Consider the following 71,933-nt stretch of genomic DNA (forward strand, 5'->3'; position numbering starts at 1 on the left):
CCCCGCATCCTTAACCCACTCCTCCGAGGTGTGGATGTAGCTTGTCAGACATTTTCTAAATGTATCTTTTTATAATGTACTTAAAAAAAAAAACAACAGAAATGAGCCCACACTCTACATCCTGTTTTGTAGCTTGGTTTTCTCCACAATAGATGGCCTTTTGGAAGTCCGGGCACTGAGTGTACCCCATTCTGTTTGGGCTGCTGAGTCCTCTCTGTGTAAGATTTGTTCTTATGGGACATCTTTAGTAGAAAAAATAGACTTCAATTCCACCAATTTAATTTGCATTGGGATTCTTGGAAAAAGGACTGTTTTTATCCTTTGTAAAGTACTGGCCTGTGGCCAGATGCCAAGTGCCTCTCACTTAGGGAAACTCCAAACCCCCTTAAGGAATTAGGAGGTCCCAGGCGGAACTGGGCAAGAGCTAGCCCCAGAGAGTAGGAGCAGGGGGTTTGTTGCTAGTTCAGATTCTTGCAGGAGATCCCAAGAGCCCCAACAAAACATGGTTAAACACATTTTGCATTTCCTCCAGGGCTTTGGTCACTGACATTGAGAAATATAATGGCAAGTTGATTTTTATTAAGATAAAAAAACCAACTGTAGCATTCACTCAGAAGGGTCTAGTGAGGATGCTTCTTTGGTGATATGGAAAACACACAATGCACGCCACTTACAGAGCCCTCTATAAAAACATTTGCCGCAGCAATATTAATATTTTAAAAACTGGTAAGAATTTGAATGTCCATTGGCAAGGGAGTGAATAAATAAATTGAGGTACATTCATAGAATAGAGTACTTGATATAATGAAAACAAGTGGTTGGGTCTTAAAGTTGAGTGAAAGAGCATGTAGCAGATGGTATATATGGTGTAAGAACACTTAAAAACATGCAAAATGTTATAGATGCATGTAATTTGTGGTAAAAAAATGTAAAAACACAAGAAAAATGGTACAGATGACCTTGTCGAGATAGGGAGAAAGCTTACCAGCTGCCAGTATTGATGACTTCATCCACAACTGTGATGTTAATTTCTTTTTTTCTTCTTTTTTTGAAATTTTCGAAGAGTCTCTTGAAGTCTTTCCTTTACCCACCCCACTTTTTGGGGCCCAGTTTTATGCATATATAACTGAAAAATATTGTATATATTTATGATGTACAATGTGATTTTTTTTTTTTTTGGCGGTATTGAGGATTGAAGCCAGGGCCTCACGCATGCTTAGGCAAGTGCGCTATCACTGAGATACATCCCCAGCCCTTTTAATTTTATTTTTGAGACCAGGTCTTGCTAAGTTGCCCAGGCTGGTCTCAAACTTGAAATCCTCCTGCCTCAGCCTCCTGAGTAGCTGGGATTGAAAGTATGCACACTGTGCCCATCTACAAGGTGATTTTTGATATACATATATGTTGTGAAATGATTGTCACAAGATAATATATTTGTGACATCATACAGTTATCCTTTGTGTGTGGTGAGAATATTTAAGATCTATTTTCTTAGCAATTTTCAAGCATACAATTCATTAATTTTACTATTATTGTTATTATTAGTTGTAGTAGTAATAGTAGTACCAGGGATTAAACTCAGAGGAAATTAATCATTGAGCAACAATCCCAATTTTTTTTTTTTTTATTTTGAGACAGGGTCTCACTAAGTTGCTTAGGGCCTCTCTAAATTGCTGAGACTGGCCTTGAACTTGAGATCCTCCTGCCTCAGCCTCCTGAGTTACTGGGATTACAGGCGTGCACTGTGCCTGGCCACAATATATTAACTATATCCACCATGTTAGTACAGTTAATCTCTAGAATTTATTCATCCTGCCTAACTGGAGCTTTGTACCCTTGGAGTGTCTATTCCCTCGCCCCTGTCCCTGACATCCACCATACTATCCTTTGCTTCTTTGAGGTTGATTTTTTTTTTTTAAGATTCTACATATGAGATCATGCTGTCTCTATTCTGTGCCTGACTTATTTCACTTTAGCTTAGTGTCCTACAGATTCATCTGTGTTATTGCAAATGACAGGATTTTCTTCTATTTAAAGACTGAATAATATCCTGTTGTGGATAAATACCATGGTTTCCTTATTAATTCATGTGTTAATGAACATTGATGTTGATTCCTTATCTTGGCCTTGTGAATATTCCTTCTCTTAGCTATTGGGAACGCAGATATTGCTTTGATATGCTGATTTCACTTTTTAGCTGAATATCCAGAAAATGGCGTTGCTGGATCCCATCCTGTTGCTGGAACGTGGTTTCAGTTTTTTGAGGAAGCTCCATATTGTTTTCCATAATGGTTCTACTAGCTTAATTTCCCAACAACAGTGGACAGTGTTCCTTTTCACCACATCTTTGCCGTGTGTACCTTTTATCATTTTTGATAACAGCCATTCTAACAAGGGGGAGTGATACCTCATTGTTTTCATTTGCATTTCCCAGATGATTAGTGATGTGCAACATTTTCCACATACTTTTTCTGTCCATTTTGTATGTCATCTTTGGGAAATGCTTATTCAGGTCCTTCATCCATTTTTTAAAAAATCAGATTATGCTGGGTGCTGTGGCGCATGACTGTAATCCCAGCAGATCGGGAGGCTGAGACAGGAGGATTGCGAATTCAAAGTCAACCTCAGAAACAGTGAGGTGCTAAGCAACTCAGTGAGACCCTGTCTCTAAATAATACACAAAATAGGGCTGGGGATGTGGCTCAGTGGTCAAGTGCCCCTGAGTTCAATCCCTGCTACCCTAATAACAACAACAACAACAACAACAACAACAATCATCCAGATACTTGTCTTTCAGCTATTGATTTGTAGTTTGGATATTAACCCCTTATCAGATGTATAGCTTCCAAATATTTTATTCCCTTTCCATAGATCATCTCTTCACTCTTAGTTATTTCTTCTGCTGTGCAGAAGCTTTGTTAGTTTGATGTAAGATCCCACTTATCTATTTTTGCTTTTGTTGCTTTGGGGTCATGTCCAAAAAAAAAAAAAAAATCATTGTCCAGGCTGATGTCAAGAAGCAGCTTTTTCTCGGCTTTTGCCTAGTAGTTTTCCAGCTTCAGAGTGTGTGTTCACATCTTTGATTCATTTTGAGTTGGATTTGGTACACCGTGTGAGACAGGGGTCCAAGTTCACGCTTGGGCTTGTGGGTGGTGTTCCGTTTTCCCAGCACCCCTTCCTGAAGAGCTGCTCCTCTCCCCATTGTGTGCTCTCCGTGCTTTGTCAAATTTTAGTTGACTTCCTTGCTAGTTATTAAAGCAAAGGTGGCTTGGAGAAAACTGGAATAAAAGTAAGTGCTGTCCCGAAGGGATATTCTTTAAGGGATTGGAACTGAGTGATGAAAAATTCATCAGCTTCTAGCAGAAGCAGAAACAGAGATACACAAATGGAGGGCAAGCCAACTGAGGCTATAGGGAGGCCATTGAACTATTATGACTACGACAATCGGGTCATTTGGGGACAAAAGCTGTTTGCTAAATTCGACTTTTGACATTAGAAGTGGAGAAAAGTACAAAAACAAAATAGCATGAAATTAGGGTTTTCTAGAATTAGACTTAATTCGGGGTAAAGCCCTGTGTGAATCTGGTAGAATGTGCAATGAGTGCCTTCTAGAAGCCTTTTGGAAATAGGAACTTCATAAACTGCTCTGACTTAGAGAAAGAATAAAAGTGAACTTAGTACAAACTCAGGGCAAAAAGATCAGAGAGGATGATGACCTCCAGCTGATGGAGTGGGGAGAAAGTTTCATGCAGAATGTGGCATTGGACGTGAACTCGAAGGTTGAGTGAATTTGGTCCATAGAGGTTGCAAGGAAACAGCTTGAAGGAAGCTTTCCTATCTGGAAATGGTAAAATGTGGGCCAACGAGGACAGCAGCATAGTTAAGAGAAAAGGCTCTTCCCTGGGTTTGTTAGGTAGGTGTCAGCCATGAACATGTAGGTGGGGGAAGAACAAGGAAAGGTGGAAATTGGTAGCGAAGACATCAGACATATACATCAAAGAGGGTCCTTAGGTCACAGGACTGGGAGTCACAGGGAACTTATCAAAAGAAACATCTGGAACAGGTATGTCAAAAAGCTCCCAGCCTTAGTTAATTATAACCCCTTAAGGGAACTACTGTTTCAAGTTCATGTCATGCCCCATCCCTGTGGCCAGGTCATCAGGACCCACCCTTTGTGACCAGTCATCGGGATCCTCACAAAGAAAATCTGCTGAAGGCTATAGAAAGAGAAACCACCCATTTAAAGGGGGGAAATAAAACTAAGAACAAAGGAATCCCAAGCCCTTAAAGACCCCGGACTCTAAAATCGATTCCACTCTCTCCCCTCCAGAGGCAGTTATACTGTATGGTATCCTCATTTCTCACTTGTCTACTATCCCCCTGTCTATACTGTGTGACGTGATTGAAGTTCTTCTTGGGGGACCCCAAGAATGGATGGCTGTGGACCCCCACTGCTGCTTGAACTCCATGGGCGGGTCTCCTTTGCTACAGGTTCAGGTCGCAAAACAGAGATGTACAGAGGGTCTTTTAAAGAAATGGGGGTGGGTAGCTGAGATTTTTGCCAACACTGACCATAAGATTCCAACTTAATCCTAGTGTGAAGCACTTAAAAATACAGTGTTGCTGGGTTCATACCTGAAATAATTGAAACAAGAAATTTAGATAGATATTTGTATATCAATGTTCATAGCAGCATTGTCACAGGAGAGTGGGGACTGAAGCTCCAAACCTCAGTTCTGGTCTCCCCACCAAAGAAAATTTAAATTCAGACACAAAAAGTCAAATGAGAGAACTTGAGTATGAGTGAAAGTAAGGCTCAACCAAAAGAACAACCAGAGAGGGGGAGAGAAAGAGAGAGAGAGAGAGAGAGAGAGAGAGAGAGAGAGAGAGAGAGAGAAATCAACAATGGGTACAATGTTGCTTTTAGATTTATTGTTGATTTTTGCCAGGAGAATTGGGTTCTATCTCCTGCCGTCTTTATCAATCAGATGTTTATCTCCTCCCTCACATCCGGTGGGGGAGTTTTTGACCCTAGTTGGTCTTCTTCAGACCTTCATCACCATGACAGGTGATGGCCATCCTATTCAGAGAGGATTCATCTACGAGCCAATCCTATGTTAATGTGGGCACTGGGGTCCGTGGCTGGACAGCACTTCCCTTAGTGTGCCTGCACTACTGAAGAAACTTCTCTTCTGAAATACAATGAGAAACCTATAACCATAAATCCCAGCTTTACAATGACCTCAGTAGACCCTGCCAGGAGTTAGCCCCATGGATCTTTCTTTCTTGACCTATTTCTTAATTAACTCCCTTTGTTTCTCCCTGTTTATTCTTGGGGTCGGTACACCTTTTGTTATTCTTTGGGTTACTTCATTGTTCATTAAAGGCAATTTCAAAGAAACCCCATGATCTTGCTTTTATTGGTTCCCATTTCCCTGTTCATTACTAATTGCTACCTAATGAGATTACTTGCAGTAGTCAAAAGGCAGAAATGGCCCAAATGTACATCCATGAATGAATGTAGACAACACGATAGGTATTTGTATAAAATGTTTATTATGTACGGTTTTACAAAGGAATGAAATTCCAATGCAGACTACAAGGTGGATGGATATTGAAGACAATATGCTAAATGAAATAAGTCAGACACCAAAGGACAAATATTATAAGAGTCTACTTATATAAGGTAGTGAGAGTAGTCAGATTCCTAGGAACAGAAAATAAGGTGGGGGTTACCAGGGGCTGGCAGAGGGGAGAGTGGGGTGCTGTTGTTTACTAGGGAATGCGTTCCACTTACCAGCTTAGTAGGTCCCTTGGAGAGAAGAGCCCCTATCTGGATATAGGGGCTACATCAGAGGGGGAACAGATGGACCTCATTCATGAAGAATTGTGGCTGGTGGTTTTGACCTGTCTGGTGTTTCCTTGGAGGAACAGCTTAAAGGGCTTACCTTTATCAGAACCCTTGCAGCTCTGGGCAGCTCTCCAGTTACATGCTGATCTGTTTGCTGCAGCTACCCGAGGCCGTGGATAATAGTTGAGAGGAAAAAATGGGGCACAATTTTGGAAGAAAAACCTGGGGAATTAAATTTTTAGGGAATAAGAGCTTTGAAAAGCTCTGACACTTTCCCAGGAATCTAGAACAGAGAATCAACAAAGAGTAGAAAGTATAAAAAGAAATCAAAGAGAAATTCTGAAAAGCACCATAACTGAAACAAAAATTCAATAGAGGATTTCAGTAATGGATTTGAATAGGCAGAAAAAGAAATCAGCAAATTGAAAGCATGGTCCATATCAAGATTATTAAAAAACAACAAAGATAAATGATCAGAGCCCAAGAGACTTATGGGACACCATTAAGCATATCACATATGTACAATGAGAGAAAAGGAGAAAGAGAGGGAGGGGTGGGAATATTTTTTGGTAATGGTTGAAAAATCCCCCAATATGATGAAAACCAATTATCCACAATCCAAGAAGCACAACAAACTCCAAGTAGGATTAAACACAAAAAACATCGTTACTCATGGTAACCCAAAAGCAGAAACCCCCCAAATGTCCATGAAACTGATGAATGAATAAACAAAAACGTGACATTCCCATACAGTGTAGTATTACTCAGCCATATCATGGTGGGAAGCATTGATACATGCTATCACATGGATGAACGTTGAAACCATCATGCTAAATAAATCAAAGGAGCTAAACATCAAAGACCATATAGCATAGGATTCAGTTTAGATGAGTGTCCCTAATAGGGGAATTCACTGAGGCGCCAAGTAGATGAGTGATTATGAGGGCTGGAGAGGAGGAGGAATGGCGGGGAACGGCTTACGGGGCACAGGGATTCTGTTTGAGATGAGGCAAGTGTTCTGGGAGTAGATAGTGCTGATGATTGCACAACACGGGACACCCTAAAGACCACAGAAATGCATGTATACTTTAAAATGGTTTTGGAATTGGTACTTAGGTGTTAATGGGAATTTTAGCTCAAAAAAAAAAAACAAAAAACTGGGTGTGGTGGTGCATGCCTGTAATCCCAGTGGCTCTGGAGGCTGAGGCAGGAGGATTTCGAGTTTAAAGTCAGCCTCAGCAATGGTGAGGCACTAAGCAACTCAGTAAGACCCTGTCTCTAAATAAAATACAAAATTGGGCTGGGGATGTGGCTCAGTGGTTGAGTGCCCCTGAGTTCAATCCCTGGTACCGCACCCCACCCCCCAAAAAACTGATTTATAAGATAATAATGTGAAATAAAAATAAATTGCATATGAAAAATTAACAGCAAAATATGTATTGTCTGCTCTGCTGCTATGATTTTTTTGGGAGATGACTTCTCATCCCACGTCGCCACAGTCAGCAGCTGTGACCTCACTTGCCAGTCACAGGGTATCCATTTCCCAATCTCTATAGGTTTCTAAGGTTTCAATAAAATAAATGGGATCAATGGGAACGCCATCGTGTGGCCAGGTCAAGAACCTGGTCCTTACATGGACTCCATCATCCCTGGGGAATGCTTTCCTCCCCACTCATCTCCATAATGTCTTAAACCAGGAGTTGGCAAATCCAACCAGAGGGACAAACCCAGCTGCTGCCTGTTCTTGCAAGGTCCAGTAGGGTTGGTTTTCACCGAGCAGATGGGAGGAAAGGGTGGGTGGGGGTCACCCAGCATTGCTTCTATGGCCTGGTGGTCCCTGACCCTCACCCAGCAGGCACCCTCCCGGGGTCCTCATGCCTTCCGCAGCATCTTATTCTTCCCCCTGAGGCTCCTGTCCCCGGGAAGCTGCATGATTGGTTGGTTCTTCTTCTCCCCCAAGGTGAGGCTGCCTTGAGGGCTCGGACTGTCACCCAGCTGAGATATGATCTCCTAAAAAGAATTTCATTTTTCTCAGTAGACCTGTATTAACAACAACAAAATCCTACTTGATGATCATTTTTCAATCAAAATTTTTGGAAATTTGTTTTTTTTTCTTTTGTATATAAATACCTACATAATATCTTCAGTTTTGCTTCTAGGGCCCTGTAAAGCCTAAAATATTTTCTACCTGGTTGCTATGGTTTGAATATGGATAGTGTCCTCCAAGGGTCTGTGTGCTATAAAGGCTCAGTCCCCAGGGTGGCGCTCTTGGAAGGTGTAGTGAACCTTTAAGAAGTGGGACCTAGTGGGAGAACCTTAGGTCATTGGGACATGCCCTTGAAAACAGATTATAGAACCCCAGTCTCTTGGCCCTCTCTTATTTCTGGCAAGAGATGTGAGCACTCATTCCTACATGTGCTCTGCCAAACCCATGGGACCACCTGATCTTGGACTTGAATTTCCAGAACCATAAGCCGAATAAACCATTTTTCTTTGTAAGTTGATTGCCTCATGTATTTTACTATAGTTACATGAAGCTGACTAAGACACTGGCTCTTAACAGAAAAGGTTTTCTGAGTCTTGAGTTATTTCCTACCCTCTTTCCATCTTCCCTCGTTTCTACCTTTCCCCTCTGCCTTTTGTTTCTTCTGTTTCCTGAGTGTTATGGTTTAGATATGGTGTCTCTCAAAAGCTCACGTGTCAGACAATGCAAGAAAGTTTGGAGGAGAAATGATTGTGTTACCTTAACCTAATCAGAAAAAAATCAATCCCTGATGGGATTAACTGAGTGGTTAACTGGAGGCAGGTGAGCTGTGGCTGGAGGAAGTGGTTCACTGGGGGCATGTCTTTGGGGTATATATTTGTATTTGGAGAGTGGAGTCTCTCTCTGCTTCCTGATGATTATGTGAGCTGCTTCCCTCTGCCACACTCCTCCACCATGATGCTCTGCCTCACCTTGAGCCCTGAGGCATGGAACAGTTGTCTATGGATTGAGACCTCTGAAACTGTGAGCCCTCAAATAAACGTTTCCTCCTCTACAGTTTTTCTGGTCAGATTTTTTAGTCATAGCAGTGGACAGCTGACTAAAACACTGGGTTTCCTTCTCTTCCTTGCCACATTTCATTCCCCAGAAGCCTGACTGGGAAACTTACTCCAAGGCCAATGGCTACAGATGAAATATGTTGAAAGCCCTACATGGTGCTTCCTCATTTAACTGGAGGCTTTGACCTCTTAACTGCAATCCATCCTCATTTCTGCACCAGGTTGTCCAGAGTGATGGGGAATCTGTCTTCCTGAGGTCCACAATCTCAGCGGAGAACTCAGACACATGAGATGGGTCATATTCCTCCCCTCTTACATTCAACTCTTGAACCGACTCTACCTTAAAATCAAATTCTGGATTGCTTTGTTTTCTCTGCTACTATGCATTTGTCAGACTGTGTTGAGTTCACCTAATAAAATATGTGCATATTGTCTCAGAAAACAAAACAAAATCCCCTTTACTAAAAACTTCAATCTACTGGATAGTAAATATAAGATAACAAAGGACCCTTTTGTCTGAGTATTTATTTGTTAGGCTACTTTTATTAAGCCATAAATCATAACCGTAAGTTTTCCTTTTTTTTCCAGTAATTTTAAATGTTTAGCTTAGAAATTAATATTTGATTTAGGCGATTGGCATGAGATAACCTTGTTTTAAAGGATGGGGGGTGCTGAATAAATATGTCTTTTCTGCCGCAGTCTGGCTGGGCACAAATCAGGAGCCACTCAAGCAGGAACAAACTTTATTTCCGAACTCCCCCGAACGCCACCCACCCGGCCCTTCCAGGGACACCACACCAACCGGAACTCCCTCCACCGGAACTTCACCAACCAACTCGAACTCCCCAGGAATCCTCGAGAGAACTCGAAGCGAGGTGGACAGCAGGGGTCTATATACAATTGAATACACAGCCTGTTTCAATCCAGCATCATCCAGTCACAGCAATTATAGACAGCTTAACTTAATTATCATCATCTTAATGGCTCTCCTCGCAACCATTACTTCTGGCAAAATGCCAGGGGCCATTCTGACTCAGCTGTGGCTCTCAGCACTTTTCTCTGGAGGGGAAAGTGAGTCTATTGATTTTATTCTTGTGGCCCAGAGACGACAAATACAGTTTTCCTTATGAAACAACTTTGACTGATTGGTAATGACGGCTTGTTCTGAGGATTCCAAGGAGGGAGGAGTTCAGGCTCAGAGGGGAAGGATGCGGGTTTAGTAGGATGTGATGTCAGCTCAGGGCATGACGTTGGGGAGCTGCAGTGTGGGTACCAAGTATCTGCAATCCTGGTCAATCACTTTATTTCCTTTTTATCAAATGTCACCAAGAGTGAAGAGAGATACCAGACAGTCATTCAATGTTTCCCAAAGACCTCACTCTTTGAGACTGGAAATAGATCTCTTTACTTCAGACACAGTCCCAGAGAGGAATCAATGAACTGAGCTCCCTCAAAAGTATTTTGAGGATGGGGCTGTGTAGAGCACTTGCCTAGCATGTGTGAGGCACCAGGTTCGATTCTCAGCACCACATATAAACAAATAAATGAGTAAAGGTCCATCAATAACTAATAAAAATTTTTTAAAAAAGTTTTTTGGGCTTTTTTTTTAAACAACTCTTTGTTTTTGATAAAAGCTTATGTTTTTATAAGTAAATCCCAAAGTGCCATTCATAACTTAGTGGAAATTGCTCCCAACATTGAAAGTATAATAATTTTATTTCTAAAGTGATAAAATCAGGTAGCATACTATAATTTGAGTTTTCTTTGTGCCGTTTATGAAATAACTGGCAAGTGAAAACATACCTTAGCTCCACTAATTGCCCTTAGTTGGAAAAGGCGTCTTCAAGAGCTGAATGCTTCAAGTTCTATAGATGACATCAGGGATATTTTGATCAATAAAGAACAAGTGGCTTTTAGGGGCTTGGATTAGGGGGTGGAAATCTTTAAGAGGAATCTTTGAAATAGTTTTTAACTTCAGCTAGGGAAAAATGCTTTTAAAAAATTTGTGGTTGTAGATGGATGAAATGACTTTATTTTATTTATTTTTATGTAGTGCTAAGGATTGAACCCATAGCCTCACACATGACAGGCAAGCTCTCTGCCACTGAGTTATAGCCCCAGCCCCCCCCAATGTTTTTCCCCTAATTTAAAAATGTAAATTTTAGCCAAAAAGCTTATCTTTATTTCTGGACTATTTCAGACAGGGCCTTGCTAGGTTGCTTAGGGCCTCGCTAAATTGCCGAGGCTGTCTTTGAACTTGCGAATCCTCCTGCCTCAGCCTCCCAAATTGCTGGGATTATAGGCGTGCACCACTGCACCAGGCTAATTTTAATTTTTCATTCTACCTCTAGCAAGTCAGGGTCAATAATTCATCCAATTTTTCTCTAGCAACATGTCATTAGTGTTCATTTTGTAAATGTAGAATCCGACATATTCGGTCTTGCCCCACCCGTTTTAGGTGCTTGTATATTTATATCACCATCATAGCAGGTATCTGGATATTCATAGTACTATTGCTTATTGAATCAATACCCTATTAGTGGACATTTGGGTTGTTTCCAATTTTTTCCTATAAAACTACAGGTAATGTTGTGATCATGTGACTAGTTGTTCTAGAGGTGCCTCTGTCACTTTGAAACACTTGTGAGTGTGTATCTGACCTCTTCCTGTGGGTGTGGGGAACAGGCAGTGACCCAAGGTCTGGTCTAACTTAGGGACTTGGGAGTTAGTGAGGCTGGCCTACATCCTTCTTATATCAACCTGGATTAAATAAACATTTGTGTAGGACTGTTTATGCTAGGGAATTTATTTTATTTTTTTACTAAAATAACGTAATTTTGTTTAAACTAAATAATGAGCATTTTTACATATTTGGCTGAGTGAAAAAAAAAAAAAACAACTGTGGGGCCACCCTTGCTGGGAAGGAGGAGGGATATGACTGGGGAGTTCAAATGGACTCCATGGTGATGCTCCAGTCTAGTTTATATGCTGGGTTGTGGTTACCAGGAATGCTGTTTTTGTGTGTTTATGTTGTGAATTAGCCTGTCCTCCACTGCTATAGCAAAATACCTGAGGCTGGGTAACTTACAAAAAGGTTTATTTGGCTCACAGTTTTGGAGGCTGAAAGTCCAAACATCATGGCACGGGCTCGGGTGAGGGGGCCCCTGCCAGGTTGCATCACATCATGGTGCGTGGCATCATGAGAGGAGCACGTGCGAGAGGGAGAGGTCACATGGTGAAACAAGAAGCCAGAACAACTCGCTCATTTACAACAACTGCTCTCTCAGGAATTAACTGGGGTCCCATAAGAACAATGTTAATCCTTTCTGAGAGACAGCACCCCCAAAGACCTAATAATCTTTCATTAAGCTCCACCCTCCCAACGTCACCACCAAATACGTAACCCCTTGGGGGACACACTCAGACCATATCCCAACCACAGCATGTTGTTACTATATACACTTAAGTGTCTCCTTCTATGCATTGGACATAGTTCATAATGTATTTTTAATAAGAGAAAAAAATTCTTGGGATGTCAACCAAGATGAAACTCAAGTTCACTCTATGGGACCCTGTTTTCCAGTGATTGCTGCTGTTCTTATTGTTGATGATATCTTATTGGCACTAGTCATTTATCAGACATGGAATAAAATAAGAGATATAGAAGATATTGTGAGCACAAGACTGGTGGATCAGTCAGGTTATCTTTTTCTTCTTTATTTGCCTTTTTCTTTTTTTTTTTTTTTTGCACTGAGAATTTAAACTCAGGGTACTTTTCCACTGAGGTACCTTATTTTTTTATTATTATTATTTTTTATTTTGAGACAAGGCCTCATTAAGTTGCTTAGGGTCTCATTAAATTGCTGAGACTGGCCTTGAACTTGCAATCCTCCTGCCTCAGCCTCCTGAATTGCTGGGATTACAGGCATGCGCCACTGTACCCAGTGTCAGTCAGGTTTTCTTTGGTTGATAACAAAGGAAACTTCCTCCGACTGCTATGCAGAAGTGTGCTGGTGAGATTTCACAGGAGAAACATCTTGTGGAGGGTGGGATGGGGACGTGCCCTTGAGGTGGCAGCAGAACCAGAACCTTCTGTTGGCCTGAATGAGTGGCTCCATCCGCTTCAATCTCTCTAACCCTTGGCTCAAGACTCAAGTTCAGGGATGAAGGGATCTGACAGATCTGGCTCTGGCTGAAAGTTCACCCTGGGGCTCATGGGCATGTCAATCCTGTGTGTCATTATAGCCTCTATTCACAAAGAGAGAGAGAAAGAGGGGGCGGGGGAGAAAGGAAGGCTAAAGAGTTCAGCAAAGTGTACAGTGATGAGAAATGGAAACAAATACTGTAACTCAGAAATAAGAGTGGCTCGAACTCAAGTGTGATTCATTTGTACTGGAATAAGTGAATCCAAGGGTATGATGACTTCGAGTCAGAAAGAGAAAAAAAAAGCAGCCAGAAGCCAGGATGCATAAAACCAAACAATAGCAACACCAAACCCAGGGGTGCAAACAGGAAGTATGAGACCACCTGAAGTTACATTTCACTCCACAGGGAAGCCATTAGTCCATCTTCCAGCACATGGTGGGTTGCAAAGCTCAGCCCCTTTTAACTTGGAGCATCACTGCAGACCAGGTGGCCTGAGAAGGCCTCTCATGCAACACAGCACAGGGGACACCCCTTTGAGTTATCTTTAATCTCACAATCCCCAGGAGAAGATTCCAAGAAAAGTGAGCTGAGGTCAGAGCAGCACCAGCTGGGAGAGGAAGGGTCGCCTTAGGGCAGGTGTTCTCAGCAGCCCAGCTGTGAAAACAAACCAGTGGAGAGAGCAGGAAGCCAAGCCACAGGCCTGGTTAGTGGTGCCCTCTGGGGCCAATTCTCTCTGGGAGAAAGTGCGTTCAATTTAGACCCTTAGGGCACCCATATAGAGCAAGAGGAAAAAAGTAGCAAGTATTTTGAAGGTACAAGGAGCCACTTGTGTGTGCCAGGTAGGAGACAAAACAAAAAAAACTATTTTAGAATCCCTCCACCTCTCAGAGAGCTGACCTTGGAACTGTCAGAATCCAAATATAGAACAGATATATGTATATATGAAGTGTTTGATGAAGGATGTAATAACGAACATAAGACCCCAGGAAATATATTCAGAAATAAACAGAGACCTTAAAAATGGATCTTCTAGAAATAACAAAAAGAAAAAAAAAGTTTCTTTGTTGAATTAAAACAAAACAATTGCACCAAACAAATAAACAAAAAAAAAAAAACACCTCCAGAAGGTGGTTGGACAGAAAATTAAAGATGGATGAAAAAGAGAATTAATACACTGGAAAGTACATCACAAGAATCACCCAGAACACAACACAGAGTGATAAAAAGATAAAAATATGAAAAGACAAGAGATGTGAAGAATAAAATGAGAAAGTCTATCATATACCTATTTGGAACCCCAGAAATAAAGAATAGAGAACCTAAAGAAGAGGCATTATTTGAAAAGATAACAACCAGAACCTATAAAAAAATATAAACACACAAATCTAGGAAACATGTGTATCCTGAACAGAACAAATGAAAAGGGATTCATGCTTCAACTTATAGTGAAGTCATAGTATACCAAAAGTTCTTAAAAGGAGCCAGAGATAAAGAACAAATAAAGATAAATAGTCATTGTAGTCCGGGAGGAATTTAAAAAATGAGTCATAGTTAGAAATCTTCACACAAAGCAAATACCAGACCTAGAGAGTTTTCAAATTAATTCTGCAAAATTTCAGTGACCATGTCATTTCTATCTCCCTAGCTAATTCCATGAAGCCAGTTTAACTAAGAAGAAGAGTACATGAAGAATACATGAAAGGAAAATTCGCTGCCAGTATAACTCATAAAGATGCTCACCAAAAATCCTATTTGAAACATTGATGAGTAATAGTGTTTCAAAAGAGAAAATATTAATCTCTGAAACTCAAGAGTGGTTTGAGAATGTCCATAAACTTCATTAATCACATTAGCAAATTAAAGAAGAAAAAGCATATCCTTATCTCAATAAATGCCAAAAGTCATGAAAAAATTCAGCCTCAGATTTTTATTAAAACAAAGTCAAACTTAGAAATAAAAGGGTTATTCCTTAGCCTAATTAAGTAAATCTACTTAACAACTTCTATCATATGTTATTTTAAATGGGAAGAGTTAGATGCCTTTCCTTTGACCATGAGTTTGGTAAGGATGCCCTCTATTGCCAATTCTATTCAGCTTTGTACTAAAGGTCTTAGCCAAAGCAATAAGACAAGAAATGAAAGGCGTAACAATTGAAAGGGAAGAAACAAAATTTTCATTATTTGCAAGTAATATGATTATTTATGTGGAAAACACAAAATAATCTAAATGAGATCTTTTATGATAAATTTACTATAGATTAGTACAAATTCAAATAGTAAGAAATGGTTTTAAAGCATAATAGTAAGAGAAGACATCATTTAATTGAAACCAAAAAGTATAAGATATCTAGGCATCAATTCTATCAAAAGATGTACAAGGTCTATGTGGAAAAATCATAAAATTTTATTGAAAAATCTTAAAGGAGACCTAGTTAAATGATAGATATTTTGTATTTATGGATAAAAGATTCAATATTGTAAAGATGTTAATCTATCCACAAAAACTGATATGTAAATGCAAAGCAATTCTAATACAAATCTTCGCAAGGTTTCATTTGTGTATGTATATAAGTTGCCAAGTTGTTTCTAAATTATATAAAAGTACAAAGTGCCAAGAATATTCAAGATACTGCTAAAGAAAAATAATTAGGTAGGATATTAAGACATAAAAGGCTGTAATATTTTAGATTGTGTGGAATTTGCACAGGGCAAAAGACAAATGACCAATATAATAGGAGAGTGATCTTGGACACAAACCCAGGGATAAATGGAACTTTGATATATATATATATAAGTCTCACGGGAGACCTGTAAACACATATAATGCTGGCTCAACTGGGCATCCAGTGAGAAATGGATCCATACTGTGCACCTCAAAAAAAAAAAAAAATCCAGACAGAGGACTTACTGTGGAGAACTATAAAGTTTTGAGAAGACAAAGTGGAACTGATCTCTCAAATGTTCAGCTACTAAAGGGTTTCTTAAATAAGGTGCCAAGGGTCCTAACTGATACGGGGGACTTTATCCCAGAGAAACTCTTGCACATGTGCTTAATATAGAGTTTAGGAATTACATCATGTAAATAAACCTATTAAGTAGCAATGGAATAAGAAATGCATTCTCTCCCAGGAGCAGGAGAAAGAAGAGGAAACTTTTAGTAAGTACAAGATGATAATAATGTTTTCTAGCATTTCTGTTGTAAGTTTAGTGATGTATAGAATTTAATAGTGAGAAATTGGTGCCAGGCATGGTAGTGCATGTCTATAATCCCAGTGACTTAGGAGGCTGGGGCAGAAGGATCACAAGTTCAAGGCCAGCCTTAGCAAATTAGCAAAGCCCTAAGCAACTTAGCAAGACCCTGTCTCAAAATTAAAAATAAAAAAGGGGGGGCTGGTATACTCTGGTTTCTCTTCAGATGGTATAAATCTTTTGTTTTTTACTAAAAAAAAAGGGCCGGTGATAAAGTACCCTTGGGCTCAACAATCCCCTGTATCAAAAAAAAAAAAAAAAATTGAATGGAAAGTTTAGTGACAAAGAAAATTTACAAATATTCCTTTTAAATTGAGTAACTTACAATCTAAAGTTTTCATTGGAGTTCAATTTACATTAAACTTTGCACTAAAATTTGCATTAATAGACACAGCAAACATGGTACAAATGTTCATTATCAGTCAGTCCCTATGACTGTTGATTATAATTTGACTTTCAGGGTGCAGTGACTTAAAAGCAGCCCATGGATTTGCTCCTCTTACCATTTCTGCTTCTTTTAATAGCATCATGTGGCCCAGACTGACAAACCCAGACTCGGAGATGGCTCACCACCCTGGAGTTGTAAGGACCTTGTTTGGTCCTGTTCTTGTCACTTTCCAGGTTTGTGACTCTAGAGAAGTGACTTCCACACTCTGGGCCACCATGTTCTATCTGTAAAGCTTAACCTTCATCCTTCCCTGGTGACTTGGATTGTGAATGAGAAAACGTTCATGAAAGTTCTTTGAGACCTTCAATGGGGAGTAAATAGAAGGTAAGTAAATGGAGTAAGCCAACTTCCACTTTTCCCACTGCCCATGTTTCCCATTCTGTTCTCCCAGCAGAAGTCATTCCTGCCTGGGGTTAATGGTGATAGGTGCAGGTGTGCAGGACATCCAGGGGACCACCAGGGCCAGGAGACAGCAGCCCCTTTCTGACTGGGGCTTCCCTTCCCATCCCACCATTTTGTCTCCCTCCAGGCATCATTACCCATACAGTACATCTCTTCTGAGCGCTGGTGCCAGGAGCTTGTGAGCCTCTGTGGCTCACCGAGTTAAATCTTACCCCTGTGCTGTCGACACTTTCCTCGAGTCCTGGCATTTGTGCTGAAACCAAAGTTGCTCATAAATGGCTGAAGCACAGATTCCAACTGGCCCCATGTCTTAGCCCAGCAGGTCTACTGTTTGGCTTGAGCCCACTGAGCTAAAGAAAACTGGGCTGACCCTTGAAGAACCACACTGGGGATATAGGATGCTGAAGGAACTGGAAACCTCCAACCTACCCCATTTGTGGGCTTCCTCAGTCCAGCAGTCCTCAGTCTACCTCTACTTGGGTAGCTACAAGGTGGGTACTGAGGGCAAAGACAGACCCAGGCTACCCACAGTGAGAACTCTGTGATCTCGCAAGAGATGTCTCCCCAGCCAGACCTGGGCAGCGCCTGACGAGGTTAGATGTCAAGAAGCTTTTCATCCTAGGTCTTCCTGAGTTCCCACATCCAGACGTTTGCTTGGAGGCACCATGGTAACCACGATGCCACAATGGAACATTCTTCCCGAGGTAGTAGAACAAACTCCTCTGTTGAGCTCTGCTGTGTAAGGCCGCCAGAGTGAATTCATTTCTTCTTTAGTGAGAGCAGTTCATGGAAGAACTCTAAAGACCATCCTGAGGACCAGGAACATCCGGTGTCATGAGGAGAACAAGGTGACTTAGAACGGTGTACCTGGGTTTCTTAGGGCGTCATGCATTGTTTGAAGCAAGGGTGCTGGCCTGGAGATGTGGAATGACATGAAGAACCCAAGAGCCTGGATTCAGATGGTCCTGAGATCAAATTTCAGGTTCACAGCTTGGGAGATGTGTGACCTTGGGCTGGTTTCTCAATGTCTCTGAGTGTCACTGTGTGAATCTGTAAAATGAGGATCATAAGAGGGTCTATCTCCCTGGGTGGTTGTGTGAATGAATGAGCTAGATGCTGGGGCCGCAACTTTGGAAAGGTACTGGCTGTTGCTAGTGAAAAGAAATGCCAGCATGACTTAATCCTGCAGAGGTGAAAAGAGGGGCCAAATCACAGGAGAGACCTGAGCCTGGGGTGGGCTTCCACCCAAACCCTGCTTTTTCTCTCAGCAGCATTTTATGGATACAGAGTTATCGCAAGGGTTGAATTCCATGAGGCAAAACAAACCCTTTTCAGAGACCTAACTCTCTAGGACGTCCAGGGGTTCAGGCTGCATTGAGAAGAAAACTGTAAAAAAGTGGGCTGCCTTCTCTCCTTGAGCCATCTTACGAACTGCTAGCTGGACATCGTGCCCCTTTACTGCACAGAACCAAGCACTAGGGATGTGACAGGTTGGTTTCAAGGTCCCTGACACTCACCCCTTTGTGGGGGGTGAGGAAGACCCTGGGTGTGTTTGCCGGGATGTGCAGTCGCTAAATCTCCTGTCTCCCCAGCTGCCCATGGTGTCTGCTGTGGTCCTCTCTGGGGATGGCAGAGATGAGAGGGGTGCTGCTGGTGCTGCTCTGCCTGTTCCAATCCTCTGCCAGTGAGTGGCCTGGTGAGTGACTGGGGAAGGAAGACACAGGGCAGCGGAGAGCAAAATTGCCCCTGGAACCGCCGTCTTGTAACCCAGGGTGCAACAAAGTCGGGGGGGCTCAGCTGACCCCACCTGGGCCAGGAAGTGAAGTGGTCCTCAGTGTCCAGGGAGGGACTCAGGGAGCTGACACAGCACTTTGCTCTGACAGCAGGAACCAGGCATCCCCGCAAACTGTGGGGTGTAGATGTAGAAAAGTGGCTTCAGAAGCCCAATGCCAGGGCTACTCCTCAGGGTAGGAAAATAAGCCTTAGACTGCAGAGAGGGATGCCAGGCAGAGAGTCAGCGGGAGGCCTGTCCCCGACCCTGCCCTCTGCCAACTGTAACCACCTAGTGTGGGGCTGCTCCTGGGAGCAGCGCGGGCTTCTTCTGCTGTAGGTGGCCTGCAGCCTGCAAGAGCCTCAGGTGGCAACTGTGGCAGCTGCAATCCCCTCTTCTCCTGATCTCCAGGATCTTTAGGACTAAGAGTTCCAACCCGCAAAAGGCAGGCAGACAGGGGCCGGCTGACGACTAAGCCCACTACATCAGGACTGGCCCCACCCTGCGGCCACCACAGCTGGCTGGGCCCTACCTTCCCGGGAAAGATAGGAGACAGGACAGCACCCACCCCCACGCACGTTACCAGGGGCCCTCCGCCTGCCTCAGTCTCCTCCACCTCCACGGCCTCCTTGCAGCCCCAAGGAGAAAAAGAGATGCCTAGAAAACACAGCTGAGTGACCCAGATAGACATTTTATCTCTGCATCCGATCTCATGACAACTTGGCTTCCCAAGGGTCAGTGAGGTCAACTGAGTGGGCCAACTAGAGCTTTGGAAAGGCACAAGCCATCACATGCAAAAGGCACCTGGGTTAGGAGGGATTGATCAATGCCCGGACTCTAAAGATTGCCAATGTCCCAACAAAAAATCAGACTGTAGATAAGGAATCCTGCCTTTGGTGGTTCCTGAAGCACTTTGTGGCCTTACTGATACCATCTTGCTAACAGTGAGCCTAGTTATTGTTCCAGTAAAATCTCCAAGGGTCCCTTAATGAGATATTTGATCACATCATATCCCATAATAGAGAGGTCCTCTGTGGTCTTTTAATGATACTATATTGTAGATGACAAGTAACCCAGAGTATCATGATTTGGAAATTGTCTCTGGAGCTGACAAGAAAGGTCACCTCCCAGACGTCACTGCAGAATTCACGGCTCCTCTTCTGTATACTCCAGGCGCACTCCCTCGAGTCACAGATCTCCACATGGCCATCACTCATCGGCCTGTGCCCACACCTGGCAGGGCTCTGTGCTGGTGAATGCATGGCTGTAAGTGCAGTCACCAATAGTAAAATTCATACAGTCTGGGGGTGTTCATCATGTGACACCTGTGACCCAAGGCCACCGATTTAGAAGTAAGTGTTGGTGCTTGCAGATCTGGATTTATAAAGAGCAACCAAAGCAATCGTTTGGATTTTTAAAAATACAGTTGTCCATTCTGCCCTGAGGTTGAGCATTATCTGTCTTAGGGATACAGTCTGCAAAGCACTTGCCTGTAATTTCACCGTGTGTGATCACTACACCTCTAAGAGGTGTGCGGGTCCTGGACTCTGCCCCATGTTTCAAAAGAGGAAATGGAGACTCAGAGAAGTGAAGTGGCTCCCCCACGTTCTCACAGCTGCCTCAGAGGCTGACTTGACTTTGGACTCTGCGTTCAGGTCCTTCCTAAACATGTTAGAATCTATCCTGAGAAACTACCCTGAGTAAATGCAGTGCTCAGGATTCTGGCAAATGTAATGTATGGCCAGGACAGACACTCTCTGCACCCACCTCTGCTTAGGGGCATTCTGGGTCCAAAAAGTAGACAGGGACCAAGTCCTGTGGGGGTGGGACTCCCCAGACAAGGCATGTTGACTGGGGAAGGAAGACACAGGGCAGCGGAGAGCAAAATAGCCCCTGGAACTGCCATCTTGTAACCCAGGGTGCAACAAAGTTGGGGGGCTCAGCTGACCCCACCTGCGGCTTTGAGGATATCCATTCCCTTCCCTTTCTTTTTCCCCCTCCCTCTTTCTCTCCCTCCCTCCTTCCTGTCTCAAATATGTTTTATTTTTAATTTTATTTAACTGTCACATAAAAATTGTGCTGATTTGTGAGGTACTCCTTCCCAATTGGATCAATTTTTTAAAAATATTTTTTAGTTGTCAATGGACCTTTATTTTATTTATTTAAAGGCAGTGCCGAGAATCGAACCCAGTGCCTCACACATGCTGGGCAAGCGCTCTACCCATGAGCCACTGCCCCAGCCCCTGGATCAATCTTAAGAGTCTTCCTTTTCTGACATCCTAAAGCTCCATGACTCCATATGTAGATTACTTTTTTTTTTTTTTTTAATTCAGGGCAAGACAGGACCACCCTGGACCGACCCAGTACTAGTAGGGGAGTATACTATTTAAACCATTAATCAACATTTAAATCTCACTGGAACAAAGTCCAGGCTATCCAAGAGATTGTCCAGTTCAATAATTGGAAGGCAGACGCTGAGCAGCACTGGTGGAGGACACAGACAACCCCCAGTGGCCAGAACCTTTTAGCCCCTCAATGACAAAAGGTCGGGGAGCCTTAGCGGGCAGAGCCCTTTTGTTCATGAACTAGGTAACTTACTGAGCAACTGCTAGGTGCCAGGCACTATGTTAGACCCTAGGGATATATTCCAAGTAAAACAGACCCAGTAGCAGGGAGAGACGCACAGCTTGCTGGGAGAGAGCAAGGGTGGATTCAAGGATACAAACTGTGGCTGGAACATAAACCTTGAGGTTGAGAGGTTGGAGTCTGGATTCGTCTGGAATGGCCCCATATGCTACCAGCTGTGTAAACCGACAAGTGCTTAGTCACCCTCACCCTTGATTTTCTCACCCAGGAGCTGAGAGTGGCAACGCCCAACCTTCAGGGTTGTTGGGGGGATCCTGTGAAGTAGGGAATACAGGCAATTATCAAATTTTTCTCAGGACCCTTTAACACTCTGAAAAATTATCGGCAATGTCCAAAGACTTTTTGTTTTATGGAGCTATAGCTTTCTGTATCTACCGTATTAAAAATTTAAACTAGGAAAAACTTAAAACACAAGAACACAAGAATTTACACACACTATTGGCCATCTGAGGGATGACATCATGAAGCCTCTGGAAAATTCCACCTACCGTAGTCACAGAAGGAGAGTAAGAAAAGCAAATCATAGTTTTAAACCTGGAAGAAAAGCATCTTGACTCCCCAGGTCCCAGAGGACACTTTGGGAACCGGTGACGTATTCAGAAGAGCTCAGGTATTGCCTGGCGTGTAGGGCTGCATGCTCAATAAATGAGCATTAGCATCAATGTCGGATGTGATGTTTCGGTCCAAAGATGCCACCAAGCATCTTTAATGTGGAAGACCACCTAGGAGAAGGAAAGAAAAGAAACAGGGTGGTAGAATCATGATGAGCAAGACGGAGAGCTGGCTTGAGAGGGGTCCCAGGGCTGGTGGCCCTGTAGGCGGCCACAAACCCCTTGCCCCACAGTAAGGTCCGCACTCCCTCTGCAGGTTGCGGCCTCCAGAAGTCCCCACTTGGGGACTTTTCCGAGGAGGACCTGGTCACCAGCACACAGTTCCCCTGGGTGGTGTCAATACAGGACTTGCAGTACACCCACCTGGCGTTCGGCTGCATCCTCAGCGAGTTCTGGATCCTCACCATAGCATCCGCCTTTCAAAACAGGCCAGTACCTCTGCCTTGGGGCACACGAGGCCGGAGGGTGGGGTCACAGGGTGGCTGTTCCCTACTCAGTCCAGAGACACCTTGCAGGGCAGGGTAGATTCCCACCACCAGGGAGCTGGCTCCCGGCTCACCACCTGCTCTGTGATGTGGCTCAGTGGTCCAGCGCCCCTGAGTTCAATCCCCGGTATCTCCAGCCAAAAAAAAAAAAAAAAAAGTCGGTGCCTCTGTGACTATAGTAAAACCAGAATGCATGTCCTGCCTGTAGAGAATGGAGCAGAAGCCACTTTGCTCCTCAGTCGCCACTCACAAGTCCCCAGTGCAGAGGCACCCGGGCGACTGGCGATTGTAGAACCCAGTTCAAAGCCACTTTCTTACAGTGGCACTCCAGGGCTAAAATTTGTATCAATTTGCTAGGGGTAACAAAAGAAATTTGTCATAGTTTGGGTGTTGGCAGGTTTGGTTTCTCCTGAGTCCCCTCTCCTTGGCTTGTTGATGACCGCTTTCCAGCAGTGCCCTTGAGTGGCCTTTTCTCTCTGTGTGGACATCCCTAGTGTCTATCTCTAGTGTCCTGTTGAATTAGAGACCTGCCTCTTTAACGTCAATGACCCTCTCAGTGGCTGTATCTCTAAATACAGTCCCATTGGTGGTCAGGGTTTCAACCTATGAATTTTTTTTGGGGGGGGGTGCAGGGGAACACAGTTCATTCTACAACATCCCCCAATACAGCTACGAGCATACCATCTACCTTATTCCTCTCTTAACTTTTTTCACTCGATAATTTTAGAGAATTTATCTTATAGATAAGAATCATATTTGCATATTTTATGACCTTTTTGCCAGCTGTACAATATCCCATTGTGGATATAGCATAATTACACAGTCCATTAAGAATGGAAATTTAAGCCGGGTGTGGTGGTGCCTGTCTGGAATCCCAGGAGCTCAGGAGGCTGAGGCAGGAGGATCTCAAGTTCAAAGCCAGCCTCAATAAAAGTGAGGTGCTCAGCAACTCAGTGAGACCCTGTCTCTAAATAAAATTCAAAATAGGGCTGGGGATGTGGCTCAGTGGTCAAGTGTCCCTGAGTTCAATCTTCGGTAACCCCATCCCCCCAAAAAATGGGAATTGGAATTGTTCCAACTTTGACTAGTACCAAAAATGCTCCAGTAGACTTGTACAAACATTATTTCACGCACATGTAAATATAGTGTAGTATGAATAACCTAGGTGTGGAAAGACAGAATTAAAAAAGACATGCCTTTATATAATCTCCATTGCTCTTGCCAACGAGCCCTGCACGGAAGTTCGGAAGTTCTGCTTTTCCGTTAGAGTTTTCATTGTTGCTATTCTCTATCACTTAGTCCTGGTTTTGAGTTTTGAGTTCTGGTTTTGAGTTTCACTTTGACTCAAGTGTTTTATTAAAGACAGAGTTTTAAAATATCCAGATGCTAGGGTCCTTTGTTAGTTTTTTCCTAACATTATTCGAGTTATGCTGCATGGCAAGTTATTTAGCCATTTGCTGAGGTTGTCTTGTAGTCTATTATATGTGGAACATGCTAATATTTTCCCAAAAGTTCACTCTCTGTCTTTGATGTATAATTTATTACATTAAAAAAATGGGAAGAGGAGATCTACCTGATCAGTGTACTAGACTGATAGAGGTGAGTTGAAATCTCCTACCGAGAACAAGCCTGATTCTCCTCTTATTTCCTGTGATTTTTTTTTTACTTGGGCACTGTGTCACTTTACCATAGACTGAATTCTTTGTCATCTCTAAGAGCCTTTTGTAGCCTTACTTAATGCTGTTCTCAGAGTCGATGTTTGGGTTGCGACTGCTGCTTCTCGTTCTTGTTTCAGGTTGCATTTTCTGTTTTTATTTCTTGTTTTTCTTTTCACTACATGACATTTCTTTTTGCTTTAGATGTCTCTGCTGAACAAATTTGTTTCTTCATTCTGCTTTTCAGAATGAAAATCTTCTTTAGCTTAGATCTATAATTTCATGCAAGACCCCCAATCCTCTGCTTCTTTCTGGACAGTTCTTTCTAGACTCTGCAGTGGCAAATGCCAGGATTTCTATCTTTTCACTTCTTTTCTCCTCTTTTATCGTCCAGATTTAATGGATTACATATGTGTGTTGGTGTTCCCTTCATTTCATTGATGTATTTGCATATTGAATTATTTCTTATATTAGCTGTACAAGAATAATATGTTTAGACTCCTAAAAAAGATGAAAACATTGGTTTACATACCCATCTCTGACTTGCTTTCTAACTTGTTATGCTATTTGATTTTTGCAAAGGTTTACATTTTTGTTGTAATCTAAAAACTTTTGAAAATTTTTTGTTTTAATTTTAATCCAATATTAAAATGAATTTCACATACCCCAACAGTCCTTTGTCTGGATTTCCTCCATTGGACACTAGGTCTCGATAAAATGTGTCTTTGTGAAGTTTGTGAAAGGCTCCCAAGAACCACATTTCCATGGTCTTTGCATATTCAAAAGCATTGTGCTGTACTTAAACTTGGATGATCACCGAAGGACAGATTTCATGGCTCATGACTTCTTTCTTTTTGAAGATTTTAAAGGCTTTGCCCCACCCACCCCACTCTGGTTTCTAGAATTGAATTCAGCTATAGAGAAGTCTGAGGTCGCTCTATTTTCTCCCTCTGGGTAGAGTGACCACTCGGTCTTGTCCACCTGGGAAGAGTCTGGTTGAGACCTGCTGTCTCAGATTCCTGCTGTTAGCCCCTCCTCTCTTATCACAGCTTCCCTGAGTTAAACAATAAGTGATATGACCCAATTATAATGACTTCACTTTTGTTCATCTGGATAGCCAGGGACTTCTTGTCACCTTAACTTAAATTTAACTCCATCATTAGTAAAACCAGAACTTCTCCAAAGTGTATTTACAAAGTATCAGATTGGAAAGATGCTTGTATTAAAGTGTCAAGTGCTAAAAGCAGGAGGCTTACACAATGGGTATAACCATGTTTTTAAAAACATTCATAGAAAGTTTAACATTTGTAACAAGGTGTTGGAACAAAGGGTGTGAAATAAAAGATCCTTCAGGCTCCCAAGGGAAGACACAAGCCTAGGGATTAGGAAAATATTTCCTGGAGACTGATCTAAAGGAGTGAGTAAAAATAAACCCAGGGGCCGGGCGTGGTGGCTCACACCTGTAATCCCAGAGGCTCAGGAGGCTGAGACAAGGAGGATCTTGAGTTCAAAGCCAGCCTCAGTAAAAGTGAGGCTTGCCAAGCAACTCAGTGAGACCCTGCTTCTAAAGAAAATACAAAATAGGGCCAGGGATATGACTCAGTGGTCAAGTACCCCTGAGTTCAATTCCCAGTACCCCCAATAAATAAATAAATAAATAAGCCCAGGGAAGATGAGTTGGATACCCATTCCAGGCTGGGAAGTAAGGAAACAGGAAATGTGAAGCTCCTGGTTGCCTTAGATTCTCAATGTTCTCTTTCTTCCTCTCTCTCCAGGAAGTCTGCCATAGTTATTGTTGGTATAGCTAACATGGATCACAGAAATATTGCTCACACAGAGTATCCAGTCGATACCATCATCATCCACGAGGACTTTGATAACCACTCAATGAGCAATAACATAGCCCTCCTGAGGACAGACTCGGCCATGCATTTTGACGACCTGGTCCAGTCCATCTGCTTCCTGGACAGAAAGCTGCATAAGCCACCAGCCTTGCAGAACTGCTGGGTGTCAGGATGGAATCCCACGTCTGCAGTTAATGCAATCCTTCTCCTAGAGGAGGCTGTGTGTGTGCTGGCAGTGGGGTGACTCAGATGAACTGTTCTAGGGCTTATTGTAATAATTCAGGCTATTTGAAGTTCTGGAGTTGGGCTGGAACCCTCACCCAATCATGGAATCTCTATATTACATGGGTCCTTTTTCCTCTAGGCCTATACCCAAACTGGAAGTACAGAGGTAGTGGACAGCCTGAGATGTGCACAAGGTTATGGGGGGTAGGGAGTGGGGTGTGGGGATATTATTCCCTAGACTAGAGCTGACTGTCCAGCCATCCCTGGAAAAGAAACAAGGGAATAGACATTCTCTAGATGTGGAGGAAGGGTGCATTGTTCTCTGCCTGTTTACACATTCAAGTCCAGAACAATGACAAAAACTTACACATAGGTTCTGGTTTCTAGAAAGAAAAGGGATTTATGGGCACATCTACCTGTTGTCATTTGGATATGTGAGTTGCAGCTGCACTGACACAGGGGACTGCCTTCTTCTTAATAATTCTTGGGCTCTCTGTTGCATGGTCCAGACAGGAAATCACATGACAATGAGTATCCTGAGGAGAATCTCCGTGAAAGACATTGACCTGTGTCCCTTACACCTACTCCAGAAAACAGGATGCGGCAGTCACACACAACGGGAAACCGAAGCCGTCTGCTTGGTAAGAATGATAAAGTAGAACCTAATTCTTGAGACTGAGCCTTGGGTACGTCCAGGAGGGACTAGAGGCTCCTCCTCCCTGCATGGGAACCTCCGTGAGGGCATGCCTTGGGATTCAAGGCTATCACCGGAAGGAACAGCATCGGGCAGATGGCTCAACACAAATCTGCTGAATGAACAAACCAGTTCCCATGTTCAGTGTGGCATGATTAAGCATGTCTAAGTCACAGATTTTTAAATGGGCTGAAAATCGGTGCCGAACTCCACATGCAGATATATCTGAGCAGGTCTGTAGGAGAGGAGTCATTGAAACCAGCCTGTGTGGAATCTAGACTCTCCTCTAGTGCTGGTGAATGTCAGATATTGGGGTTTTCTTCTGTGAGAAGCCCTTCCCTCCCCCCATACGAGGGCTGTACAGATAGGCCCTTCCTGCAGAGTTGCTCTTTCTTCTCTTTACTCTCACCTCTCTTCTGGAGTGACTTCCTCAGGAAAAGGGAGGCTTATTGAAGGAGGATACCCCAAACAGACCAAACACCCTGGCCTCACCCTGGGAAGGGGCCGCAGTGGCCGCTCTTCTGCCTCTCTGCTTCTCATGGATGAATCTGCTCCTTTTGTCAGACACTCGGGGTCTGCCTGTGTTCAAACAGTGAGAGCAACATTTCACTGCCTGCTCTTCCAGCCAGGCAGGCCTCACTGGTCCAATTTGGCTGAGTAGCCATTGGAGGACAGCCCTCTTCGGAGACCTAAGATGGACCATGGGCTAGAGGTGGGTGTGGGACATTCCTTTAAGAGGAGGCCTGGAGTGGAGAGTGGGTGGGACAAGTAAATCATGCCTAGTAATGGTCTTGTTGCTTTTCCCATTTTTCTCAACTTTTTGTAGAAAACTGGTGGCCTTTTATAGACATCAAGATGATAGAGAGTGCATCCTGTGTGCACGGTACCATGGTGCTTTGCATGTGTTAGAGGCATTTACTGTGTCCCCACTTGGGCTCAGAGAGAACCTCGTTACTTGGCTAGGGTGGGGAAATCTGGGAGGCTAACCCAGTGGGCATTCCCTGGGGGCTCTGCCCTCACTCTCTAGACATTCCCTTTGGGATTGCATTTGGAAAGGAGCAGCTTAGGTGAAAGATGGGAGCAAGCTAGGGAGGAGAAGGGGAATAGCATGCAGTAAAGCCAGAAAGGAGAGTAAGTAATACCAATATTTGAGGAATGAGAAGCCCAAAGAGGGAAGATGTAGTCAAAGTACTTAGGACATGAAAGGGACAAGAAAATGCAGTATGAACCAGGAAACTTCAGGCAATCATAGGAGTCCACAAATAATTCGCATAATAAAAGGAAAATCATGTTGGAATTTGTGGTGGTGGCTGTGTAGATTTGAAATAGTATCCTACAATCTGCCTTATTTCCAGGGAGAACCCGTGTAAAACATTTCTAGAAAAAACAGCACAAGGATCTATTAAAAAAAAGAAAACATGTTTTTCTAAGACCTGAAGCCTTCTGTCCTTTGTCGCAGGGGGAAGCAGGAAGCCCCATGATGTGCCAGCTACAGCAGTTGGATCTGTGGATCCTGAGAGGAATCCTGACCCAAGGTGGAGATACATGCCCAGGCATCTTTATATACACCAGGGTGGAAGATTACAGCGACTGGATCATGTCCATGACTACCAGGGATGACCATCCCCTGTTCTCACTCCAACACTGGGACAATTTTATACCTCGTCCCTCTTTCGAAGAGCACGCTGCCGTGACACGGAGCACACATTCTGAAGTGAGCCACAGGAGCACACATTCTGAAGTGAGCCACACCAGACGGTCCCAAACCTCCTTCCAAGAACAAAGTAGTTCCACTATGACTTCACAGCTGACGAACAGCACTAGAGATGAGCTAGACTTTAGGGAAAAGGGTCTCCGGGAATCGGGCAGATCTTCGGAGGCGGCCCTTCAACCCATGTACTATGACTATTACGGTGGGGAGGCTGGGGAGGGGGGGTCTTTTGCAGGTCAGAACAGGTTACATCAGCCCCAAGAAATCATCTTGGTTTTCTTCGTGCTTGTTTTCTTTGGCAGCGGTGTCTAGTCTAAGGGGAGCTAATCCACCAAACTGAAGAGGAAGCTCAGGATGCCACGTGCCAGGCATTCGCCATGATGCTGGGGTGTCTGTTTTTGATAGTTGCACACCTGGGCTGCCACGGACGGCCCCACAGCACACGCTGGGCTGGCTCTCCCTCCTCTGTCCCACTCCCACATGCGGAAAGGTCACTTTCATTTGTGCTTGTGAACTAAACGTGGGCTAACAAGTGTCAAACCGTTAGCGTGCCCTGTGGTTCTTTCAGTGACAATGGTTCCAGGGGCCAGGCGGTGAAGACTCCCCGTGGGCAGATGTAGCCTGGGAGGTGATGGCCAGCCTGTCTGGGGAGTTGGGGACACCAGTGAGAGGACCCTGTGACTAGAAGAGAGGGGAGTGCTTTAATGGATCATTTCTTGGTCAGCCATCCATGCTCCTGCCCCTAGCTATTTCCCAGGAGAGCCAATTGCTTGCAATTCCTCGTTGCTTGCCTTTATTTTATCCCAAGCCTTGCGGTAGCCTTTCAGGGACATCTGCAAAATGGCAAAAGGGGAGGGGAAGAAGGTCAGTTGGGGAAATCTGAGTGCCTATACCTAATGGGGCACTCATCCAGCCTTGCTGCAAATGTGGGCCACCTGTAGGGGGCAGCATTCTGCCCTGCAGCATGCCACCAAGGGGAAGTGGCCATCAGGAGATCCTTCTAGGGAGCCTGAGGAGTTGTAGATTCCGGCTGGAGTCTGGGGGGCCCAAGTTTGAATCCTAATTTTCTCCCTGCCACCAAGTGACCAGGGAAAAGGCAGGAGAAAGGAACAAGGGAAGTGGAATGAGGTCCTAGACGTGAAGACACCAAGCCCCCAGTTTTCCAAGCGGCCTGCCCCGGAAGCTATTTAAATGATGTCTTCCAAGTGGCCTTGGTTTGCATCCTGGCTGTGGCAGTCTTGACACCAATACAGTGTCTTTACGTTGCCCATTTCTCTTCCACAGCTCACAGGGAGCCAGGGCACTTCCTGGGCACACAGGACCATATTCAAAGGCTGTGGGATTAGTTTAAGACAAAGGCCCACGGTAACTCTGTCAATGTATGGAACTGGGTTCTGAGTGATATTAAAAATCCATTGTTATCTCATTTTTAAAAAACTGGCTTCTCCATATATAAAGTAGCAACCACCAAATTACCTATGGTGTGGAGGGATTCAGAAGCTTCTAGAATTCACTAAGAAAACAACTCCCTTGGAGCAGGTGGTGCATGCCTGTAATCCCAGTAACTCAGGGAACTGAGGCAAGAGGATTCAAGTTAGGGGCCAGCCCAGTAACTTAGCAAGACCCTGTCTCAATACAAAAAATAAAAAGGGCTAGGGATGTAACTAGGAAGCAAGGAAGGGAGGGAGGGAGGGAGGGAGGGAGGGATGGAGGGAAGAAAAGAAAGAAAAGGAAAACAAGCAAATAAAAACACTTGATTGCGGGATGTGGTGGCGCATGCCTGTAATCCCAGCCGTTTGGGAGGCTGAGGCAGGAGGATCATGAGTTCAAAGCCAGCCTCAGCAACTTAGCAAGGCACTTGGCAACTCAGTGAGACCCTGTCTCTAAAATAAAATATAAAAAAGGGCTGAGGATGTGGCTCAGTGGTTGAGCACCACTGGGTTCAATCCTCGGTACCAAAAAAAAAAAAAACAACCCAAACACTTTATTACTACAGAGTGTCTCCCTGATACCTAAAAATACTGTGTCCCTAATGGTGAAAAAGGAACTGATTTTTTAAATCATCCTTCATTTTGGTTTAATAGTTGAAGCAACTGCTGAGATTTTTCACAGATGTAGCCCACCCAAACATCCATAGTCTTAGCCCCCAAAACAAAATCCTAAACAAAATGTCACAGGTATGAAAGACTGACAACCCCACGGAAATGTGGAGTCCCAGCCCACGGGGCTCTCAGGGGCTCACCTCTGCGATTTCCACTTTCCTTTCCCACATCTTGATGGTCTTCTCCATCTCCACATTGAGGATCTTCTCCCGGAGGTACACCATCACCTGTGGCGCCCGGAACTCGGCCAGTTGCTTCCGCAACTTCTTGTTGGCAGCCTCAGCTTTGGCCCGATCCTGGGTTGGGAAGGACCAATTACCCCAGGGAATCCTGGTGGCTTCTCCTCTGAGGACTTGCTGGCCCTGCCATCTCTCCCCACAGGCTCCATGTAATTCAAATGATAACGGTTCCATATTCAGTGGGCGGGGAAATCATGAAGTTCTGCTGAGTTTTTTTGTTTTGGGTTTTGTTTTGTTTTGTTTTTAACAGATTGGGATATCTTAATCCAGTTCAGAAATACTAATCTTCTTTCCCTTCATTTCCCCTTTTTTCTTTTCTTTCTCTCCTTTATTAAGGAATTCTTAATTTTGTGTGTATGTGAAAAATTGTGTTTTGAAGTACACTTTATCAGTCTCAATTCACTTTCCTGTCTTCTTTTATTGTAAAATACATATAAAATTTGCCATTCAGCGGCATTACATAGACTCACACTGTTGTGTGACTTCTCCACTATCCATCTCCACAACTTTTCCGTCTTGTCAAACTGAGACTCTGCTCACTAAACACTAATTCACCATTTCCTCCTACCTTCACCCCTTGGTTACCACCAATCTTCCTGTCTCCATGATTCAGACTACTGTAGGTCCTCCCTCTAAATGGAATCATACAATATTTGTGCTTTTGTGACTGGTTCATTTCACTTAACATAATGTCTTTGAGATTCATCCACAGTATAGCATGTATCAGAACGTCCTTCCTTTTTTTTTTTTTTTTTGGTACTAGGGATTGAACTCAGGGCACTTGACACTGAGCCACATCCCCAGCCCTATTTTGTATTTTATTTAGTCAGGGCCTCACTGAGTTCTTAGCACCTCACCATTTCTGGGGCTGGCTTTTAACTCACAATCCTCCTGCCTCAGCCTCCCAAGCAACTGGGATTATAGGCATGTGCCACTGCACCCAGCATGTCCTTCCGTTTTAAGGCTGACTTTTTTTTTGTACTGGTAATTGAGTCTAGGGGTGCTTTACTACTGAGCTCCTTCTCCAGTCCTTTTAGTTTTTTATTTCGAGGAAGGGTCTTGTTGTCAAGGATCTTGCTAGTTGCTGAGGTTGGCCTCAAACTTGTGAAAATCCTAATTCAGTCTCCCAAATCACTAGGACTACAGATGTGTACCACCCTGCCCAGCAGAGTTAGAGAAAGAAACCACTAAGAAGAGCCCTCTTGCCAGAACTATACTTCCAGCTTCTTGGAAGCTGAGGCAGGAGGATCCACAAGTTTGAAGCCAACTTGGGCAAATCAGTGAGAACCTAACTCAAAATAAAAATTTAAGAAGGGCTGGGGATATAGCTCAGTGGTTGAGTGCTTGCCTAGCGTGTGCAAGGCCCTGGGTTCAATCCTCAGCACCACAGTGTCACACACACATAAACAAAACGAAAAATCCTCTTGAGGTTTGGGCAAGCTTCAAAGACTAGCAACACCTTGCCCCTGCAAAGGGCCCTGACTTTAATTGGATTAGGATGTGATAAATTGATGTCTTGGGGTGTTGTTGAAAGCAATAGAGAAATTGGGTAGCAATTAATAAAGATTAATAGCTAGGTTTGATGCCAATTGAGGCAGCCAGAAGTTTGGCAGAAAGATGAAAAACCAAAGAGAACTCAGCTGAAACAGAAATCAACTCTGTTGTCAGGGAGACTGTATCAAGACCAAGGCTGCACCCTCTGAGAACAACATCAGAGGGCACTAATAGCAAGGGAAACAGCAAACTCCTGACCTAGTCTAACCAAGTCAGTAAATGATGACAAGCCAAGAAAGGAGGACAGGGATTACCCAAAGTCACCATATCATCTAAAATGTATGCTTTTAACAAAAATTATGAGATAGACAAAGAAATAGGAAAGTGCAACCCACACAGGGAAAGAAGCAGGCAACATAAACTGTTTTGGGGAAGTCCAGATGGTGGACTTAGCTGATGATCTTCAAAGCAGCTATTCAAAGAACCAAAGTAAATCATGTTTGAGGACTTAAAGGACTACATGTTGATAATGCCTCATCAAGTAGAGAATATCAATTAAAAGATTATTTAAAGAGAACCAAATGGAAAATTGGTTTTTAATATAATTGAAATTTTAATATTTTTTAATATAACTGAAAGTAGAATTTTACCACAAGGGAATCAACAGTAAAATATAAGCCATAAGAAAAAAAGAATTTGGGGCTGGGGTTGTGGCTTGGTGGTAGAGTGCTTGCCTTGCATGCATGAGGCACTGGGTTCAATTTCCAGCACCACATAAAAAACTAAATAAAATAAAGGTATTATGTCCATCTACAACTAAAAAATTATTTTTAAAAAATCAGTAATCTTGAAAGTAGATTGATAGAGATTATGCAATATGAAAATCAGGGATAAAAAAGAACAAATTAACTGAATGTCAAAAAATGTGGATGTACATGCAATGAGAGTGACAGAACAAGAGAAGGAGAAAGGAACAGAAAAAAATATATATATTCACTTGATGGCTGAAATCTTCCCAGATTTGATTTTAAAATTATACACCCAAAGAACACCTCCAAGTATGGTAAACACAAAGAAATCCACACAAGGCAAAGAGATTGTTCAAAACAACAAGAGAAAACAATTCACCCTGTATAAGATGAAAGAAAGCCTAAGGAGATTAACAGCGGACTTTCATGTGAGATAATGGAGACTAGACGGCAATGGGATGAAACGTGCTGAAAGGAGAAAGAAAAAAAATGACTCTTACCACAAGTCTTATATCCAGCAAAAACGGTTTTTCAATAATAAAAGCAAACAACTGAGCACACAAAGATCTTGATTTCTGATGCCATTCTTGAAAGGACTCAGGACTTCTTTGTGGAGGGATGGTTGATTTGGGGGCTGGAGCAGGAATCCCAAGATGAACCTAGAGACTCTTGTAGTGCCAGGAAGATGGCACTTCATATCTCTTCATATGTTTTTTAAATGAAGAAGTAATTAAAACATTCCCAAATAAGCAAAAACCCAGAGAATTCATTAATAGCAGACCTGCCTTATGAGAAATGGTAAAGGAAGTTCTTCAGGCTGAAAATAAGTAACACTAGATGGTAGTGATTCAGAACTCACATGTTTTTAAAAAATAAAGTTTTAAAAAATGTAGGTAACTATAAAATATAATATTATTGCATATTTCTTCTCTTAACTGATTTGAATAGCAAGTGAATAGAATAATACATGTGTATTAAAGAGGGTCTATAACATAAAAATGTAACATATTTGATGGTAACAGCATAAAGAAGGCAGGTTGAAACAAAACTGTAATTGAATAAGAAAGTTACAGCAGATGGTAATTCAGATCCACAGGAAGAAATGGAGAAAAATACAAGAGGACCAAAAAAAGCTATTATAACAAAATCTGTGAACAAACTTTATCTTCTTTCTTTTTTTTTCAGTTTTGAACCCTTTCCTTACACCGTTTAAAAAATTAACTCCAAATGGATCATAAACCTAAATATAAGAACTAAAAGTATAAAACTCTTGAAGAAAGTGTAGAGGCAAATCTCTATGACCTAGCATTAGGCAAAGGATTCTTAGATATGACACCAAAGAACAAGTGTAAAAGAAAAAAAATGGACTTCACCAAAATTAAAACTTTTGTGTGTTGTAAATGATAATACCATTAAAAAAGAATGGGAGAAAATATTTGCAAATCATATATCTGATAAGAGGCTGAGTCCAGAATAGATAAGAGTCTCATAACTCAAGGATAAAAAATAAATAACCCAATTAAAAACTGAGCAAAGGACATGAGTATATATTTCTCCAAAAAAAGGGATAGACATGTGACCAAAGATGCTCCTCATTAGAGAAATTCAAGTAAAATCACATTGAGATACTATTACACACCAATGGCAATGACCAATAAATTTTTTTTTTAAATGACAAGTGTTGATGAAAATGTACAGAAATTGGAAGACTCACACATTGCTGATAGGACTATAAAATGGTGTAACCACTTTGCAAAACAATTTGGCAGTTTCCCTAAATGTTAAACATAGAGTTACCACATATAACTCATGGTCTCCTTTGAGGTATATGTCCAAGAGAAAAGAAGACACATAGTCACATAAAAACCTGTTCAAGATCCAGCATTATTCATCTTTGCCAAAAAGTAGAAACCCAAATATCCATCAACTGATGAATGGAAAAATAAAATGTGGTCTATCCACACAACAGAATATCATTTATCCATAAAAAGAAACAAAGTATTAGTGCATGCTACAAGGTGAACTTTGAAAATATTATTCCATGTTAAAAAATCCAGACATGAAAGACCACATATTTTATGACCCCTTTTTTATGAAATGTCCAGAACAGGAAAATCTGAAGGATAGGAAGTAGATTAGTAGTTTTCTGGCTGGAGAGTGAAAATGAGGTAATGTAGGGAGGAGAGGACTTATAATAGATGCAGGGCTTCTTCTTGGGGTGATGAAAACATCACTGCTGATAGTTAACATAATTCCTGAATACACCATAAACCTTTGAACTATATACTTAAATGGGTGAGATGGGTGAATGATATGGTATGTGGTTTATATCTCAATAAAACTGGTTTCAAAAAGTTAACAAACAGAATCCCGGGCATTTAAATACACTAAGTAGTGAATGGTAGGCTTTTAAAAGTCAATTTTAAGTTTCACTTGTTATCTAATCACTATCAACCCCGGGAGAAAACAAGTAAGTGGCACAAAAATCCTTCATGGAGTGAGAACACTGGCTTCTGCTTCAGCTTTGTCACCTGTCACACTGTATTGAGGCTGGGACTTTTGCAGAGAGGGTTGATTCTCCATTGAGGCTACTATTAAGGTTTGGATCTAGAATGTCCCTCACAAGTTTGTGTGTTGAAAAGGTCCCTGATGCAGTAAGGTTCAGAGGTGAGGATATTCGGCAACGATTGGATCATGAGGGCTCTGACCTCATCAGTGGGTTAATCAAATGGATTAATCCATTGATACGTGGGTGAACCAATGGGAGGTAGGACCTCGGTGAAGTAGGATACAGGGGGTGTGCCCTGGAAGGATTTATCTCATCCCTAATCTCTTCCTCTCTCTCTCTCTCTCTCTCTCTCTCTCTCTCTCTCTCTCTCTCTCTCCTTCCTGGCTGCCATGAGCTGACAGCCCTACTCCACCAGCCCTTCCACCATGATGTTTCTGCCTTGGAGCCAGCTGACCATGGACGGAATCCATTGTAACCATGAGCCAAAAGAAATATTTCCTTCTCTAAGTTGTTCCCGTCAGTATTTTGGTCACAATGACAACCTGACTGATGTAAATATGATGTGGATGGCATGACAAAACTGAGTCACAAGTAACCCTGTGGGCCACTGGGGGCAGGTTTGGGGCCACACTGATGGGCACACTTCAGACCTACTCAAGACAACAACACTAATTGTACTAATGGCTTTTGAGTTGACAAAGCATCATTATGTGTGGTCTCACCTGATTGCCACAACAAGAGCTGTGACCTCTATGTTACATTTTGAAAACCGGCCTGTCTCATTTGAAGTCTTATCCATATGGGAGAGAGATATATACAGCTCAGTGTTAGAGTGCTTGCCTAGCATATATGAGGCCCTGGATTAGATCCCCAGCAGTACCAGAAATTAAAAAAATAATTAAGTAAAGGTTTATTCAAGACCAGAAGCTGGCAGCATGAAACCCAAGGCCAGGCCATTTAACTGGTGTCCAGTGCTCTTTTTCTCCCATCCTTCCCAAAAGCTCACTTCCTATGTGTAGCTGAGTCACATCTTGTGTGCATTAAAGTTACAAAAATTCAGCTCCATGTGCTCAGAAAATAATGCAAGAGATAACTTGCAGGCCAGATATGTAGGGAGGTCAGCTGATCCCTCTCACCTTTCCACACAGTGACCACAGGTTCTGGAGTGAGCCTGGGGCCGAGGTCATAGGTCTGCCATCCTTCACAGATAGGCAGTGCACTGAGGAACCAAGGTCAGTGCCACCGCTGCACCAAGAAATAGTTATTTTTAAAAGAGTATTTTCTCTCTCTCTCTCTCTTATTCAAAACATCATATGTTGTCAGGTGTACTTTTGTCATATCAGTTATATGACCACGTTGTATACATTTTCTATATGCTCGCAGGACAAAACTTTGAATATCGTATTTTACGGATGTGTTATGTGGACTCTGTGAGATTTTTAATTCACCCTGGACCCTCACTCCACAGTAAATGTAACACTCCTGGGCTGTAAGTCCACCTTCTGCTTTGATGGCTCAGAGCTCTTTTGATTTTTCTGGTCTAGGCTTCCCCAGATACGTAACCAAGCACCTTGGATTTGGGTGGACATTCACACAAATCCTCGAAGACAAGAGACAAACGCCAGAAACGTCTCGCCCTCTCCTACCTCCTCTACTTGTATGGTTTCTTTATCAATTTTTTCAAGAAGCTCTTTTCTCAGCAAGATCTCCTTGCCCAGACAGATGAACATTTCCACTGCTCGGTGAAGCTTGCTCTGAAACACAACAACACAGCGAGTCTTGAGCTGAGAGGCCTCTCAAAACGGCGGGAGGGTAGACAGCAGAAAAACAGGACCGTCCAGGAACTCGGGCTTGCCCTTCTCACGGGTGCCCAGGTTTTCAGAGACCTCGAGTCTGAGAACTGGCAGGGGAGGAGAGATGGACAGTGGTTGGAGACACCAGAATCCACTGTTTACTAAGGGACGCTTTGTACAAGTCCCAGACCCCTCTGAACTTGGTCCAGTCACCTTATATTTTGGCAAGGTTACAGGTTCCTGGTAGAGAGCTGGGCACACAGTGCCTGGCATACGGAGGACATTGGACAAATAGTTGTCATGACTACCTGGTGAGGATGGAGAGGGAGGGGTACTCCACAGGAAGTGGGTGCTACCATTATCTCCAGTTAAGTCACTGAAGCAATTTGCCCAAGATCACAGAGATGGGGAAGGAAGGATTTGAATCCAAGCAGTGTGATCCCATGGGCTCCATCTACCATGATGCTGGGGGGCGGAGGGATCCTGCAAAGCTCCCTCAAAGGTTCCCATTTCATCACTTGCTCTTTACCAGCTCCCTGAGGTCCCTGCTTCTCAGACTAGTACCCCTGTGGGTACTGTCCCCCAGGGGGAAGTCAACCAGAATAGGTGAGATATGCTTTGCCTGGCTGAGGAGTGGGTCAAGGGAAGGAGCCAGGACTTTCCAGGTGCTTCTCAACAAACCCACACCCACCCACCCTGTCCCAGACACTGTTTAGGGTAGCCAGCCAGGTCCTGCCTCTGGGAGGCCGGCTCAGAGATCTGGAGGCAGTCAAATAAATGCAACAAGAAACAGCAGACAGGACAGGGTCAGGGAAGGTTGTCTGGGGAAGGAATGCTGGAGAGACAGCTGAACTGGGGACAGCTGCAGAAAGACGGAAGAGAGCAACAATCCAAGCTGAGGAAAGAGCCTGGGGAAGAGGTGCAAAAAGAACTGGGAGAGGAGAGGAGAGAGCAGCAGAGTCCCACAGTGGAGGCAGAGCGGGGCTGGGCAGGGGTGCTGCTCCGGGGGGTCAAAACTTAGGCAAAGCAGAGCCAGAGCCCCCTGCCGGGGGGACCTTAGGCTCCGGAAGTCATTCTCTTCCCCACTCCTCATCTCTCCAGCCTGCACTCCTTTAAGGTTCATTTCCTGCTCCGCCTCCTGCACTTGAATAGGAGACCAGACTCAGGGGGTCAGCTTGGGCTGGGGGAGGCAGGACAAGACTCCACTGCAGGCCAGCCATTCAGGGGGACAGAAAGAGAGCAGAGGGAAGACATGTACCAGCGACTTAGAGGGTTAGGACAGAGTGGACCTGCAAGGGCCAAGGCAAGGCCAGGGCTGGCTCTGGTGGGGCAGGGTCTTCACAAAGTGTGGCAAGAGCTGGCATCCAAGGCTCTGTTCAGATGCCGGTCACTTGAGGAGGCTGCCGCTGGAAAGGCTTCCAGAGCTTTCTATTGTGGTGTGGCCAATTACCATAGACTCGGAGGTTTAAAGCAACAGCTATCTGTTATCTCTCAGTTTATATGGGTCAGAAGTCTGGGCACAGGGTGGCTGCATTCTCTGCCCATGATCCCCACCAGATTGAAATCAAAGAGTGGCCAGGACTGTGATTCTCTTCTGGGGCTCAGGTTCTCTTCCAAGTTTACTCATTGTTGGAATAATGCACTTCCTTGAAGTTGGAGCATTGAGGTCCCCATTTTCTTTCTGGCTGCCAGCAGGAGGTCACTCTCAGCTCCTAGAGGCCTTGCTAAGTGCCCTTCCACATGGCCTCTCTATCTTCAAGCAGTAATGGAGAGAGTCTGGCCTAGGAAATTCCTCTGTGCTTCACGTATCTGACTCCTTGGCAGAGGAACTCTGCTTTCAACAGGATCATGTGATTGATCAGCCCCGACTGGATAACCTCCCCATCTTCAGGTCAAATGTGCCATCTGACATAACCAATGTAACAGGCAGAACCTCATGACCGAAGCTGTCACATTCACAGCCTTGGCTGGAATGAGAAGAGTGAATGCACCTGGGGGCAGGGTCTGGGGGACGTCTTAGCAGTCTACCTTCTCTAGGGCACCCAGTCACTAGTTCTGTCAGTCAAGAGTGACTTACTGCAGCCGAAAAGCCATTGGCTTGTGCTCTATCAGACACACCAGGCAGGTTCGAGGGCATAAAGTCACAGGAGAGTGATCATGATCTGATTCAGGATCACTCAGGAAAGTCACAGAAGAGACCTCATCTATCTTGTGCTGTCTAGGCACTAGACCCTTGGCATTGGATGTGCTTGGCAGAACGTAGGCCTTGGTACTTTTGCTAATAGAGGGAAGTTATTCTGTGTGTTTTTAACAAGGTCCACTTTGGGGTCTTTGATATTTATTTCAAAGTGGCCCCTCCTGTTACCCGTCTTCCCCCCCCCACACACACACACAGCCAATACTGTCAAGTGAACTGCCTTCCCCGCCCCACGCTGCCCCCTGAATCTGGTCTCCTACTCACGTGCAGGATGTGCAGCAGGAAATGAGTCTTAAAGAAGTACAGCCTGAAGAGAGGAGGAGTGGGGAGGAGAATGACTTCCAGAGCTTAAAGTCCCCCCAGGCAGGGGGCTCTGGCTCTGCTTTGCCAGTTTTGACCCCCTGGAGCAACACCCCTGTACGGCCCTGCTCGGCCTCCACTTTGACTGTGACCGTGCTGCTCTCTCATCTCCAGCAGTTCATTTGATAATATTGGCTAAGCCCTTTCTCTGCGGGGGGACACAGCACAGACTACGCAAAATTCCATCCTGGGTGGTAAGGCACAAAAAACTTACATCTGACAGGTGAGGCGTCTTGCCCTGATGAAGCATCTCCCCCTGCAATCCCAGGTGAGGTCTGACCGACATTCACAGCTGTTCGGCCTCCATTTCCCCAGGAGAGCTGAAGTGGGTCATGGAGGAAGTGGGTTGGCTTGACCCTTGACCTGCTCGTGTCTACCTTTGGACTCCTGTGGGGCAGCTCCCCCAAGTTCCGCCATCTGCTTGCCATCACATACAAGAGATCTATGGGCACAGTGGCCACTGAGCTTTGGACCAGAATGGCTCCTGTTGGGCCCCCGGTGGCCTGTGCGGCTGCTGCTCCTCTGGTGTTGCCACTGTCTGCACTGTGAGCTTAGATTCGACTTTACAGAGCTCAGGGCCTGCACCCTGGGCAGATTCGTTTTATAAAGCAGTAGCTCTACTTCCCAAATCCCAAGACCAGACAGGTCCTGTGCTGGTTAAGTGATTCCACAGGATAAGATCCAGGTCCAATGTGACCTAACCACCTGTTAGCCAAGGTGGTCCGCAGCAAAGGCCTGGGAGGCCCAGGGACTGGCCTCATCTTGAAAGAACAGTGATCAGATACCAAGTGTGATGAGATAACCTAAAAGTTGGACGTTCGTGACACATGAACTTCAAAAGGCCGCCACAATGTTTTCTACATACTGTAACCCAGGAGAAGGCAGCTGGGGGGACACACACTGAGCTGGGCATCCTGGCTCTGCCACTAACTTGTGGCTTGAATCTGGCTAATACTCTGCATCTCGGAGACTCCGTGTTTTCCATTGTGAAAGAAAAATGTTGGACAAGCATCAGCCTGATCTAAACATATTCAAATTTACATTTTTAAATGACACTGTGTGGGCCAAATGAAGGCCACCTGTAAGCTACCTATCTAGGCTCACAGCCACCGCTGCCACCTGGGCACTAGGCCAGGAGTCAGCAAACTTTTTCTATAAAGGACCATATAGTGAATGTTTTAGACTTCGTAGGCCCAGAGGCAAAACAACCATAACTATTACATATTCACTTATATTAATAAGAGAAAAAACCCAAATCCTACAAATGTTTTATTGATGATCATATGTTTTATTGATAAAATTATAATTGAGTATGATATATTGGAATACGGGTCTACTAGGGAATAGAATGGAATTTCAAGAGAAGGAAGTAATTTTGCCTAACCGGGTTTAATAGTTGTATTCTCTATCATCCAGTCAGTTGCAGATGTTCTATAAAAAGCTACTCTTAGCTCACAGGACACTGGATGGAAATACATTGGCCCAGTTTGCTGACCACTACGTTAGGTGGTTGCTAGAAGGTAACCAGATGGCCTGGTCTACTGGGGACAGGTCCTATTCATGCCCAGAATCCCTGCTTAATTATTAATAGTGCCTTTTCTCTCCCAAAAGCATTGCATTTGGATGATAAATAATTTAGTAGTTTTCTGATTTTATAGCTAAGACTCTTTTCCTTTGCAGGGTTAGAAGCAGAGAAGTACTTACATTAAACAGGGCCCTAAATGCGGTGGTGTGTAAAGCTTTGTGTGTAAAATTTATCCCTATTTCACTTAGGGTAGGACTAGAACATTGGTTTATTTTTTAAAAAAATAAAATCTCACTGGATATAGTACTGTACGCCTATAATCTCAGAGGCTCGGGAGGCTGAAGCAGGAGGATTGCAAGTTCAAAGACAGCCTTAGCAACTCAGAGACCCTGAGCAACTTAGTGAGACCCTGTCCAAAATTATATATATATAAAAGGCCTGGGGATGTGGTTCAGTGGTTAAGCAACCCTGGGTTCCATTCCTGGTACCCAAACGAAACAAAAGAAAACCCTCCCCACATGGTTCTCATGTGCAGCCAGGGTTGTGGGACCATTTGGATGCTGAAGTGTTGGGTTTGAAACCTAGTCCTCATCCGGGGGCTGGAAATCTGGAAGCAGTAGGCCTGGTGGGGGTGCCCAGCACTGGGGTGGGCCTTACTTTGTATGCGTTGAGGATCTGCAGGGTATTTCCGGATGACAGTTTCAACTGGATCAGTTCTTGATTCCGTGCTTCAATCGTCTCTAAAAACTGAGCATTCTCAATCTTCAACTGCTGAAAATCAACGTCATGGAGCGCCTCGCCCACCTCTTCCTTCTACGGCTCAGAAAGAAGAAAAGACGTTATGTTCAGGTGTGACTTCACACCTGCAACTTGGTGAGACTTTGGAGGTCAGTTATCACTTAGTCATTCAATGAACATGTCCTGGACATCTGCTCGGTACCAGGCGTGGTGCTAGGAGCTGGGGATAGATTAGAGTAAATGCAGTGCTTCTTGGCCTTGAGGAATACTATGAGGGTCTACGGCCGCAGGTGCTAACTCAAGAGTGGTGTGGGTGGGGGACAGGAGGTGGACAGGGGCAGAATGCACCCAGAGCCCCTCAGCCAGGCCAGGGCAGGCTTCCCAGAAGAGATAGTACCCAAACAAAGATGTGAAGGAAAATTAGGAATCGGGCCATTAAAAGTCATTTTAAAATCTGGAAACCCCAGAAAAAGCAGCCTCTAAATTCCCTTCCTTTGATCCTAGGGCATTACTGTAGAGCAGGTGTGTCTGCATGGCCTCTCTGATTGGCCCCACCAGGCTTCTGCCATCTTACGTTTGTGGTGGCAATAGCCCAACTCAGGGGCTGCTGTTCCCCACAGTGCTCTGTTCTGGCTGTGTGAGTTCCAGGACTGCTTCTTCCCCTTCCCCCCAAATATGACCCATCCTCCTTCTCCAACGCTCCAACCTGTTCTTTATACCTGGGAGTCAGCCTCTCTCCTGAGCCTCGAGAAGCTTTAGCTCTGGGTCTTTGCTACTGTGGTGGCCTCTGTACAGCACTGTGCCTCCTTCCCTTCTCTCAACGACACATTAGTCTGAGCTCAACAGTGCAGGGTCCAATCTGTGTCATTTCTGTGCAGAAATGGTGTGTGGGTGGAGGTCATCCTTCTCCCCAAGTCAACCTTAAAGTCCCTGTTTCAAAATGGCTAAATCTGCATGGACTCCAAGAACAAGAACTCATGCTCTGCAGGCAGCTCCACTGGGGCAACAATCCTTCTTACACTGACTCGAAGCTCTTTTCCTGACACCTCCAGCCCAGGCCCAGCTCGGGCCTCAGGGCCCTGCCAGTTGGTATGTTCACCCTCCATAAGTCCTCTGAGACAGTGGTCATGGCCATCCTGGGCCTGTCATCCCAGATCTTCCCACATGTTTTCTACTCCCCTCGCCAACACCTTCACTCTACATGAACTCTAGTCTGCTATTCTTCCCAGGGTGGAGCCCACAGCGGATGTAAAACTCCAGGTCAGGGCTACTCAGAACAGCACAGAGCAAGGCCAGCCCTTTCCTGGTCCGGGCGCCATGTTCCTATGGGGGCAGCTGGGCCACAGCATTCCAGCCAAGCTGACTATCAGATCCCTAGGGCGTAGCCAGCAGGTACTGGTACAGGTATTTCAGGGGATCAAAGTGCAGGAACTCACATTTGTCCTTAGTCATGTCATTACAATTATTCCAGCTTGTCGAGATCTTCCAGGATTGTCAGGGGCCGCCAGGAACAGGAGCTGAGCATGGAGGAGCTGAGCTCGTACCCTTAGCCTTGAGCGATGAAGGTGCGAGACTGGCTTCTGCTCGCAGTGCGAAAGCAAGTGGGCCTCACCTTCACTCAGCAAGGAATTACAGCTCTGGGAGTGGGCGTCACCCAATGGGGCTGGGCTACCCCCCTGAAACCCAATCCCTTGCCTCATTTGGGTGTCTTCCCCTCAATAAATAGGGTTTCAGACCGAGGAGTAGGATCAGCTAGGGTCAAAAGGTGGTTCCATTCCCAGTTTTTCAAGGAATCTCCATGTTGCTTTCCATATTGGCTGCACCATTTTGCAGTCCCACCAGCACTGTATGAGTGTGCCTTTTCCCCACATCCTCGCCAACACTTGTTGTTGTTTGTATTCTTAATAGCTGCCATTCTGACTGGAGTGAGATAAAGTCTTAGAGTAGTTTTGATTTACATATCTCTAATTGCTAGAGATTTAAAAACAGCATACACAGCCACATCAGTGTTTATTGTAGCACAATTCACAATAACTAAACTGTGGAACCAAACTTGATGCCCTTCAGTAGATGAATGGATAAAGAAAATGTGGTAAATATACACAATGTGGTAAATATACACAATTCTCAGCATTAAAAGAGAATAAAATCTGCAGGTAAATGGATGGAGTTGGAGAATATAATGCTAAGTGAAGTTAGCCAATTCCCCAAAACCAAATGCCAAATTTTTTCTGTGATATAAGGAGGCTGATTCATAGTGGAATTGGGAGGGGGAGCATGGGAGGAATAGACAACCTCTAGATAGGGCATGGTGGGGGGAAGAAAGGGTCAAGGGAGTAAAAAAAAAATGGTGGAATGAGATGGACATCATTACCCTAAGTACATATATGAAGACACGAATGGTGTGAATATACTTTGTATACAACCAGAGATATGAAAAGCTGTGCTCTATATGTGTAATATGAATTGTAGTGCATTCTGCTATCATATATAACAAATTAGAATAAAAATTTTAAAATAAGTAAATAAATAGGGTTTCGGCATGCTGTCTCTCTTTTGCCAGCCTCCCTTGCCTTCTCTGTGGGAGCTGGGGCCGAGGAGCCATCACTGAACCCCAAGAAAAAGGTACTTTCTGTGTCTGTGTGATTATTCAGCCCAATTCACCTGGAGTGACCTTGACTACAGCATGCTGGATCCTGAGACAATCAAGTAAGTTAGTTCTCCTGCTCAGTTTTGTGTCACCGTCCACAGCCACCTCTGATGCATATGCCCACATTTGGCACATCAATACTCATATTTGACTTAGTGATAAAAGTCAAGGAGGAGGGTGCCACACGTCATGCCCCAAGGCCCTGAGCCATGTCTGTCTTACGGCCCTTAGGGTCAGCTGCACAAAGATTCACCAAAGCACAGTATGGTTGTGCTGCATCAGCCATATTCCCCAAAGGGGCCAATGAATATGTCACCAGGGTCTTTTAAATCCAATCCAAGTCCATCTACCTCCATGTGCCTGCATAGTAACTGCTGGTTTCTTAAGGCTGCTAAAATGACTTGCCACAAACCAGTGGCTTAAAATTAGGCGAAGTTATCATTTTGCAGTTCTGGAGGTCGGAAGTCTGAAAAGGGTTTGGGACTTAAATCAGGATGTTAGCAGGGCTGCTTTCCTTCTGGAGGCTCCGGGAGAGAACCTTTCCTTGGAATTTCTAGCTTCTGGAGGCGGTCCACATATCCTGGCTCAGGGCCCCTTCCTCTCTCATGATCGCATCACTGTGATCTCTGCTTCCATTACCATCATCTCTCATCTTCCTGCCTCCCTCTGATAAGGAGGGAGATTATATTAGGGCCCAATCAGTAATCTAGGATCCTCTCCCATGTCAAGATCCTTAAATTACTCATACCATGGAAGGCAACGCATTAATAAATTCCAGGGATGAAGACAGGGACATCTTGGTGTGGGCGATATCATTCAGTCAACGAAATAAACAAATAAATAGATAAGTAGATAAATAAATAAAGGAAGAACAAGCCACATACCTGCCTCAATTGTAAAAGAAGTTTTTTCCTCTGAACTTTGAGAGAAATATTCTTCAAACGTAATTTATCCCTCAAATTATCCTAACAAACAAACACAAAGCATAAGTTAATGAATTTCTTTTCTGTTGTTTTGACAAGTAGACCTAGGGGTGCAAACCAAACCTGAACCCTAACGTTTAGTGGTTTATTTTCAGATCTCTCTATTTCTGCCCAAGAAAGCCATGTGATGGCATTTCACTTACGATCAAGATGCAGAGAAAACTGGGTCTGCCCCATGTGAATTTTACAATGCTTTTAAATTCAAGACTACTTGGATGTGGTATAGGGGACTTTCCTGACAAAATGATCTCATGGTTCATGTTGGTCGTATATTCTTCTGATAGCTATTACTCATAGCATGTTAGAGTTACCAAGCTGATCTAACTGTCCCCAGGGCCCAAATCTTGCCATGCTATAAAATCTCCAGAAATGAACACATTATGTGCTCCCACATTCTCTTTCCATTCCCATGCCAGCCTGGGGTCCATTTCCTAATAGTAAGGACACCCAAAGAGCTTGAGATTGACCTGTCCCACTCCATGTAGTCACCTGACTAGCCCAGCCTCACACCTCTTCAAGAAAATACATTAGATCTTGAAACAAATAGGAACAACAGAAAAGAGGAAGTTGGCTGGGTATGGTGATGCACACCTGTAATCCCAGTGGTTTGGGAGGCTGAAGCTGGAGAATCACAGGTTTGAGGCTAGCCTCAGCAACTTAGTGAGACCCTGTCTCAAAATAAAAAATAAAAAGGGCTGGGGCTGTGGCTCAGTGGGTTCAATCTCTGGTATAAAAAAGAAAAAAAAAGTCAGTCTGATATTCTGCCAATATTCATCCTGCCTTACTGGTTTTAGCCTAGATAAAAATGCATTCGAAAACACACCACACCACTCTCTCTCTCTCTCTCTCTCTCTCTCTCTCTCTCTCTCTCTCTCTCTCTCTCTTCATGGGATGTGAAAACCATGCATATGTGGGCAACATATACAAAGTTAGGCAGCCCCACAGGCATAATTTGTGTCATTCTATGAATCCATTCTCCCTTTGGAAGCTCTAACCCCAGCCAACTCACCCGCCGGTGGTTCATGTACTCGATGTACTTCAACACTTTCTCAGTGGCCAAAATACTCCCTTTCTTCTTGGATATGGTTCTTAGAATATCTTTTTCAAAGTCATGCACTGCTCTCTGGACTTCAGTCCACCGAATATCAGCTTCCTCGATGATAGCCTGGGCAAGGCAGCACAAGAGAGGAGAGTTTCCAAAGCTTCTCAAAGACAAATCCTCTGAGGATACCCAAGTCTTTGTCCCCAGGCCACATGCCTCTTAGTTTTAGAGCTCTCCTAAGGTATAAACCTGACTATATAAGTATTAATATTAAAAAGCATGCTTTGGAAAAGTGATAGTATCCATAAAAAGTGAGCAATCAAAAATGAGGTCTCAGATATAAGTATGTATTTCCATATCTGAAATATTATGCAACCATTAAAAATTATGTCATGTGGAAAATACCTGAGAGGATACACAGCAAAACCGGAACCCAGTTAAATCTAAACAGATGAAGTAGTGAAATAATGAAGCATTCTTATTATACACTTATGTAACTTGAAAAAAAAGATGTTACCAGTGATGGGAAGTAATATGCCATATACATATAATATGTCAGAATATGCTCTACTGTCATGTGTACCTAAAAAAAATTAAAAAGTTTTAAAAGATGTTATCAATGAATCTATATCTATATATAGATATGCATATAGAGAGCCCCCCTTATCTACATTTTCATTTTCTACAACCTAACCATCTGAAAGCATTAAATGGAAAATTTCTGAAATAAGTAATTCATAAGTTGCAAATTGTGCACCATCCTGAATAGCATGATGAAATCTCATGCTGCCCCTCTCTGTCCTGACTGGGACATGCATATCCCTTTGTCCAGTGTACCTTTCTATAATATGCTACTTGGCCATCAGTCACTTAGGAGCCACCTCAGATCAGCTGTGGTGGCACTGCAGGGCTTGCATTCAAGTGATCCTTATTTTATTTAATTTGGGCCCCAAAGAGCAAGAGTAATGATGCTGGGACAATTTTATTACTGTTTATTGTTATAATTGTTCTGTTTTATTATTAGTTATTGTTAATCTCTTACTGTGCCTAATTTATGAATTAAACTATATCATAAGATGTATACAGAGGAAAAAACATGGTACATTTAGGGCTTGATACTATCCAAGGCAGCAGAAATTCACTGGATGTCTTGGAACACATCCTCTGAAGATAAAGGGGAACTATGGAATATTGATGTGGAAAGATATTGTTAAAAAAAAAAGATACAATTCACAAAACAATGATCCTTTTAAAAAAAGAAATTCATATATGCATAGGAAATGATCTAAACTCCAGAAGTAGATAAATTCAGTGGTCAACCATAATGGCTTCTGGTTGGAGGTACCATTGTGAATGTTTTCAATTTAAAATGCTGTATAACAAATATGGATTGCCTTGGAATAAACACACACATAATTTTTTAAATTATTATTATTTTTAGTTGTTGATAAACCTTTATTTTATTTATTTATATGTGGTGCTGAGAATCGAACCCAGCGCCTCACACTAGGTAAGCACTCTACCACCACTGGCTACAACCCTGGGCCCCCACACACATAATTTTAAAGCATAAAATGAGAAAGTATCTATGGTCTCACTGCAAATCATTCCAGTTCAGGACTCTCCCCATGGCACTATTGCAAATTTTTAAGGGCATGTATGGTTATTGTGGTTACATTTTTAAAAAATCCATATCCTAGTGACATACCTAAAATATTTAGAGATAAATGGTATGTCTAGGATTCTCTGCATAACAGCCCAGTGGGGTGAGGGGGAAACAGTTGGGACATTGATGATCCAAGAGTGGCCATATGTTGGCATTTGCTGCATCTGAGTGTTGAGTCCATAGGGATTTGTGGTGTTAATTCTCTACATTTGAGTACATTTGAAATTTTCCATTTAAAATGCTTTAGATTTTGTTGTTGCCTCAAGCAAGTGGTAAGTTCTTTAAAGACCTGCTCTTAATCTGTCTTATCCTACTTCTGTTTCTTTCAAAGCATCAATAATAACACAGACACACCACAGGAACTTCTTGACCAGGTGGAAATGGGAGTCCAAATAGGTTAATGAGACTGAGAGGAGGGTCACCTCGTGGTACTGCAGGTCCCGCTCAGCATTTGCCCTCATGTGCCTCAACTCGTCCTTCATGTCTTCCAGCTCCTTTTGCACAAGGTCAAGTTTTTGTTCGACACTGAGGCTTATCATACGGTCACCTGCCCGGGGTTTGGATTTACGCCTGCTCCGTAACTGCAACCCAACAAAACCAAAGCCACTGTCAAAGAGGTGGGCATCAACATGATTCTTCAGAACTGCTAGAACTTATCCCAAAGGAGAGCCAGGGGAAACAAACTCATGGTGAAAGGATTCTGGATATTTGGCCAGAGGTGGCATTTATTTCACAAGTCAGCCTAAGATCCTATGCTAGTTTCCTTGAAGACCCATGTTTGACAATGAATTAAAAATTAGTAACTGAAAACTTCTTGCAGGTGAAAGACTGTGAATCACTGTAGACTAGAATTTAAATAAAGATCAGGAGAAGGCTGGAACTCAGCGCTTCCTAAACTGAACACAAAGAGAAACTGCATCCAGGGGTACAGTGTTCAGCAAAACAGACAAATAAATCAAAGTCTTGGATTTCCTAGACATTTAAGGCAAAGGTCACAAGTAAGTGATCCAGGTAATCTTGGGCCTCAAAGTAACTTTACTTGATTTTCAAAGGATTAAACCTACACAGATAGGCCCTCTGAGACAAGGGCTACCAGCAGGTCTTCTACGGCTGAATCCTCCAATTTAAGGGATTTCTTTCAAATAAAATAAGATATTCTGGGAGAGTTAATTCACCACTAATTGAACCTGACTCCCTTCGCATTGATTTGAAATAGAAACTCTGGCACACCACAGGTAGAAACACAAATACCACCTGCATATAAGGGGACAGATAGGATAAAGTACAGTTCAGATCTCTATTAGGTACCTGTGCAAATTCTGCTGCTGTTATTTTAACATCTGAAATTCGCAGAGGTCGGTATTCCCTAGACTCCAGTTTACAGCAATATTTCTCAAACATCTCTGTCTCCGTTTTGAGAGCAGAGTTTCCATAGCTGCAAGAGAGTGGGTTACTGAAGTTAAGTTCTAATAGGAGTTTAATCGCCAAATAACCAATAACATTTATTGGCCACGTGTGCAAGACATGCAGCCTCTTGGTGTCTTATTTCTCTCACCTATAAAAAGGAAATAAGAATTGCATCTCCCTGTTAGTGTCGCAACAAGGAATGCAAAGATTTTAAGACAGTTGCTGGCCACATTCAAGTGCTGTTTAAGGCTCAGATATCTTTATTATTATGTTTAATGAGCCCCAAAAGTCGCAACACTGGTATTATATTGAAAATTGTTGTACTGGTTTTATCTTCAAGTGTCATCTAACTCATTTGTGAAATTCCTTCAGAATCACTATTTTTTTTTTGAAACTACACATATTCACCAACTCCAGGTGTTTCCTTTGGTTTATATTTCTCAACTCTTTTATTTCTAGCACCCAATAGATGAAAGAATCTGCTGGAAGTTTATCATAAATTGTGAAAAACTTTGAACAATATCTTTTTAAACAACTAGAGATGACAAATTTACTTTAGCTTCGGGTGCATAATGCATATATATTTTATATATGCATGAGTGAGAATGGCTTTGATGTTTTCATATGTTACTGAGATAATTCCTGTTGGACTGAATTTTAAGATTAGTGGAGAAGGTTGACTAGAAAACACAAAATACCAAAATGTCTAGCTTTCTCAGCATATATCACATTCCCAGTATAGCCTGTGGAATTGTCCCTGAATCTGAATCCCAGCATGAGTACTCTCAAGCTGTGTGAATTTAGGAAAGTGCCTTAAATTTGTGTGCCTCCTAGGATTGCTGTGTCATTATATAAGGTCATATATGCAAAATACACAGCACATAATAACACTCAAAAATTGTTGCTCTTGGTAATAAGGCCTCAATTCTGGCCTAAACTATTTACAGATGCATAGAAATAACATCTGTTCAACTTCCAGAGTCAGGATATTCTGTGCAAAATCAGTAAGTTGTGCGATGTACCTTAACTACGTCATAGAATCATGATATTCCATTTACTTACTAGAGCAGATATAAAACAGACTGCTACAAACCTACTGGGCCTGTCGTTCTTTTCAGTCTACCTCCATACTTACTCTCTGGTTCAAGCCTAGGTTGCCTCACAGCAAAATCATTTGGACAGCTTCCTTCTGTCCTGCTTCCATATTGATTGTACCATAGAATCTTAGCATTGGAAAGCCTTTTCTGGTGCAGAACAGGGGAGCAGTTAGGCACACAATCTGGCACTAAGCAGACACCAGGCGAAACTCCAACGTCACCAATGACCCTCTGGGCTCCCGCCCCCCCCAGGCCCTGCCCCTTCGCGCCTTCACCAGGTCCTGGCAACAGCTTGTCAGCTCAGTGGCAACGGAGACTCAGGACACCCACTTTGGGGGTCTTGGACTTCCCAGCGTTCAGTGTGGGCTTGGATGGTCTCCAGGCTGGAGCCAAGGTCCGAGGCCACTCGGCAGGGGATCCACCGTACCGAGAAGCGGCCAGCAACAGCCGACAAGGGGTACCTGAGCTCCTCCACCAGCCCGCACAGCTGGATAACAGGAAGCTCGCTGTCCTCTCCCGTCTGGGAATCGGTGTGGACGCTCTCAGAGTCTTCGTCAGTCATCGCTGTACCCAAGCGGCCCTTGCCAGTGCCGAGTGTGCCCAGGAGCGCCGGACGCCAGCCGCCACGCGTCACTCAGGCTGCTACTCAGTGGAGCGTTGCCTGGGCGACCGGACGCCGGCAGAGGGGCGGGGCTGCGGAAGGCCCCGCCCAGTGCTCCTCGGCCTGTCACCGCGCTGACCTGAGCCAAGTTCCGGGCCTTCTCAGCCACCTAAGCGCATTTAGTTTCTTTCTTTCTTTTTATTTTTTAACAATAGCTTTTAAATTGACAGTCATACTAGCAGCTACCCTTGCTCAGCACATCCTATGTTTTTGGCCCTGTGTGAAAGCACAGTTTATGAAAATCCTTGCATCAACCCTGTGATATTATTTTATTCTGCCTATTCTTCAAAACAGGTTCTTGAGATCCAGGCAGTTAAAACATTTTGTCTGTCTTTCCCCACGAGGCCCATGCCCTGCTCACCACCTGCTGTTTCATGCATGCTAGCTGCAGTTTCTCTTAGATATCAACATCTTCGTATAAATTCAAGAAACATGACTAAATAGGCACTAATCTCTGCTGAGTCCTGAGTACCCAGGGGGAATACGCGGAAAAGATTCTGGCCCTCGAAGGGTTTCTGGTTAATTGAGGAAAATGGCCCCTAAACAAGCCAATGCAGCCTGTTTGACTTGGTTGATCACTGTAGCAACATACTTAACACAATTGTCTACTTAGAAGTGGTTAAATGGCAATTTCATATTTTGTTATTTTAAACCACAATTTAAAAAAAAGTAAAGCAGTAAAACCAAATGTGAACTTCAGGATGTAGTATTTTGGTTGGGTATCTGCAAATTTTAATTAATATATGTAATATGTGACAAAAATTGAATATCTTTTTTTTTGAGGGGGGGGGTACTAGGGATTGAACTCAGGGGCGCTTGATCACTGAGCCATTCCCAGCCCCATTTTGTATTTTATTTAGAGACAGGGTCTCACTGAGTTGCTTAGTATCTTGCTTTGGCTGAGGCTGGCTTTGAACTTGTGATCCTCCTGCCTCAGCCTCCTGAGCCACTGGGATTACAGGCGTGCACCACTGCGCCCCTCTGAATAATATTTTTAAAACTGAAATTTGTTTTTTGTGTTGGTTTGGAAGGGCAGCCTGCTGACACCTTGGTTTTAGCTCCTTGAAATCCACTTTGGAATTCTGGCCTCTGGAACTATAAGGGAATAAATTTGTGTACTTTTAAGCCACTAAGTTTGTGGCAATAGGTTACAACAGTCACATGAAACTAATGGAACTTATAAATAAACAAAAGAGATAAAATAGAATTACATATTTAAAAAACGTCCAATTCATCCAAAAGAAAACAAAAAAGGAAAGCGGAAATATGAAAGAACCAAGAAAAACACAAGCAACAAAGAAAAAAAATAGATGAATCGAACTCTTCAAAATTAAAAATCCTTGTGCTCCAAAGAACACTATTAAGAAACTGAAAGGGGGCTGGGATTGTGGCTCAGTGGTAGAGCGTTCTTCTAGCACGGGTGGGACCCGGGTTCAAATCTCAGCACCACATGAAAATAAAGGCATTGAGTATCCATCTACACCTAAAAAATAAATATTAAAAAGAAAAAAGAAACTGAAAGGAGAATCTATGGAGTGAGAGAAAAAATTTTCAAGTCATATATCTGATGAGGGACTTGTATTTGGAATATGTAAATGACCATTATTATGACTTAAAAAATAAAAACAAATTTAGCAAATTCCTAAATTATAATGGAAGTATAAAATGATACGACTTCTTTGGAGAGCAGTTTGGTAAATCCATATGACCCAACAATTCTACTCCTGGTATCTAGCCAAGAGTAATAGAAACATACATTCATGTATGAACTTTAACATGAATGTTCATAGCAGCATAATCCATAATTGAAGGATGGAAATAACTCAAATGCCCATCAAGTGATGAATAGACCAACAAAAGTGGTATGTCTATGCAATGGAATACTATTTTGCAATAAAAACATTATGCTAAGTGAAAGAAGCAAATTGCCGGAGACCATACATTATATGATTCCGTTTATAAGAATTACCCAAGATAAGAAAATACATGCAGGAAAAGTAGATCCATGATTACTTAGGGATGGGGCAGTAGAGATGAGGGTTGAGGAGTGGTTGCTAAGTCATGTAGAGTTTCTTTTGAGGTAAGAAAAAGCATTCTAAAATTAACAGTGGTGATGGTTGTACAACTTTTGAACATACTAAAAGCCATTGAATTGTATGGTTTGGGTGAATTTTAAAACATGTGAATTATATCTCAATAAAGCTGTTTTTTTTAAAGAGAGAGAGAGAGAGAGAATTTTAATATTTATTTTTTAGTTTTCGGCGGACATACATCTTTGTTTGTATGTAGTGCTGAGGATCGAACTCAGGCCGCAGGCATGCCAGGCGAGTGTGCTACCACTTGAGCCACATCCCCAGCCCCAAAATAAAGCTGTTTTTTAAAAAAGAACAAGTAGGGGCTGGGAGTGTAACTCAGTGGTAGAGTACTTGTATAGCATGCTCAGGGCCCAGGTTTGATCCCCAGCACAGTACAGTACAGTAGTAGTAGTAGTAGTAGTAGTAGTAGTAGTAGTAATAGTAATGGCTGGGGCTGTAGCTCAGTGGCAGAGAGCTTGCCTAGCACATGTGAGGGTTTGATCCTCAGCACCACGTAAAAAAATTCTTTTTTTGTGTGTGTGTGTCCATCTACAATTAAAAATAATATTTAAAAAAGCAAAACCTAACTATATGCTGTCTATAAGAAATGCACTTTAATTATAAAGATGCAAATAGGTAAAAGTAAAAGAGTGGGACCCAGGTGCAGTGGTAGATGCCTGTAGTCCCAGATACTCAGGAGACAGGAGGATTGCTTGAGCCCAGGAGTTTGAGGTCAGCCTGGACAATATATCAAGACCCTGCCCACCTCAAAAAAAAGTAAGAGTGGAAAAAGATATACCATACAAATACTAATCAGAAGAAAGTTGAAGTAGCCATGTTAATATCAGACCGGGTAGATTTCAGATCAAAGAATGTTACCTGTGATAAAGAGGGTCATTTATAACAAATAAGGGTTCCATAAATATTCATGCACCTACTGAGAGAGCTTCAAAATACATGGAGCAAAAATTAGTAGTACTTCAAGAAGAAATAGACAAGCAGACAATTGCACAATTAAAGATTTCAAAAACATCACTGCCAATCTCTCAGTAATTAATAGAGCAGGTAAACATAAAAATCAATGGGAAATAGAAGACAATGTGCAGCTTTATTAACCAGCTCACTCTAATATCTATAGAACACTCTACTCTTCAACAGCAGAATTCATATTTTTTTCAAGTACACACAGGGCACTTACTTAGAAGATCATATTCACAAAATGACAAATTTCAATAAATTTAAAAGAATTGAAATCATACACAGAATGTGCTCTCACACCCATGAAGTTAAATTAGAAATTAATAACAGAAAGATATCTGGAAAACCTCCTAATATTTGGAAACAACACACTCAAATCATATATGAATTAGAAAGGACATCAATAAAGAAATTAAGAAATAATTTCAATTGAATAAAAAGGAAACCAAATCTAGCATTAAAGTGCCAGAAAAAAAGAAAGGACAGCCAGTCAGCCTTATATCAATGACCTCAAGCTTCTATCTTAAAAAATTTGAAAGGGGAAATAGAAAAAGAAGATGTACAGCAGTGTGAATGTAGTTAATGTCACAAAACTATACACTTTAAAATGGTTAAAATGGTAAATTTTTCGCATATTTTACCACAATTATTAATAGGAATTAGAAAAGGAAGGGCAAACAAAAACCAAAGTAAATAAGAAGTAGTAGACATCAAAGGGGGAATCAATGAAATATTTTAAAGACATGGAAAAAAAATCAGTGAAAACAAAATTGTTTGTTTTTTTTTTTTTGCAATTAGTAAACAAACCCCTAACCAGGATGATCAGAAAAAAGGAGAGCAAATTATCAATAGGAATGAGAGAGGAGACATTCCTCTAGGTTCTAAGATATTAAAAGAATAATAAGAAAATATTTTTAAAAAACTTTAAGTCAATAAACTTGACAACTTAGATGAAATAGATAAATTCTTGAAGGACACAAATTTCCAAAGAGATGAATAACCTGATAGCCTTATAACTACTTAAAAACTGATTTTATAGTTTTAAAAAACTTCAAAAACAAACAACACAAAAAAAGACCCACACACCTCCAGGCTCAGATAGCTTCACTTGGGAATTCTACCAAACAAGTAAAGAAGATAAAACTGATTTATGCAAATTCTTCTGAAATAATAGAAGAGGAAGAAATACTCCTTAACTTATTCTAGTAGATGTACATTACTCTAATACCCAAAGTGAACAAAGGCATAACAAAAAGAGAAAGTTACACATAAATATCCCTCATGAACATAGACATAATTTTTTTTAAATTTTAACAAATAGAATCAAACTATATATAAAAAGATAATATATCATGATCAAGTGGTATATATATCCTAGGAATACAAAGTTGTTTTAACATTAAAGTTAATAAGTGTAATTCTCCACATTGACAGACAAAAAAGAAAAAAAATATATAATCATTTTTATACATGTATAAAGATTTTGATGAAATTAATATCCATTTGTTTTTTTTTTAAAAAATGTCAGCAAACTAAGAATAGAGGGGAAGCTTCCTCACTCTGACAAATAACACATTAAAAAGAAAGAAAAAAGGAAAAAAAAACTTTAACATCTCATTTAATGGTAATAGATGAATTTTTTCCTCCTAAAATAAAAATAAGAGACCAGAATGTCCACTTTTACTACTTTAATTCAATAATGTACAGGAAGTTTCTAGATAGTGTAATAAGATAAGAAAAATAAATAAAAGATGCCCCCATCAGAAATGAAGAAATGAAACAATATTTATTAAGAAACTACATGATTATATGTATAGAAAATCCAATGAATTGTACTGAAAAATCTACCAGAAAAAAAAAAATCTACCAGAACAAATGAGTTTAGCAACATTACAGAATATAAAACATCATGCAAAAAATCAGCTGTATTACTATATTCTAGCAATAAACTATTTGATATAAAATAATAGCATTTTAATAGCATCTAAAGATATGAAATACTTAGCTATATAAATGCTAAACCAGCATATGAAAAGACGCTTAACATCATCAGTCCTTAGGGAAATGAATATTAAAACTGCAAGCTACATTCACTTATTAATTAAGAGTGCACAAAATTTTAAAAGACTGGTCATACTAAGTATTAGGTGAAGATTCCTACCGCTTTCCAAAATATAAAATGGTACAACCACATTGGAGAACAGTTTAGCAGTTTCTTAAAAAGCTAAAAAAACACTTTTACCTCATGACCAACCATTCTACTCTGAGATATTTACCCAAGAGAAATGAGAACCTGTGCCCATTTAAAGACTTCATGTCCAAAGACACAAGTGTTCACAACTTTATTTTTAGTAGCTCTAAATTACAAACACCCAAATATCCATCAACAAATAAAAGAATAAAGAAATTGCGACTCAGTTATACAGTGGTATACTATCCAAAAAGGGAAGAATGAACTACCACCAAATAAATAAATAAATTAAAGGGGTAACATAGACTTCTCCTGGGTGGGGAAAGGGGACCATAGCTGGTATCCTGGAATCCCAAGAATCCAGAGTGTTTAAATAAATAAATAAATAAGTAAGTAAAAACACAAAATAGGGCTGGAGATGTGGCTCAGTGGTTAAGTGCCCTTGAGTTCAATCCCTCATACCTAAATAAACAAATCCTGAACTTGACCTCTTCTCATAGCTATAACCATCCTGGTCCAAGTCACCATCATCTCTTGCCTTAATTCCCGCAGTTACCTCTCCACTGTGTATTGTTACACACCAATAAAACTGGAACGAGGGTGGGGGTGGGACTCTTGCAGAGTGAGGGTAAGAAGAAAAGAGGAGGAGGGGAGAGGCAGGAAGGAAGGAAGGAAAACAGGAAGGAAGGAGATTCTGCCAACTCCCATATAAAAATTAGACCATGCCTCCTTGGCACAGAACCCTCCAATGACTTCCCATGTCACTTAGAGTAAGATCCGAAGTCCCTTAAGGCGGTATACCCTCTCCACCGCGCACCTGCCGTTTCCTCTCAGACCTCAGTTCCTGCCCCGACCCCTTCTCCTTCTCCTTTCCAGTCACACTGGTCTCCTGGCTGTTGCTCAAGCATGCCAGACATGCCTCTGCCTCTGGGCCTTTCCCTGGCAATTCCCTCTGCCTGGACACTCTCCCCTCAGGTGAGCCACACGACTGCTCCCTTCACTTCCTTCAGATTTGATTCTCCTTCAAGGATGTCCCCTCCATTCTGCCCGCTTCTCAGCCCTGGAAATTAGCCAGCAAAGTAGGTTGATTCTGAAACAAGCACCCGGAATCCAAGGGGCGGAGTCAGTGTGTTTTCAGGCTTCCTGTCAGGGCAGAAGAGTTCACCCCAACACAGCCTATCCCCACCACTCCTGGGGACAGGGCTGCCAGCCCTCACTTTGCCCCTTCAAGTTGTCGCCCTACCCATGATTGTGCTATTGATACTCCTCCCTCCCTGGACCCCTTCCCCCTGTCCCATTCCTGCCGCCCTAGACACTGTGCTATAGTATGCAACTGCAATGTCCCCAAAGATCCATGTGGTAAAGGCTTGGTCCCCAGCTTTGGTGCTTTTGGGAGGCGGTGTTACCTTTAAGAGAAAGGCCCTAGTGAGACGTCTTAGGTGTGCCCTCAAAGGGAACAGTGGACCCCAGCTCTTTCTTCTTCCTCTCTTTTACTCCCTGGCCATAAAATGAGCAACTTTGCTTTGCCGCACACTTCTGCCATGATGGGCTGCCTTGCCGCAGTCCCAAAGGAATGGGGACAATTGATCATGGATGGACACCTCCAAAACTATAAGCCAAGGTCAACCCTTTTTCTTCACAAGTTGGTTATGTGAGGTATATCCTCTGGTGACAGAAGCTAATACGCCCTGGAAGGCCGTTCCTGGTGAGTTTTCCAGGCTTCTGGCTGACTGGTTTCTGTCAGTGAGAGGCATCCATGGGAGACCAGAAAGCAGGAAATGAGAGCACCCAGGAATTTCTTCCCTGCGACCTCCCTCCTTTGGCACTACAGTTCCGGCCAGGCACAGCACCTGTACAAGCACACCAAACTGGCCATGCTGCAGGTCCCCAGGTGCCTTGCCTTGCTTGATGATTCCCTCAGCTCTGCCTTTGCCAAGGTCTCTTTGGTGGCACTGTGTGGATTTCTATTTCCTAAAGGATCCTGACTAATAAATTCATCTGGACTCCACTGCCTGAGGATTTCATCTCAGCTCCAAAAACCGTTTGCCCACTGGACAGAGAGATTTACTCTACAGATACCCCAGAAGAGGGGACTGGCACATACAAGTCACTCTAAACCCTAAGTCATTGACTTCTGTTCTTGGAGGTTGGCTCTTGAAGGTGGTTGCCAGTGTCTAGAAGAAGTGGGGAAGGGAATGGCTTGGACGTGGGGGACTCAGAAGCAGATTGTTTAATGACCCAGGGTTCCAGCCTTGGCTTGGCCACTGGCTGCTTAAAACGTACGTCTCCCAATGCTTTTGGTCCCTCTATTTCCATCTCTGGAGAACGGGGACAATACTTTATAAGTGACTACCCTATGCATCTCACAAGGTTACTATCAGGCTTAAGTGGTGTGAAGCAAGAAAAGGTAGTAGTTTAAATGTATGAAGCCAAGATGGGCACCCAGCACCTCCTCCATCTGGGAGGAGCCATTGTCCCAGATTGGCAGCAGTTCATAGTATATTATTATGTGACAAACTGACTCAGCTTTCAGGCCTTAAATAATAATAGTGATAATTGCCATTGCTATTTCTTATATATTTATTACCCATTAGGTAATGTTCTGATTGCTTAATAAAACACATACCAATTACTGTTTCAGTTACTATTTATTGCGTGCTGGCTCTCTGTTCCAGGCGGCATGGAGCACGTTCTATGGTTATCTTGTTTCTTCATCATGAAGATTCTCTGAGATACAGAGACCTTCATGACCCTGTTTTACGCATGATGAGAGACAGAGGTTCAGAAAAGTTATACAACTTGCCCAAGGTCACGTAGCTATTCTGGGTGGGGCTGAAATGCAGGTTCACCTCGCTCTGCTCAGTGTTCCCACCCTATCCATCCTGGTCGACCAGGGGTCCCCAGAAGATAAGTAAAGACTCCCACCACGCGGCCCCCCCCCCCAGGACTCTGGGCAACTCGGAGATGTTTTTGTTTGTCCTAACTGAGGAGGGTGCTTCAGGGAGCCAGTGAGTTGCAGCTTGCCTTAGTTTCCATAGTTGTCATAACAAAGGACCGCAAAAGCCAAAGCAATTTGTTCTCTCCCAGTGCTGGAGGCCACTGGAATCAGGCCACTCTCCCGCTGGAGGCTCTGGGGAGGAACTCTTCCCTGATTCCTCCTAGCTCCCTGGGACTCCTGGCAATTCCTGGCATCCTGTGGCTTGTGCCTACCTGGCTTCTCCTGATCTCTCTTCACATGGCCTCCTTCCCCGTGTCTTTGTGTGTTCTCAGCTCTTCTTCCAAGTCGTCAGATTTGTTTTTCTTCTTTTAATTTTATTTTCAACTGAAAGATAATTATAGATCATTAGAGTTAAGAGTCAATTCTAAATCCAGAATGATTTCATCTCAATATATTCCAAATAAGGTCACATTTGGGGGTTTCAGGTAGACATGAATTTGGCACGGGGACTTTTGAACTCACTACACTGGTGAACACCCTGAAATGTAGTCTCCACAACAAAGACTTACCTGCCTCCAAATACCAATAAATCAAGGAACTCTGCTCTAGGAAAACACCTCTTCTCTGAGAAGCAACGAGGCGTCTCTGCTCATCAAGATTGCTACAACAGCAAGGGTCTCAGAGTGAGTGGCTTCAAATCCAGAGGCCATCCCCTCCTGTCGACCTCCCCCACCACTTCCACTGATTTAGCCTCCAGTATCTCCATATGGCTTCTGCCCCCTGCCTGCTCCTTTGCAGGATCTTGTTTTGAACGATAGGGTCAGATCCACCCAAGTATTAAATATTTGTCAACCATGACTCAGAAGTGCTTATCCTCTTCCTCCCCAAAGGGGAAGGTAAGATGCTTGAAAATCAAGTAAAGGAACTCAGGCTCATAAACAAGTGACTGTTTGCAAATTATGGAAACAATGCCAGCCATGTGAGGTAGATGTTCACCGATGGCTACCAGAGCGCTTTCCTTCATTCTTTCAACAAATGTTTATTGAGCGCCTACTGTGTGCTTGGCCCTGGGCCTGCAGTAGTGAGCAGCCAAGGGTGTCCCTGCTCACTTGGAGCTTCCAGTCTAGTGTCAACAATCATGGTCCTGGGTGGTGGTACCCAGAGTAAAAGTATAAGGTACCCCAGACTTCAAAGCATCAGGAAAGTGGTCTCCTGGAGCAAGACTGGATTCTTGGTCCAAACTCAACCATAAGCTGAGTCCTCAAGCAAAGGCAAGAGTGGCATCGGGGAAGGGAAGAACCTGTGGAAAGTTCCAGGGAACAAAGAGAGCAGAGAACTAAAGGTCAGTCTATGCTCCACCTCTTTAGAAGAGCAAAGCAGAGAACGTCATGACTAACATCCGCTTTCTGGTTTTCCTCCTGTCCTCCGGTGGCTCCCGATGGCCTCCTTTTCTAGCGGAAGCTGTGGGATGCTTTCTGTTGGTGTCCATGTTGAACTTGCTTGCCTTCTCCTCAGAGTTCCAGGAGCGGGTGTCTAGGATGGACCTTCAGGACCAAGCCTTTTGGCCTCATTCAGATGCAGATGGCAGCATCCGGAGTGGCCAGGCATCTTTGGTATCCAGAAGTTGCTTTGTCCCAGTCTAGAGTAAAGCAGAGGCATAAAGTCCCCACAGAGCTTTAGAGTGGAGGCTTGTTCCCTGGCAAAGGAGCTCCCATTTAAAAAATTTGAATCAGAGGCACATAATAAAGGGCTTGGAGCCATGGCCAGCATACCTGTGCTTCCTGTTCCCTCTGGATCAGAGAGGAATAAAGGGCTTACTAGCCTAGGCTCTAAAACAAATGTGATCTGGGTTCAAATTCTGTCCTGGCCATTGACTAGTTGTGTGACATGTCACCACTCTGAGGCTCACTGCTTGTAATCCTAGTGCTGCCCTCTAGGGGTGTGTGTCCATGGGTGCATTGGAGGGGTCACCAGATTATTCCTGTGAGAGCTCAGCACAGGACTTGGGCCCCCAAAAGGGCCCAGTCCTTTGGACCACATTTCTTTGTCATCTTTGGCCATGAATCCAAGCCCAGCCTCCTCCTTCATCCAATTTCTGAGGAAGCTCCTTGGACTGAAATGGGGTAAATGGAAAGAGGGAAAAGAAATTAGTCCTTCCATGAGGGTATTTACTTTTTATTAAAGAATTATATACAAGAAAATGTGCACAGATGACAAGTGTACACCTTGACACATCATCACAAATTAACACATTTGTGTAACCAACACATGGTTGAAGACAGAACATGAGCAGCTCCTAGAATCTGCAAAGAAGGCCTTACCTGTCATCACCACTCCATAGTAACCTGTACCCCGACTTTGGAAGCCTGACATTGGTATCGCCTGTTTTCTATTGATCACAGATGGAACCATTCAGGCCATGGTCCTATGTGTACGGCTTCTTTCACTCAGTGTCATACGGATAAAAGTCATCCACCCTGGCACGGGTAATTACGGGCCAGCCATTCTTGTTCCCATACAGTATTCCATTGTGATCGTCATCCTACTGCTGATGAGCGTCTGGGGAGTTCCCAGTTTGGAGCTATTGTAATAAGCGCTGCTATGAATAAATACTAGTGTATGTTTTGGAAAACGTATGTGCACATGTTTTATTAGGTCTACACTTAGAAGTGGACCCGCCTCATTCAAAAGCAGATGGGGGCATCCGGCATCTTTGGTGTTCAGGAGTTTCTTTGTGCCAGCCAAGAGGAAACAAGAGTCATAAAGTCCCCACAGAGCCTTTGAGCTGAGGCTTGTTCTCTGGCAAGGGAGTTCCCATTTAAAAAATTAGAATCCGAGGCAGAGAGTCCAATGCCTTAGGCTAGGTCATAGCACGTTCAACTTGAGTAGATCTGACCAATAGTTTCTCGAGTGGTTATACCAATGTTCACTTTTAAAAATTACCAGGGGCATGGGACACTGTGCCTTCCTCCCTAAGCAGCCGATCATTTGTTCACACACACTTAGGAAGCCCATACCTGTGCCAGGTACAGACGAGCCATTGGAATGTCAATGTGGAGAGGCCATGAGATCTGAGCTGTTCCTGACCTGTGTGTGTGTGGGGAGGGGGGTGGAGCAGGGATGGGTGGGATGGCATTGAGCCCTTTAGACTGTTTCCCAGGCCCCTGGGTCAACTAGAAGCTGAGCCCAACAAGCAGAGGGAAGAAACTTGGGAACTCCCCCTCTCTGCCTCTAGTGCCTCTTGCTGGGGCAGATTTCCTTCCTAGGCTCCAGGGCCATCACTGCTCTCCTGCTCCTCCTGCCAGGGGGGCTGCATCTTCCCTACTCTTCAGTCACAGGTGCACCCAATTCCCCACAGCACACCATCTTCAGATGCTTTCAAATGGGCTCTCTTTTGCCATTGGACTTGGCCCTTTGCTGATCCTGGCTGGGACCTCCAGGGCCAGTGGGGAGACCTCCAAGCCAAAGGACAAATCTTGTTCACCAAGATCATCACACTGACGGTGGCAGAGGAGACTTGCTGCAGGAGGGGTTGTATTCTTTAGGTTTCCTGGGGGGCCACCAGGAGGACTGCTATGAAATAGGGACAGAAGTTCCCCCATCTGCGCACGGTTGATGTGCCCACCTCAATGTCTTACTGTCCAAGGCTGCTCTCTCCAAGGCATCCCTCTGGTTCTATGCCAGAGAGCCACAGGCCAGTCCTCAGCCTGCTGTGGCTATATACCTTTGTGTGAATGAGATATATCTCCCTGGCCTGGGAACAGTCCCAGGAGTTGACAGTGGCATCTTAGACCTCATGGTACTCCCTGGGCCTCGTGCATAATAAGCAGTAATAACTCAGACATGAGCATTTACTATGTGCAGACACTGTCCTGAGAACTCAATGAGGTTTGTTTTGTTTTGTTTTGTTTTTTGGTGCTGGGGATTGAACCCAGAGCTTTGCACATGTGAGGCAAGCACTCTACCAACTGAGCTGTATCCTTAGACCACTTGATGAATTTTAATTCACTCAGCATGTGTCATTATGATCCCATTCCACCAATGAGGAAACTAAAGCACAGGGAGGTAAAGTAACTGGTCCCCAAACAATGTTTGTTGATGACCGTAGCATCAATAGTGTAGCAGAGTGCTTAAAACACTGGCTCTGGAACTCAAAAGACAATGGTGTGTGAGACAGGAGCATCACAGGTTCAAAGCCAGCCTCAGCAATGGTGAGGCACCAAGCAACGCAGTGAAACCCCGTCTCTAAATAAAATACAAAATAGGGCTGGGGATGTGGCTCAGTGGTCGAGTGCCCCTGAGTCAAATCCCCAGTATCAAAAAAAAAAAAAAAAAAAAAAAAAAAAGACAGTGTTATGAATTGGGATTTGGGGATTCTGCCTCTAGTAAGCACATGACTTTCCTCAGTTTTCTTTACTATGAAGTGAAAATGATGATATTCACCTGAGCAACTTCTGCAGGAAATTATATAACGAATGAGCATTAGTGAAGTGGCAGAGCCCGTGTGTGTGTGTTTGTGTAGGTACCTGCAATGAAACACAATTTTACTATGTTTTATATTCATATATACAAGTTGTATCTATATATAATATAAAATTATACTTTATCTCATGTATGTTATACTTTGATTTTTAAAATTATGTACTTATTTATTTATGACCATAAATAGACTGAAAATAAGTCACAACCTTCAGATTTTTTTTTTTTAGTTGTTGATGGACCTTTAGTTCATTTATTTATTTTTAAATGTGGTGCTGAGAATCGAACCCAGTGCCTCATACATGCTAGGCAAGCGCTCTACCACTGAGCACAACCCCTGCCCACAACCTTCAGATTTAATGTACAAACAATTACCTTGTTTTATCTGGTAAAATGATATATGTTATAAATTTGTCTATAACTTTCTTCAGGTCATTAAGTTGCTCTTTTGGGGATCACATTAATAATTTCAATATTTGAGGCATCCTTTTTGTTTGTTTGTTTGTTTTGGTACCAGGGATTGAACCCAGGGGTACTTAACCGCTGAGCCAATCCTCAGGCCCCTCCCCCACTTTTTTTTTATACAAGATCTTACTAAGTTTCTTATGGCCTCGCTAAGTTGCAGAGGCTGGCTTTGAACTTGCAATTCTCCTGCTTAAGCTTCCTAAGCCACTGGGATTACAGGCATAAACCACTGGGATTACAGGTGTGTGCCACTGCACCTGTCTCACCTTGACATTTTTAAAAAGTAAAGGCTGATTATTTGGGGCTTGTCCGTTGTTTCTGCATGATTCCATTCAGGTTTTGCATTTGGGCAGACATCTCGGGCAAGGGAAGTGTCATTCTCAATGTAGCATTGTGGCATGTCTGTGGTGATTTTAACTCTGATCCCTTGGTTAAGATGATTCCTGCCAGGTTGTTCTGCAGTAAAGTTACTTCTTTTCTCTATAATTTCTAAGTATCTTGTGGGAAGATACTTTGAGTCTATGTAAATATCTTGCCTGCTTTCACCCAGCAGTTTTAGCCTTCACTGGTAATTCTTGCCCAAATAAATTGTTACTGTGACAGCTGCCAAATGATGAGTCTCCTGATTCCATCATTCCCTTGACATCTCTCAGGATTCTGCTTTGGTTGTTAATATCCACATGGACAATGGATTCTTATTTAATGAGCTGTAATCCCTTGCTATTGTTATTTTATCTGATGCTCCAATTATCCCAGTTTTGGCCAATGGATGCCCCTTTGGAACTAGAGCCTGTGTCCTTTTGACATGTCCCCATCATTTTTTGTGAACTTGCTTACTTTCTGGAGAACTAGATGTTCACTATATTTTCCTTATCCATATCTAGAGTCAGCCATTTCTCCAAACAGTCCTAATTCTTTTCAGTGGAGAATTTACATGTCAACTTTAAAAATAGAGGAACAGGAAGGGGAGAGGGGAGCAGGAGAAATTTTTAAAAATGCAAATGCTGCAATAGGTTCTAAATGTTTACATTTAATGAGCCAATTGTGTCTATGCCATTCAAATATTGTCTTTCCTGTAAATCTACATTTGCACCTCTTCTAGAATGTGGGTCTGAATGACCTCTACACTCCATAATGGACCCTATGCCATAGGTTGAACATCCCCATTCTGAGAATATGAAATCCAAACATGCTTTAAAATACAAAACTTTTTGAATGCTGACATAATGCCACAAGTGGAAAATTCCACACCTGACTTCCCATAACAGGTCACAGTCAAAACACAGGTGTACCTAAAACATTGTATGAATTACTTTCAGGCTATGTGATTAGGTTGGTGTATAATGGAACATACATGAATTTTGTATGCAGATTTGGGCCATATCCCCAAGTTATCTTGATATATATACACAAATATTCTAAAATCTGGGGAAAAAATTCCAAGTCCAAAATACATCTGGTCCCAAGCATTTCAGATAAGGAATACTTAATCCGTGGCCATGCTCAGATGGGGAGGTGGAGGCAAGTCCAGGGTCATAATACATCTCAAAGAGCTCAGCTCTGGGGTTCTCTGATCCCTGGCCTTGATTCTTGACTCTAGAGCAGCTTTTAAAAATCTGTTTTAGACTGAGACCTCACTCAGCTTTATTTGGGGAAGATTCAGGCGAGTGTGGTGGGGAAGGTGACTCAGAAGAGCTCAGACTACCTGAGTTCAAATCCTGGTTCCAATAGGTAACTGTAAAATGGGGATGTGGTGTCCCCATCATGTTTTGGACAGGGTGGCATTATTTGATGTAGGTCAGGCACAAGGAGCCATCCCTGGCAAACAAGAGTTTTAAATATGATGTTGGTAGTTATCATGACTTCACCTGGAGGCCACTTCTTTTGGAGAATCTTCCCGTTCTTAGATCATTACTTAAGCTCGCCCTTCAGGATGCCTAACCTGCAAGGACTGGTGCTCCCAGAACTGGAAGTCCTCAACTCTGGCCTGACTTCAGTTCTGAACACCTGCTTATAACTGTGCTTCAGGCACCTGAATCAGTCAAGGCCCTTTCTGGTGCAAGTGACAGAATCCTACCAGGTTAAAGAGAATGAGGATCCACTGGTTCCATGGTGCTTCCTCCACCTTCAAAAGCACAGATGAATCCAGGGACACAGTTAATGATGCCACCGGGATTCTAACTCCCTGCATCTCATCTGGACTAAGCTTTCCTCTACCTTGGTCCTGCCCTGAGGCAGGCTTTTCTTATGTGGCATCAAAATGGTCAGTAGCCATAGGCTCCTATCCCCTGATCTAAGCAACTGGAGCAAAGAGTGGCTGAGGGTCTTTCTCCATAGTTCCACCAAGGTCCTGAGGTTGATGCCTATTGGTCTGCTTGGGTCACGTGCACTTTCTGAGCCAAGCCCAGGCCACATGCTATGCTGGGTCTGTTCCCTTTGCCCCTCCGCAGCTGCTCTACACCTTTTCCATCCTGCGTTGTGCCCTGAGAGGCAGACCCAGCTAGGTGACAAAAGTAGGCTCCCTTGCCTTCAGGGTTTAGGTCGGGGTCAATAATCAGAGGCACGTAGGCAGGTCACTAGAGAGTAAGGCAACTGTGAAGTCAAGGTGTGTGTTTTCCAGCTTCTTCCCTCCCAGACCTCCGCTGAGGCGCTGCATGGCCGTCGGAGTTCCCAGCTCCCGCCAGGTGCCTTCTCCTGCGACACCATTCTTCCCGGGGCCCAGTCAATACTTGCCCTCTGTTTCCCTCCAGGCTGGGGGATGATGGCTGCCTGCTCTTACAGGCCCAGGATACTGAGCCAGTTTGGGTTGGTCTCCCTAAACCCTTTGTAAGGAGACCCTTTTTAACACTGGCCTTGGTGACCCAGTTGAATGTGCCACGTGCTAACCCGCATGCTTACTTCTGGGCCACAGGTAAGGTTCACTCCAATTGACCACAAAAGGAGGGACAAAGCATGCAACAAGGCTGTGAATGTCAAAGTCATCTGTAAATGTTGAAGCACCAGACCATGTTGTCAGACTGCGATGCCAGAGGCCCTAGTAATGTTGATTTCCTCCTCCTTCCTCTTGTCAGTTTTTTTTTTTTTTTCCTTCCTGTACCAGGGATTGAACTCAAGGGCACTCGACCACTGAGCTACATCCAGCCATATTTTGTATTTTATTTAGAGTCAGGGTCTCACTGAGTTGCATAGCACCTCATTTTTGCAGAGGCTGGCTTTGAACTTGTGATCCTCCTGCTTCAGCCTCCCGAGCTGCTGGGATTAAAGGCGTGCGTCAACTCTCCCAGCTTCTCCTCCTTCCTCTGCGGTGCTCTGAGTGATGGAGAGAGGAAGGGAACTGGACCTGGGGTCCAAAGCCAACCAAACCTCCTCTTTCCTATCACTTGCTAGCTGTGTGACGGGAACAAGTCACTGGGCTTCTCTGAGTCTCCCTTATTGCCTGCCTCCCCCATTGTCACTAACAGGATGAGAGGATGGCGGTGGAGAATTGCTGACACCCCCGGTTCTCTATTCACTGTGTTGTAACCTCAGGACTTGGGGACAGCCTCAGGTGAACTTTCCTTCTTGCTGTGGTTACATTTGTTTCCCTTTTGCTATGGAAGATCCTCATCCTCTTTCTGCAGACTTAGAGGGAACCATTTGTACCCCCTCCCCACTGCCAGCACGTTGTGCAGTCACGTAATGACCTACGTTTCTGACCTCTCTGTCCCAGCCCAACCCTCAGGAGACTGCAAGCTCCCTGGGGGCAGAGATGCCATCTGCCTGGTCCTCTGCTACATCCCTGTGCCCAGGGGATGCTCAGGGGTTGATGCTGAATGAGCAGCGCCAGATGGGAATCAAGAAAGACCCATGTCATTGTTGTTGAGAAACAAAAAGAAAGAAATTTCCTGGGTGGCCGGCCTAGCCATAGGAATAATAAGATCATCTAGACTAGGGGCTTCTTGGGAGACTGAAAAGGGATCCGGCATAGAAAAACTCTGCTCACTGCTTGACCAAGAACACATGCTAACTTATCCCTGGGCATATATTTCTCTCTCAAGGAGTTGCCCCAGGGCTGGTAGAAAGCCAAAGAGAAATTGATCTGGGAAGACGACTAACATACCTCTCAGATAAATGCTCAAGACTCTGTGAGCTTCTGTCTCTTCATCTGAAAGTTAAAGAGATTTACTCCAGTTCCATCTACTTGACAAGAGGTCCTGAGGGTCAAATGGAAAATTGCTAGAATTAGAAGCTCTTGGAAAATTAAGGGGCTAAAGAAACTCAAGGGATGACTAGAACCTTTCACATACAAAGGCCCTGGGGTGTCCAATCTCAAGACTCTGTCCCAGCTCCCTTTCCCTCTTTCTCTCCCATCAATGAACTTTGTGCTACTTCCCCAGTTGGCTCCACGGGAACTCTGTGCAAGGCCCTGGGTTGAGATGGATTTGGAAAGGACTTCTTCATTAGGGTTGTCAGAACAAGGCTGTCTATCATCCAGGGCTCCGTGGTGGGTGGCTAATGGGGTAGGAGAGGAGGGAGCCAACTGCACCCCGCCTGCACCGTGAGTCACTCTGTCAACATGCCCTTCTGATGTCACAGCTGGTTCTACCAGCTCCCCCTGGAGCTGGGGCCTGCCCTTGCCCTTGCCAAGCCAGAACTCTGGCCCTCCACCCTCCTCCCAAGTCAAAAACAGGAGTCCAACACCAGGTCACAGAACCAGGGCTCCCAAACCTGGCTCTAGTCAAAGGTCTGTCAGAGACACTGAAACAACAGCAGCCATCACTGGATAACTAGAGTAGAAAGAGAACACTTTCCCTCCCTGTATCCCATCCCAAACTCAGAGGAAACCACCCCTAAGAGGTTGGTGTGGAAGATTCCAGATTTGGTCTAACGTATGTTGGTATTTTTTTAAATTAAAATTTTTTTAATATTTATTTTTTAGATGTAAATGGACACAACACAATGCCTTTATTTTTATGTGGTGCTGAGGATCGAACCTGGGTCCCGCCTGTGCTAGGCAAGCGCTCTACCGCTGAGCCACAATCCCAGCCCCTAAAATTAAAATTTAATTTTACAAGTAATACAGAGGGGTTGGGGTGTAGCTCAGTGTAGAGCACTTGCCTAGCATGAATGAAGCCCTGGGTTTGATCCCCAGCAATACCTCCAAAAATATAGAGAGAAATTTATCTTCTTTGAGAAAAAAAAAACATGAAACAGAGTAAAATCTGCCTTGCAATTTACCTCCATCAGAATCCACTCTCATCATGGCCTGTTGGCTGTGACTGTATCTCTTCACACCTTTCTCTATTTTTGTTTGTATTTACATCTATTTCTACAGGAATAGAATACACAGCTCTATTTTTGTGTGCTTTTTTTTTGTTGTTGTTTGGTTGGTTGGTGGTTGGTTGGTTGGGTGTTTTTAATTTGTTAGGTTTGGTTTTGGTACTAGGGATTGAACTCAGGGGCACTTTACCCCTGAGCTATAACCCCAGTTCTTTTTATTTTTTGAGACAGGATCTTGCTAAGTTGCTATGGCTGGACTTGAACTCACAATCCTCCTGCCTCAGCTTCCCAAGTCACTGGGATTAAGGCAGGCACCACCAACAAACACTGACATTGCATTCATTTTTTGCTAGTCCTAGCCATCCTGAATCTTGACAATCCCCCCATGTTGGACAACCCAAAGATCTTGCTGTAGGCACAACATGATATTCTATTAAATGAACATGTCACAACTTAACTTGTCCTTCTCCTATTAATGGATATCTAGGTTGTTTCCAATTTTTTCTTTTGTCTTTTGTTAAAAGAAATACTTTTTCAACTCTGATCCAATCCATGCATGTTCACAGTAGTAAGTCAAATAACATTACAAGGTTTATAGACAAAATCAGTGATGTCCCCCAGGACCCCCATCCATACACACATACCTTCCATCACTACAGGCTGTTCCTCTAAGAAAATGATTTGCTACTCTTTCAGCTGTTTCTTCTAGTATTTTCTAGTATATTTCTGAATAAGGTGCAATTTCTTGATGTATCAACTCCAATTGATTGATTGATCAACCCCAGACATGATTGACAGCTTTTCTATTGTGACAGAAGTAGTCTAATGCTTCCCACTCACCATCCCACCCTCTGCCTCACCTCTTTCTGCCCTTCCCATAGAGTCACAAGACAATTTTCTGGCTAACTCAGTATTCCCTGTTTACATTATTGTGACCACAGACATCTTTCTTCCTGCCAACCAGTGGTTCTCAACTTTGCACACAGAGCTTTCAATAATCCCCGAGCCTTGGCTGCATCCCACATTCCTTAAGTCAGGCTATCTGGGTGTGGGACCCAGACAACAGGACTTTTTTGACACTTCTCAACTGATTCCAGTGTTTAGCCACAAGTAAGAGCCACTGTTGCTAAGCCAAGTATGAGCACATTATTTTCCTTGTTTAGTGTTTCTCCCTTGGAAATTTTTAGTCTTTTTTCCCCCATCTGCTTTCTCTGTCACGAATTCTTCCCAATAGAAATGTAAAACCCCTCTGAATGCCTGCATTGTCAACCACAACAGGTATAGGTTTTGTCCCCAGCCAGGACCTCCCTGAGTGCCCAGCACCCCACTCCACTACAGAAAGTTTGCTCTCCCTGCGTAGCCCACCACGCAGCTCTTAGGCATCTTTGGAGCTGTGTTCCCTGTTTCCTGGACCCCCATCTCTCCCTCCAAGTCTTCCCTTTGTTCTAGTGATGCACATCCTCAGGGAAGATAGTATATATTCTGAGACCTCAGATGCCCCAAAATGTTTTTATCCTACCTTCAAGCTTGATGGAATTTAGAATTCTAGACTTTTCC

The 71,933-nt window shown here is 43.4% G+C and overlaps 2 protein-coding genes across 2 annotated transcripts; one reads left to right on the plus strand and one right to left on the minus strand.

Annotated features, from left to right (window-relative positions):
* Window positions 1–26,087: 26,087 nt before the first annotated feature.
* On the plus strand, window positions 26,088–29,094 carry Prss54 (serine protease 54). Its single transcript, XM_015488799.2, has 3 exons — window positions 26,088–26,339; window positions 26,884–27,015; window positions 28,528–29,094. Exons 1-3 carry the CDS (start codon window positions 26,115–26,117, stop codon window positions 29,089–29,091), a joined length of 921 nt encoding a protein of 306 aa, XP_015344285.2. The 5' UTR covers window positions 26,088–26,114; the 3' UTR covers window positions 29,092–29,094.
* Window positions 29,095–29,189: 95 nt separating this feature from the next.
* Ccdc113 (coiled-coil domain containing 113) lies at window positions 29,190–51,996 on the minus strand. The gene is made up of 9 exons (XM_015488800.2): window positions 51,792–51,996; window positions 50,135–50,261; window positions 49,249–49,407; window positions 47,128–47,283; window positions 46,020–46,100; window positions 42,405–42,560; window positions 37,519–37,626; window positions 31,022–31,177; window positions 29,190–29,612 (listed from the first exon to the last, which is right to left on the minus strand). The coding sequence occupies exons 1-9, from the start codon at window positions 51,890–51,892 to the stop codon at window positions 29,526–29,528; spliced, it is 1,131 nt and encodes a 376-aa protein (XP_015344286.1). The 5' UTR covers window positions 51,893–51,996; the 3' UTR covers window positions 29,190–29,525.
* Window positions 51,997–71,933: the final 19,937 nt, after the last annotated feature.

Source organism: Marmota marmota, unplaced genomic scaffold (genome assembly GCF_001458135.2).
Source record: "Marmota marmota marmota unplaced genomic scaffold, marMar, whole genome shotgun sequence".
Taxonomy (NCBI): Eukaryota; Metazoa; Chordata; class Mammalia; order Rodentia; family Sciuridae; genus Marmota; species Marmota marmota.

Excerpts from the sequence above, each read along its gene's own strand:
- Prss54 (XM_015488799.2), top strand. The coding sequence starts at position 26,115 with ATGGATCACAGAAATATTGCTCACACAGAGTATCCAGTCGATACCATC. Across the intron at positions 26,340-26,883 it reads GATGGAATCCCACGTCTGCA|ACAGGAAATCACATGACAAT; the intron begins GTTAATGCAATC and ends TGCATGGTCCAG. Across the intron at positions 27,016-28,527 it reads AAACCGAAGCCGTCTGCTTG|GGGGAAGCAGGAAGCCCCAT; the intron begins GTAAGAATGATA and ends CCTTTGTCGCAG.
- Ccdc113 (XM_015488800.2), bottom strand. The coding sequence starts at position 51,892 with ATGACTGACGAAGACTCTGAGAGCGTCCACACCGATTCCCAGACGGGA. Across the intron at positions 42,561-46,019 it reads TTCTTTTACAATTGAGGCAG|AAGGAAGAGGTGGGCGAGGC; the intron begins GTATGTGGCTTG and ends TCTGAGCCGTAG. Across the intron at positions 37,627-42,404 it reads AGATCCTCAACGCATACAAA|AGCAAGCTTCACCGAGCAGT; the intron begins GTAAGGCCCACC and ends GTTGTGTTTCAG.